This window comes from Akebia trifoliata, chromosome 15 (genome assembly GCF_017979445.1).
Source record: "Akebia trifoliata isolate Shusen 1 chromosome 15, ASM1797944v1, whole genome shotgun sequence".
Lineage (NCBI taxonomy): Eukaryota > Viridiplantae > Streptophyta > Magnoliopsida > Ranunculales > Lardizabalaceae > Akebia > Akebia trifoliata.
This window is the reverse complement of record NC_141389.1, coordinates 1,816,866-1,888,954: the sequence shown is the minus strand read 5'-3', so window position 1 is coordinate 1,888,954 and position 72,089 is coordinate 1,816,866. Positions and strand designations below refer to the sequence as shown.

At 33.8% G+C, this 72,089-nt stretch overlaps 5 protein-coding genes and 1 non-coding gene across 8 annotated transcripts in view; 1 reads left to right on the top strand and 5 right to left on the bottom strand.

The window, feature by feature from the left end:
• The window catches only part of LOC147383851 (uncharacterized), an 11,707-nt gene extending 10,605 nt beyond the window's left edge, over window positions 1–1,102 (bottom strand). The window contains exon 1 of one of the 2 annotated variants that reach the window (XM_086424750.1): window positions 608–1,102. In XM_086424750.1, the coding sequence (XP_086280876.1) occupies window positions 608–739 (132 nt within the window). In that variant the 5' untranslated portion in view covers window positions 740–1,102. The remainder of the gene's footprint in view (window positions 1–607) is intronic. The other variant, XM_086424749.1, reaches the window with a different exon arrangement.
• A 19,820-nt stretch (window positions 1,103–20,922) lies between these two features.
• On the top strand, window positions 20,923–34,932 carry LOC147383850 (casein kinase 1-like protein HD16). Its single transcript, XM_086424802.1, has 17 exons — window positions 20,923–21,080; window positions 21,235–21,789; window positions 22,679–22,807; window positions 22,902–22,975; window positions 23,070–23,139; window positions 23,293–23,348; window positions 29,073–29,144; window positions 29,305–29,399; window positions 29,507–29,573; window positions 29,683–29,812; window positions 29,898–30,116; window positions 30,205–30,347; window positions 32,192–32,366; window positions 32,682–32,772; window positions 33,310–33,467; window positions 34,198–34,386; window positions 34,596–34,932. Exons 2-17 carry the CDS (start codon window positions 21,340–21,342, stop codon window positions 34,653–34,655), a joined length of 2,178 nt encoding a protein of 725 aa, XP_086280928.1. The 5' UTR covers window positions 20,923–21,080; window positions 21,235–21,339; the 3' UTR covers window positions 34,656–34,932.
• A 1,855-nt stretch (window positions 34,933–36,787) lies between these two features.
• On the bottom strand, window positions 36,788–36,870 carry LOC147383849 (small nucleolar RNA snoR117). Its single transcript, XR_015173166.1, has one exon. It is a non-coding gene; the product is annotated as a small nucleolar RNA snoR117 (small nucleolar RNA).
• A 1,745-nt stretch (window positions 36,871–38,615) lies between these two features.
• LOC147383848 (metal tolerance protein 4-like) lies at window positions 38,616–50,919 on the bottom strand. 2 transcript variants are annotated; one of them, XM_086425894.1, is made up of 7 exons: window positions 50,686–50,919; window positions 43,839–44,011; window positions 43,533–43,731; window positions 42,208–42,386; window positions 41,861–42,011; window positions 39,437–39,570; window positions 38,616–39,070 (listed from the first exon to the last, which is right to left on the bottom strand). In XM_086425894.1, exons 1-7 carry the CDS (start codon window positions 50,882–50,884, stop codon window positions 38,891–38,893), a joined length of 1,215 nt encoding a protein of 404 aa, XP_086282020.1. In that variant the 5' UTR covers window positions 50,885–50,919; the 3' UTR covers window positions 38,616–38,890. The 2 variants fall into 2 exon arrangements, with proteins under 2 accessions (XP_086282020.1, XP_086282019.1); XM_086425893.1 differs by lacking the exon at window positions 50,686–50,919 and adding an exon at window positions 47,188–47,481.
• Window positions 50,920–52,958: 2,039 nt separating this feature from the next.
• LOC147383847 (phenylalanine--tRNA ligase, chloroplastic/mitochondrial-like) lies at window positions 52,959–62,151 on the bottom strand. Its single transcript, XM_086426158.1, has 11 exons — window positions 62,020–62,151; window positions 59,518–59,768; window positions 59,140–59,330; window positions 57,231–57,434; window positions 57,012–57,129; window positions 55,935–56,011; window positions 55,504–55,683; window positions 54,637–54,681; window positions 53,854–53,958; window positions 53,251–53,364; window positions 52,959–53,159 (listed from the first exon to the last, which is right to left on the bottom strand). The coding sequence occupies exons 2-11, from the start codon at window positions 59,741–59,743 to the stop codon at window positions 53,109–53,111; spliced, it is 1,311 nt and encodes a 436-aa protein (XP_086282284.1). The 5' UTR covers window positions 59,744–59,768; window positions 62,020–62,151; the 3' UTR covers window positions 52,959–53,108.
• Window positions 62,152–66,420: 4,269 nt separating this feature from the next.
• The window catches only part of LOC147383846 (DNA-3-methyladenine glycosylase (MAG)), a 6,765-nt gene continuing 1,096 nt past the window's right edge, over window positions 66,421–72,089 (bottom strand). The window contains exons 4-6 of the mRNA XM_086426630.1: window positions 70,502–70,572; window positions 67,295–67,352; window positions 66,421–66,818 (exon numbers count right to left, since the gene is read on the bottom strand). Of these exons, the coding sequence (XP_086282756.1) occupies window positions 66,652–66,818; window positions 67,295–67,352; window positions 70,502–70,572 (296 nt within the window). The 3' untranslated portion in view covers window positions 66,421–66,651. The remainder of the gene's footprint in view (window positions 66,819–67,294; window positions 67,353–70,501; window positions 70,573–72,089) is intronic.

Here is a 72,089-nt window from a genome sequence, read left to right as displayed (position 1 = left end):
TTTAAGTAAATTTACTCTATTTTTATCCAATCCAAACAAGCTTTGGATCTAATGAATCAAAAAACTCAAAACAAACCTCAAACTCTACAATCCACACAACATCAAAGATACAGAAAGGAACAACAGGCCATGTAAGTCTCTTTTGCATTAGTTGTATCTATGATTATAGTAACATTGCCACTTACACAGAAGTAAATAAGTCAAGAAGCCCTAAACCAAATTCAACCAAATAAACTCATACATAAGTCTTTAAATACAAGATTCAGATTGTCAAATTGTCTGTGAAAATGTCCAAGGCCTTCATCAATGTTAAAATGATGTATAAATAACATCCAGAATTAAGTAAATTTACTCTCTTTTTATCCAATCAAGGCAAGCTTTATTTACAAATGGATCTAACAAATCAAAAAAACTCAAAATTGAATGAGAACCACTCCTTTAGATATCACCATGCAATCAAACAAACCTCAAACTCTAAAATCCACACCACCATTCAAACTCAAGATCCAATCCTTATTATAATTATTCAATCTTAATACCACATTAAAATCTACTGGAAAATAAATCCAAATCAACGATCATGACGAATTAAGAAATCTAATTGTACCTTCTGAAGCTGATTGAAGGTGACATCATCGCGATGTTTGGACCAGATTCCATTGGCTGAAACCGATCCGGAGGAACAAGTCGACCAATTAGCATTACTAACATGAGCATTTCTCTGCGGTAGACCGGGCATCTTCAGAGTCTTGAAGATTTCGTTGCCAATCCTTCCATACCTCGCTCAATTCCACCCGATTCAAACCGTTCGTAACGGAATGAAAATCAATTTATAGATCAAAAACAACGAAAATCTGATGCAGAAATTCGAGATTCAACGCGTGAAAAATCGATTCGAGAATAGAGATCGAAGTCTAATGTTTTTCGATCGAAATGGATCGATCGAGAGATGAATCCGATGGTTTCGTGATTAAAATTCGACGATTTGATCAGATTGGTAGGTTGTTAGATCGGTCCAAATTCGAGATTTGGGGAAGAAATGGAGGCGACGGAGAGGATTTTGTCGATGAGATTTGTTGCTTTTGTATGTATTTGTAGAGAGAGAGAAAGAGAGAGTGCTATCGTGAGCGCGCGGTTAAGAAAGCTAGAACATCGACAGAGAGACTTCGATCTTGACCACAGTAACAATATAAAGATACTATTGACATCCCAAATTTTACTAATTACACCCCAAATTTCTTAGATTACTTACTACACCCTAATAAAATACTAAAACACACCTATAAACATTACCAAATGTTTGGTTGAAATGCATGAATGGTACTGACTTGGGTTCAAGGAGTTTGTTCCTTCTTTGGTCTCAAGTTTGAATCCCACTACCCATAAAAAAAACTTTGGTGGTCATGCACTATTTCACATAAGTGAGGTAAAGCCTGGGTGCGGGCATAAGGATTAGTCTGGTGCGCACAAACTGGCCCGGATACCCTTTGTTATCAAAAAAAAAAAAAAATGTTTGATTGAAGTTATTACCTTGACATTACAAAGGATTATAACATATTCGAACAAATTTAACATTTGTTTACTATTAGCAAATAGAAAGGGTGAATCTCCTTTCCGTATGTTGAATATGATGAAATTCTGAACTTATTACACTGATCATTTTAATCCCCAAAATATGTATCTGTCATTTTTATAACCTATGAACTTGTGAGTTCGTCAATTTTAATATCTACAAATTCTTCGATATATTAACAAATTGTATAAAAGTAGTGAATTCACTTGAAAATGCATGTTTTGGAAATTAAAATGAATAATGTATCAAAATCAGAATTTGGACATAAATTACACATGTTTTGAGAAAAAAATCCCTAGATATTTAAAGAGGAGAGAGAGAGAGAGGAAATTTCTATTAGCACCTCAACATTTACTTATTCTTAACTATTTTTTTTGTTTTTTGAGGTGAATTTCCATGTCATGTGTTGAATATGACAAAATTTCAAGTTTGATGTACTGTTCTTTTTAATTTCCAATACATGCATTCGTCATTTTTATAATTTATAAACTCGTGAGTTTGTCATTTTTAATATCTACTAATTTGTAAATATACCAACGAATCATTGATTATAATAGTGACGAATTCATTCGAAATGCATGTTTTGGGAATTAAAATGAAAACTGTCCCGAAATCGGATTTTGGAAATAAGTTATGCATTTTTTTATTTTTTTTATTTTAATTGGGATGTAATATGTAAAAAAAAAGAAGGTGTGCCAATAGCAACTCTTTAACCATGTTAAGGGGTAAAAAGGACAAAATCTTAACATAGAGGGAAGGAGGAGTTGGTTTTATTCCAAAAGAAACAATGAAGAACAATCAACCCCCGGAGCAAGTTAGCGAAATGGTAGTTGCCCTTATTAGGTACCATCAAGAGTTATCTATTCGAGACCAGCGTATGTTAGCAAAATGTGAAAGATATGTTTGTTATCGAAGAGAGTAGATCCTCTACGTCAGGAGTTGAGTAAGATTATGAATCTCTCTACCTATCTGACACGTGGCATATTTTTAATGAGCCCATTTATTTACCCAACAAAAATAAAATGTTTCAATCCACTTAATTATCAGATCGATTTTGAATCAACCATGTCTGATTGGATAACATTTTAGAAAAGATTAATTCTAGAGTGACCTCAGTGAGAGGACACACGAGGATGTCTTCACGTGATGGTGTGCGTATGACCGTAGATGCTTTTTTTCCAAGATACAAATAAAATGCATCTATGGACATGCACGACACCATGTCAAGGTGTCTCTGTTGAGGTCACTCCAACACGACTCTTTAGAAGTATTGGACTTCATGTCGCAGATCTTGACATGAAAGTAGATAGGAGCCATAGATGTCTTTTTACTTGTATCTTGAGGAAAAGCATCTATGGGTCCCACACACTTTCATGTGCGATGTGAGATCCAACCTTGAGGTCACTTCAGTAATATTATTTATTTTATAAGATTTTGTATTTCAAATCTAGCTGATCCGATTGATTCTTATTGGATCGGGTCTAGATCCAAATGTTAAAATCCAGATCAATTCTAATTGATCCTTATGGGATTGGTCCCACATCGACTCCAATCCGATGCCCTAGAGGATGTATGGCTGAGATTTCCTTTTGTAGATTAATAACTGTACTACCGGAAGTATATAAACCCTGAGAAATTGAAATAAAATGTAAATGTGGTCATTTCTTGGTGATAATGTTGTCATTTTATTGGAAGATGGGAAGACAATGAATCTGCCCATTGTAAATTTCAATGACGAAAATGCCCCTATTCTGTCTTTAATGGGATCAGATTGCCCACGAGTTTGAAAATTTTCCTTCCATGGGTGGGCCACTGTGATGTAATAGGTTATGTAGAAGAAAATGACAAATTAAGCCCTTGTCCAAACACAAGTAATGGTAGAATAGAGATTTTATTGCCACCCCAACTTTTGCTAAGGCCACCCCAATTCATATGTAAATCACAAAGAATTAACCCATCTTGTGTGGCATTAGCAAAAATTGGCGTGGCAATAGAAGCTATCTAATAAAATGATATTATGCAATCCTTGTAAAAAAAGAAATAGGGGTAAAAGAGTAATTAAGAAGAATAGTACTAATATCATCTGGATTTTGGGTGGGCCAAACTATGTTCTAAGTCCTGACCCTAACCCTAACCCTAACCCAAACCCAAACCCAAAAAAAAGTGGGTTGCATCTTCATCTAATTATAAACCCTTACCAAGTTCTAGTCATAGCCCAACCGAGATGGATCTAAGTCAAAAAGAGGGGGAAGGGAAGGGAAGGGGTTGGGCTTTGGCTTTAATAAAGTTGATTAGGAAATTTTTCCCCCCTTGTCCTTCCATTTGTGGGTAAACATTGATAATGTAGTTATGTGATTGTGATTAGGAAGATCACTTTATCACTTAATTTGGAATCGACATCCTTCTTTTTTAGAAAATTGTGCAAATGACCAATCGAAAATAGTTTTAAAATATTATTTTTGTAGGCATCGTAGTAATTCACATAGATGGATATGGAAATGGTCTGCTAACATCTAAGTAAGGGAGGTTCGGTTAAATTAGATAATCAAGGAAGGTGTTAGGCACCCTAAGGTGACCTTTAAACTTGGTCATTTTTAATATATTTATAATTGGCCTTAATACATGCATGTCATAGCTAGAAATTTAGTATTTCAACTTCTCATAAGAAGGACACTTGTCTTTATTATTGTCATGTATGTGTGGGTATGTGCATTTTTGTGTACATTATATGCATGAGAGAGTGATTAATTCATCATTTCATTGAAACCATCTCAAGTATTCCTTGCCCAAGGTTAATGTTCAACCTATTCGAGATGAATGAAAATAAAGAGAAAAGGGGCAGAAGAAGGAGTGAGGAAATGCAGTACTTAAAAATTAAATTTAATCCTACACCTACCTTGTATACTTGATTCCCTCTTCTTCTTAAGTCCTTAATGGAATGTTTTGTGTTTGATCTTTTTTAAGAGACGAAAACGAGAAAGAGAGTATAGAGTGAGTATAAGTTTTTGTAGAGTTTAAAATTGAAAAGTGACATGAGAGCTTAAGATTTCTTATGAGAGAGAGGATTTGTAGAGGTGGTGTGAATGGATTTTTTGACTCGTGTCATTTGATAGAACTCATCCCTTTGGTTGAACAAAAGTCAAGTCAAAAGAGATGGAATGAGAATGAATAAATTTTTGAAGAAGATGATGGGGTTGGATGAGTTGATTTTGGGAGGTTGAGGGAGGTAATGACATGTGGCAAGGTGGTTTGGGATAACTTTTGAAGGAAATGATGGGATTCGATGATGACATGTGGTATGGTAATGTAGGTGATTTTTTAGAATGAATAGCTTTTTAGATAAAATTATACAATTTAATGAGTTGATTTTGGGAGAATGAAAGAGATGATGACATGTGGTAATGGTGATAGGGTGAGTAAAAACATGCTTAAGTTGATTTGTAAATAAATCAAAAGGCAAAGGAGAAGATATATTTTTCACTTGGCCCAATTAGAGGGTTACATGTGTCCTTTCTTGTGAATGTGTTTTATGCTTTTTGGACCTTGACATGAGTCGATGGGCTAGGATTGAGACTGGAGATATTATTTGAATATGGGTTGGGTTTAGAAGTGGTTTGGTAGTTGTTTAGAAATAGTGGTGGGCTTAGAATTGGTTAGGTTTAGAAATGGGATTTGAATTAAAGATGGCTTAGAATTGATTTGAAGGGATTAAAATTAGTCATGGACTTAGAAGAGTAATGGACTTTGAAGTGGTTTGCTTAGGTTAATGGGAATAGAGTTGGAATGATTGGGCTTAGACTAAGGGTTTGGAGGATAGGTCTTGGATCGGTATTGGACTTAGGTTAGGTATATAAATGGATTTTAAGGATGTAGTGGACCTATGATGAATGGGCTTAGAAACATATAAATTTGAAAATTGCAAAAGGTATTTTATTTGGGGGTCTATAAGCCAATTAAAGGCTTACGAGTTTTTCTTAGGACAAAATGTTGGATTTTTTAATATTTAAGCCTTTTGTCAGTATTTTGGCTTAAAACACATTTTTATGGTCTTTTTTTGAGTGAAGCCTGTGCAAATTGGGGTGTCTGCAAATAATATTTTGGATGATTTGATCATATGTTGAATCAGTCTTGCAATGATAATAATTGTAAGATCCATATAAGAAAACATGACGATTTTTCCTACATCTTAACTTAATCTTTATCCTCCTAAAAAAGGTACTTCGGGGACAAGTATAATTTTACTGTCGTCCTTTCCAAAATTACCCCTAATTTTAGTGTCTTTCCTCTTTACTCATTTTTCAAAAGCAATCTTCAACTTTATATATTACTTTTTCCCTCCCACCTTTTTCAATAATAACCTTCTAACTTTATTGTCTTTTTCTCTTTTACCTTCTTAACCCCAAAGAGGATGTTCGTGTCGTATACACAAGTAAAATCTTTTACCCCCTTTTTCAATAATGTTATTGGATGCCACAAGTTGATGTGGTAAGGAAACTTTCCTCATTGAAATTAGTAAGGAAAATGTTTTTTTTTTTTTAATATTTTAATTAAAAGTATGTTTACATAAGCTCATATAATGAGTAAGGAAAAGTATGTTTTTTTAATATTTTAAAAAACAAAAGTAGACATAAGCTCATATGTTTTGGTGTCATGGGATGCACTATATAAAATCCAAAGTCCAAAATTTTCTTCATAACAGGTAGATAGAGTGAACATGTAATGAGTAGGTATTCGTCAACAGATTGGTGGCTGTGAAATGTTGACTAAAAGATCAATCTCTCAGTAGAGACTGGGCTCTGATAGACTGATGCCATATGGAATCTAAATTTTATTGATGATTAACCCATATAGGGCATACATGAAAAAGATCAGAATGAGATAAAGCTTATCCAATCTAAATATAATATAATCTAATTTAATTAGATTCATTCTTATCCTAATCCTCGTATATAATGATTTGATATATCGCAATACACCTTATTACAATGCATTATCACCAATTACTTTAACGGAACAAAACAAAACAAAAACCATTGTAGGAATTAGAGGAAAAAATATTTTTTTTGAATTATCTCAAGAATTTTATTAAAACTTCACTTGAACATTCATGAAATTATCCCCTCAACATTGTGTGGGTAAATAATTCTTCACTGGTTAATATGCCGAAATCAATATTGGAGTAACTATATTTAACATGCCATTGGTTTTAAATTACACTTCATAGCTAAATTTGCCAATCTATATTTGATTCCCATACCTCCATTCCCTAACAACACTGAGTTGAATCATCTAAGTCATCTAATTTAGAGCATGTTAAATTAAGGTGTCACTCGGTGCCAAATTTACCAATTACCCAGTGTATCCGAAATAAATCATCACGATGTGATTATTATTTTTTATTTGATTATGGGAAGCCATCATAGGGTCTCAATAATAACCAAGACTCTTTCAAGTACTCATCGTACTCGACAGGTGTCTAACCAATTTTTTAATATAAATGTATTTATTAAAATATTAAATAATCTAATTAAATATTAATAAAGTGATGTCTAAGAGGTTGTTTGTTTGCGTTATTTTTTAGCGCTTAATGCTGGAAAAAAATTCAATGTTTTTTGCCAAATTAACGCGTTTGTTTACCCCATATTTTCAGTGCTTATAGTTGTTGAAAATAAGTGGAAAAAATTCAGCACTATTTTGATGTTTATTTTTATGTTGAAGTGGTAAGCACTTCTCTCTTTCAGTACGGACAAGTATGCCTTTATATTTAAAAGGATATTTATTACCTCTTACATCCCAGGGATAATTATATAAGCATCCCACAAATTAATAAACCCACACCATGGCCGAATTATTTTGTATTATATAGGTTAAAAGTTTTGGAATGAATTGATTTTTGGCGATGATGATCTCTACAATAAGGATATCATCCTCACCAAAAATCAACCTATCTCAAAACTTTTAACCCCATCCAAAAAAGTTCAAGAGCTGTAAATCATCCTTTTTTTTTTTTGGAAACAAATTTTGATGTGGTTTAAAGTTTCGGAATGGGTTGGTTTTTGGTGAGGACCATATAGATCATTCTCACAAAAAATTGGCTCATTCCAAAAATTTTAACCCATATAAGACAAAAAAAAAATAGCTATAGTGCGGGTTGCCCTTATTAATTTTGGGGGTGCTTTTATAATTACACATCCTTTATTTCCATTGAAAATTATTCATCCAAAATTAAGTTCTTTCAATATTGATTTCAAATTGGTAACTTGTATGACATTATTATTTTTAATTTGAAATTTGTGGGGTTTTAGAAATAAAAAATATTATTTAGAAATTGAGAATTTGAGTATTACTTATTATTTAAAAATGAATTATATTTTAATTTTATAAAATAAAAAAATTTATTATTTTTTTATTATTTTTTTATTATTTTTATAAGAAATAGGCATTTGAAACATGCAAACAATGTATAATATGATTGTAAGGGTAAAAAAGATAATTTATCAGTTTTAGCAATGCGTAATAAACATGATTCTGTGAATTTAGTGCTTAATTTTAATAAATTCAATACTATTTTGGCATCTAAACAAACAACTTTTTCAGTACTTAAATTCAGAACTTATAAGTTTCAGCACTCAATGCTATTCAACACTTATTTTTTTCAGTTTAACAAACATCATCTAAGAGTAAATGTACTTTAACTAAAATTAGAATCTAAAGGGAATATGAGGCCTTTTAAAAAAAAAAACTTTCTTTTTAAACGAATATTTATTCATTTTTCTTTTCTTTCAAATTTCAATTAAAAACAAATGCTCCTTAAAATATATAAGGGTTTCGTATCAAAAAATCCCAAGGGTTCAACATCAGATTTGAAATTTTGGTGTGGTAAACCTCTAAATCTTCTTGCTCTTTTTGAGTTTGTGTTTTAGTTTTTTGGTGAGGTATAGCATTTGAAAACCTTTCTTTCATTAATGGAGTTTTGGCTTTTGTTGAGGTACTATCAGATATGAAATTTTGGTGACATAAACCCCTTGAAAACCTAACTTCCATTAATGAAAATAAGAAAATTGTAGTAAAATAGACCTTAAAACCCCTCTTCCATTAATGGAGTTCTAGATTTTGTTAGAACTTCTATTGGCACCCTAATTTTTACTTACACACACCAAGTATAAATAAAAAAATAATAAAAGAATGGTTGAAATAAGTAAATGTTGGGGTGCCTGTAGATACGTGATTTTCGTCATTAGGACGGCCACATCTACGATGAATTGGAGTCACCACCATTCAAGTTGTAAGTGGGTGTGAATAGTCACCCGATGTACATTTTTTCAAAAAATGATATTTTTAGCATTAGTGACTCGAGATGGATAAGGGGCTAATCTAATCGAACCTAGGTATTTGGGTAAGCGGCTCGATTGGAATGAAGGGAAGGGGTTAGGCACCCTTTTCTCCTCATCAAGTGGCGATAACCTCTACGTAACTCGGTCATTTTGATTTAAAATAAATAAAAAATGTGTCACATTGGGTGCATTTGTACCCTAGATGGGATTTGTTTTTAGCTCGATCATAGGATCGTCTCATTGATAGAGATGATCCTTGTAGATCTAAGCCTTAAAGGCCATTCATTCAAAATAAAATAAAAGGGGAATAAGGGGATTTTAGAAGAGGGAGGAGGAGAGGATTGAGAGAGAGAGAGGGGGTACTTTGAACCCACCTTGAAGCTTCGAGTTCACTCTTCTTTCTTCATTCCTTCTTCTTCTTCTATGCTTCTTAGGTCCTTAGTGAAGTATGAGAGTGAAGTTACTTTTTTTTTATTTATGGTGGTATGAGAGAATAGTAAAGTAGAAGAGAGGTGAGTAGACTTTTTTTTTTAAGGGAGACTTGGTAACCATTTTTGGGATGAGAGGGGAGGTATTTATAGATGTTTGGAGGAGGTTTAGGGGTATAATGTGGTGAAAAATTGAGAGAATAGAGAATGGCATGGGTATTTGGAGTGAAATGTATGAAATTTAAAGTGGAATGGAGGGTAAATGTATAATGAGTGAAAATGGGTGAGGTTTAGATCCAAATGGGTTGGATCCTACCCAAATCCATTGGGTTAGAGTGTTTGGTGAGATGAGATGAGTGATGGTTGATGGGGGGAGTGGGGGTGTAAGAGGGTTGTTTAGAAAAAGAGTGTTAGGTTAGTTGATGAGGTGAGGTATGTAGATTTAGGATAATAGGTTGTGTAAGATGTTGTTAAATTGATTTTTGGGAAGAGAGAGGGGATGGTGCCATGTGGCATATGTGATGATAGGATGAGGTGATGAGATTGGTTGATTGGTTAATGGTGGTTATTTGATTAGAGAAAATTGTGTGGGTTAGTTGATTGATGATGAGGGAAGTATGGGTTGAGGTGATTTTGTTTGAGTATTTTAAGGGAAAATGATGGGTTGATATGTAAGGGATATGGGTGGTGATGTGGGTGGTTGATGATGTTAGAGAATGATGATGGGTTACGGTATGAGTTGAGGTGTGGGTGGTTGATGATGTTAGAGAATGGGGATAGGGTAGGGTATGGGTTGAGGTGATTTTGGAGAGAGATGTGGGTTAGATGAGTTAATTAGATAATGGTGATGGGGGTGGGTGATTAGATGAGGGAGGTGAATGGTGGTGATGACATGTGTCATCTTTTGATGTTGAGGGGTTGATTGGTTGATGTGGGTAATGGGTAATGGGTTAAGGTTATGAGTTAGGTAATGAGTTGGACATGAGTAATAGTTAGTGGGCTTTTAGTGTATTGGGCTTGGGTTTAGGAGGGTTATGGATTCTTTCGAGTTTGGATAAGGTTTGTTTGTGGGTTGGATTTTTGAGGGTGAGTTCACTTTAGGGTTTAGGTGGTATGGAATTGATTTTGGGTTGAGGGTAAGGTTAAAAATTATTTTTAGGAAATGAATAAAGGTTTGTGGGCCTCAAAGGGACTTAGGGTGTTTGCGGATCTCGAGGTGGAGCGGCGGGAGGTAGATGAGGGGTAGGTATCCCAAGTCTCACATTTTTATTTTTTAGATTTTGAAATTTTTGAAATCATTGATTTGATTAAAATGCCGCGTGTTGGCAAATCGGGCATTTTGGGCCCGTTTGAAGAGTTTCATCGATCGTTCGGTTCCTCTTGGATATAAAGGAGGTGTGGTGGGTTTGAACATGTGTAGGATGGGTTGCAACCCTTCTTATAGGTCCCCTAGACCATTGGGAGGTCTTAGGGCCTTAATTTACTCAAAATTGCCATTTTTTTATCGTTTTGGGCCTTAAAAGCCCGTTGGCCTATTTTGTTGGGAAACCGATATTTTGAATGGAGCGGGGTGGATGGGAGTATGCCAAATCTTTGGTGGACCTACTAACCCGTTGAGAGGTGTTAGAGGCTTTGATTCTAACAAAAATGTCATGTTTCGATGATTCGGGCCATCGAGACCCGTTGGCCAATTTTATTGAAGCATTGCTATTTTTAGGCCTTTTCAAATGAGGGCCTGTTCAAATTGAGGTGTCTACAGTGCCTATATAAATTATGTCTTTTTTTTTAATTATCATTTACCAACAAACCATGGGTGTCTTTTTTTAAGGGGGAGAGGGGTGTTATAAATTTTGCAGATGACTTCTATTGAGTTTGATTTTATTTTAGATATTTTTGAGTATGTGTTATTCTTGGTTTAATGATTTATTTTATTTAGCATAAATGTTTGAAGACAAGTATAAATAAAGAAAATAAATAAATGTTCGAGAATAAGTAAATGTTGGGGTGCCTATATACATTCTATCGTATTCTTAATAACCTTTGCCAGTAGAACATATGATGTGGATTTTTTTAACCATTGGTACTTGACAACATAAATTTTGTAATGTTTTAATATTTAATTGGGGCGCAATTGATTTATGCAATTATTGTGTAGATAACTTATAATTGTGATGACTACATTAGTCTCGTCACGGTCGATTCACCCGAACATTACTCAAATTCCACCCTACCTTCCCAAGACGCTAATAAATTTGATCGCGCAATGAAAAAATCACGAGTTAAAATTTCACTAAAGTTGAGGATCTTCTCCTCGTATCCGGTTGGATCAACACGAGCAAAAATGCAATCACGAGAAACAAATAACATCATGATTCCTTTTGGAGTCATGTTCATGCCTACATTAAATATAATGGAGGAACCAATTATACATAAACTTCTCTCATGAACCGTTGTCAGAAATTAATATAAAGTGTGATAAGTTTATTGGGTTGCACAAACATATTGAAGGAAGCCAATTAAGTAGACAAACCGAGCAAGGCATGATAATAATAATGTTATTAGAATTATAGTGATTTTATTTTTTGAATTTTATAGTTTATATACATTTTTCAACTCAACAAAATAAGGGAAATATATAAAATGATTAAGGAAATATCATTTATATATGAGCATTGTTGGGAAATGTTAAGGAATGAGCAAAAATGGATTGATAATACAATCAATGTCAAGAAGTCAAAAAATCATAACGATGTGAGTCCTGCTTCGTCTTCTCTTACAATTTCAGATTCAGTTAATTCAGAAGAGATAACGAATCTTCTTCAAATTTAAACCGATCATTGGGTAGAATGACTTAAAAAAATGCACTTAAAAATATAGACAAAGGATGCATTCAGGAATTACTTTCAACAATCGTTTTGGATATTTACGTGCAAAAGAAGATAGAATTTGAACGTATTAAAGTCAACCAACTAGATAACACTAGTTCAACATGATAAATAACTAACACTTGACGTTGAAAGAGGACGAATTGATAAGGAAATAACGCAATTTGAGAGTCACATGCACGAAGAGTGAAAAATGACAACTAACCTACCAACATGAATCCGATCACTGCAAAATATTATGTGAAAATGTAAATTTTTAAATTCGCAATACTTAGCAACAATATTTTTATTCTTAAAAAATTAAAATTCATAATACTTAGCGAAACCCTTATAACAAGCTTTCTATTATTAGAAAATTAAAGTTCATAATACTTGGTAACAAACCTACAAGAAGTTTTTTATGTCTGGAAAGTTAAATTCCATAATACTTATAAATAAGCTTACAACAAGCTTCATGTTCTTAAAAAATTAAAATTCATAATACTTAGCAATAAACTTACTATTTTTTATCATGTCATTCCCTCAAACGCTTGATAAAATCTCTCTGCAATTAAGAATGTGTTATTTTGTCTCTTATGTCATGATGAATTTTAAAGAAATATACCAATTTATTTATATACTCATGCAACATTGATACAAGTGAACTTGCATCAAATGTATCTAACTCATAGTCATCCATATCTCCTTCATCCTCAACGATTATGTTGTGCATTTATACACGTTTTCATAATATATATATATATAATATATATATATATATATATATATATATATTATATATATATATATATATATATCTATATATATATATATATATATATATATATATAGATAAGTATCTTTTCATCCCAAAAACATATTGATTAACGCATAATCGCAAAACGTGATTGGAGCACCCCAAATGTCATTTTACATATTTATTTGTTGACTCTTGCTTTACAACAAAATGTTTATTTTTCAAGTCTTGTGGACATGAATTATTTTTACAAATGTTGCCTATGTCGAATAGATGCCATCAACAAGATAACAACCTCGTCGAATAGTCATGCCCATTAATTATATATGTAGACACCTCATTTTTACATCTGCCTAATTCGACAATTTGTCACTCGGTTATTGTGGATTCCTAATGATGAGTGTAAATAACTCAAAGACTTGTGAGTACTGTCCCTGATTTCTCCTATTTCTAGTCTTTCCACCTCTTTTACTCGTTATGACTCGACATAGAAAATTACACATGTTTAGGATCGCTACACCTTATACTTGATTTAACAAGTATTTATACTTAGTTTCGCTACACATTTCGATAATCTAGAAACCTAGCGATGCTAAACAAATATAACCTCGAGACTTATAAATAATCACATTGAGATTGAAAGAAATCTCACGCCAAAATTTATAAAAAGATGCAAAAATTAATAAAATTATGAAAATACCCCTAATTAATTTTGGACCTCCAAAAAATCTCGAAAATACCTTCATTGCATTCAGAATATGATTTCGAGTCTAATGAAACCCAAATTGACAAAAATAAATAAATTTATGAGAAATCACAAAAATGATTGAAACACCCCTCAATGTCTAATTTTGACCTAGAGACCTCATTCTTAGGAAAACATGATAAAAAATTAAAAAATTGAAAAATTCTCGACTAATTAAACTCAAATTAAAATTAAAAAATAAAAATTAATCAACCAATTGAGATTCAAAATCACATTAAAATTAATTGAACAATATAAATTAAATTTTTTCAAAATCTAATTAAAAATTCAAGTTAAAAATCAATCAAATAAATTTCAAATTAAAATTTAAAATGAAATCAAAAATAAATTTAAAGTTAATCTACTAACAAAATTGAAATTAAAATTTGATCGATCAATAAGGTCAGAATTAAAATTCAAAATCAAATCGAAAATGAATTAAAATTTAATCGACCAACTAAAAGTCAAATTATAATCAATTAACCCATAAAATTCCAATTAAAATCAAAACAACTATTAAAAATAAAAAAAACAAAAATAAGATCAACCAAGCAAAGCTTAATCGACAAAGGACTATCAAGGTATAAGTAACGTGGGATCATCATTCTCATTCTCTTAAAACAAAAGGGGGAAGGAAAAGAAAAAAAACATGGAAATAAAAAGAAAAAAATGAAATAAAAAAATAGAAATATTTTTTTTATAAAATACTCCACGTCTCTCTCTATGGGGACTGGCTAAGGTGTCTCTCTCTCTCTCTCGCTACTGCACATATCCCTCTATTTCGGCTCTCTTCTTTACGTTGTTCTCTCCTACGGTTAGCTTGGACCTCTCTCTCTCTCTCTCTCTCTCTATCTCTCTCTCTCTCTCCAGATTCTCTCTTCTCACACTTTCCCGACCCCCTCTCTGTCCTATTCCCTCTTCACCAAGTCTCAAACCAACATATTATATATTTTTTCTTCTTCTACCTAAATAGCCCCTCATGGCACCTCCTTTCATAACACTTCCTTTCAGCACCTCCTCTAGCAGCCTATGACAGTTCCTATCTCTCTCTTTAAACGTCCAAGTATCCCCTCTCCTCTCCAAACCTTCCAATAGCAACTCCTCTCCTATCCCTTTAACGCCCCAATAACAACCACTCTATTTCTCTTTCCTTTGGTTTTATTAGCAAAAACAAAATAGCAAAAAAAAAAAAGAAATAGGGGAAGTAAGAGGGAAAGTGACTCACCTTCTTAATCCAGTCATCTTCATCGAATTCTTCGATATTTTGCCTATTTCCCCACATCTTTAATAGATATAGACCACTCTCATTCCACGCTTTACAGCCCCATCTCATTCCTCAGTCACAGTAGCCCCATAGTTTTATTCTCATTCATCAGTCACAACAGCCATCGTTCTTGTCTCTTCTTCTTCACCACCACGCCCCAATAATAACCTCATAATTTTTCCTTCTTCTCCACAACGCTCCCTCATGGCAATTATCACACCTTCATCTCCAACGCTCTTCTGTAGCAACACCCTTTTCATGTCTCTCACAATTATTTTGAATTGCACCTAAAGGAACACACAATAGTCACCATTCTGTTGTAAAGGTAAGTTTTGTTTTATTTTTATTTTCTTTCTCCTCTTTTTCTCATTTTTATTTTGTGTTGATGATCGTCCAACCTTCATTAACGTATTCATAATATTCATCACGTGTTCCTAACTTTTCGGATTCAAGAATGGTACAAATATGTGTGAATGACTAATTCACTAATTTACCATGTGTTCTTAACGTTTTGATTCGAGAATTTTTGCATGTATATATGAATTTCTAACTTGTCACGTGTATGAATTTTGCCTATATATGAATTTCAGATTTGCATATATGTATGAATTTTGATTTGAGAACTTTTGATTAACTGATTTACCACGTGTTCTTAATTTTTTTGGTTTAAGAATGTTGCACATATATATGAATTGATGGTTCACAATTTGCCACGTGTCCCTAATGCTTAGATTTTAAAATTTTACATTTTATTCGTTGATTCGACATGTATAAATCTCCAATTCATGAATTTGTTAACATGTTCATAATTTGCCAATTTCGAAATTCATGTATGCTCATACTTCCCTGATTTGATAAATTTATATGATTTTGATTTTTGTCAATTTTGAGATTCATGTATGTTCAAAATTTTCAGATTTAGTGCTTTTACATGGTTTTGATTTTTGTCACTCTTGAGAACCTTGTATATTAATATTTTTTAAATTTGGTAATTTCACATGGTATTAATTTTTTCCAATTTCGAGATCCTTGTATGTTAATATTTTTCTGATTTTGTAATTTTAAATGACATTAATTTTTACCTATTTTAAGGCTCATGTACATTCACATTTCATTAATTTGGTGGTTTTATGCTATATTGAGTTTTGCCGAGTTGAGTTGTTGTATATTCATAATTTCCTAATTTGAAAATTTTCTTATTCATAATTTCTATTTCAGAAAATTCATTTTTGAAACTCTCTAATTTGGAAATTCATAACTTTATAGGAAATTTATATTCATAAATATCTAATTTTTTGTGATTTTTCAATTTGGAAGATTACATTTTTCTTATTTAGAAATTTATGACTTTCTAATTCGAAAATTTCATATTTGTTGATAATTTTCTATTTTGTAAAATTTATGTTTATGAATTTCTAATTTGGGAATTCATTCCATAGTTGCAAATTTCTGATTTGAGAAATTTCATATTCCCAATTTGGAAACTTCATAAATTGCTAATTAGAAATTCCACATTTATAATTTTTTAATTTAGAAAATTTTCACAAATTTCTATTTTATTTGATTTGAAAGATGTTTGCATATGTGGATTTTTGATTGAAAAATATCGCCAAGTAAACTTTAGAATATGATGTGAAATTAAGGATTTTTTAAAGTTTTCCTTTTTTTATACGAAATTCGAGAAATCATGTAATAATCGAAAAAACTTTAGCTGTAAGATTCGTTTAGCAAATCCGATATAAATTGATGATGATTGGACCCTAGCTGGTGTAGACACCCCATTTTTGCACTCACCTGATTAATCAACTCGTCAATCCGATTGCAATGATTCCCAATGATGGATGTGTATTCCATTGCTTTATTTCGTTACCAGATATGTTTCAGAAATCCGGATGAGGTATCTCGAATTGACAAAACCTTAGAAATCACGCTACGCTAGGAAAATACGACTCCAGAAACATAGAAATCATCATCTTGCAGACCAAAAAGAAGCTTCACGATAAAAATCACTAAAAATTGACCAAATTATCAAAATACCCCTAACCTCAAAATAACCCTAGAGCCTACATTACGCTTAGGAAAACTCTCTCAAATACATAAAACAACAAATCGAAATCAGATAAATCATTTCACCAATTTTAACATAATTTGACAAAATTACGAAAATGCCCCTCATAAAGTTCATGATCGTTTCACACAAAAATTTTTATAAATGACACAAACTAATATTTACATTGAATTCTTTACAAAAAATCGATTCTAAAACATCCAAGAACATTAAAAACCGACTTGAAACGTGAAAAGTCCTCTCCAGGGGTAAAACGATAATTTCACAATTTTCATAATTAAAAAATTCGAAATTAATAAATAAAATATTAAATAATTAAAGTGAAACATTAATGAAATTAATTTAAAATTTTGAACCTAAAAAATCGATCAATCGGGCTCTCAAGCAAAATTGTTGAGGGTCCGTGAGATATTTCTTTAAGGACCCCCCCATTTGGGGGTCCAAAGAATTAAAGAAATAATGGAAGGGGATTCTCCAAAAATTAAAAGTAAATCAAGCAAGACTGAAGTCAAGGTATTAAAGTCAATTAAGTGAGACTGAAGTCAAAATTAAAGTCAATTAAGCAAGACTGAAGTCAAGATATTAAAAGTCAATCAATTAAGACTAAAGTCAAAACATTAAAAGTCAATCAAATAAGACCAAAAGTCATAATAGAATTCTAATCAAATAATAACTCAATCTAATAGAGTTCTAACTTAAAAATAATTCTACCTAAAACAATTCTAATTAAAACACAATTCTACCTAAAACAAGTCTAACTAAAACACAACTCTAATTAAAAGAACTCTAATTAAATACTAACTCTATCTAAATCAACCCTTAAAAAATTCTATAAATAGAGGTGCTCACACCCTATTTTCGTATCAAATCATAAACCCTAAGAGAAGTAGGTCTAGAAGCTCCCCTAGCCCCCCATAAACCCTAGTTTTGGAGTCCCAACTCCTTACCTAACATCCCCCCTTCAATTTTAGTCTAGAAAACACCTAAAATCCCTCCAAAAATACCCCTAAATCCGCAACAAACTTGAAGAGTTCAGATTCAGAAACAAGAAGATACCTTGATCTAGGAGATCCGAAGTCAAAATCGAAAACATAACGAAGCAAGGGAGTACAGTACAATGAGCTCTTTTTGTCAAATCTGAAGGAGCAAAATCCTTGCTATCGGAAAGGTATGAAATTTTTTTTTTTTGTTTTAATCTAGGTTTTTAGCAATGTGATATCTTTGAAAATTTAGTAGAGACCGGCTTTGGCCGGGCGGGGTTGGTGCCTAACACCTTCCAATCCCGTAACATGATCCCCGAATTCAGTTTTTTTTTGTTTTAGATTAGTTTTTATCCATTTAGAGTCATTGATCGGTTCTTAGACCGTAATAATTAGGTGGCGACTCCCAAACCTCAAGGGTCAAAAGCGGATCCGCGCACCCCGCGGATCGAGGGCGCTTTCAGCTGGTTTTAGTCTGTGCATGTTGACTGTAGGATAGTTTTGGTTCGTAATAGAGACCGATCATTTCGATTGGGCGAGTTTGATGCCTAATACCTTCAAAAACCTGTAATCTAACCCTTTACCTATTTCTCTTATTCGTGGTTCGATCCATATCCATTTTGGAGTTATTTTTGAGTCCTGACCTAAACTAGGTGGCGACTCTTAATTCTCAGCAAATCCCCTATTTACCAATTGGATTTCTCTTCACTATTTTGTAAAAATGGGTCGAGACGATTTCAGTATAGTTAATAAGAGATGTACATCCATTAACAAGTTCAAAAAATAAATGAGAGTGATCTAGCACATTGATGTCATTCAACGATTCTAGTAACCCAAAAAAAAAAACATCCCATATCCAAAGATCTTGTGAAGCCACGACTTCCAAAATTAATGTTAATTTATAGATGTGGTCGATATACATCCCTTGTCATGATATTGAACAATTCTTCCACTTTCAATGCATACAATCAATACTTTCCAACATCCCAAGAAAATCATATTTTTCGCCCATTGCCAATAATTGGATGTTGTCATTTTTATTTGGTGATCTCATGTACTCGTCACCAAACACTGCATCGACAACTATCACAAACCTTCGCAAATTTTCTATGATGGTGCTTTCTCTGATCTACATATAGTCATCTACTAAATATGTCAATACTCTATAAGCAAGCATCCTGAAAACATCTATTATCTTTTGAAGGGAAGATAGACCCATAACTCCAAGGGCATAACTTCTTTGGACAAAATATGAATCGTTAACTTCCACAGTATTTTTAATTCAACAAAAAAGAGAATGACTAATTTGAAATCTCCTCCGAAATGTATGGTTATTAAATACAAGATCTTCAACAAAGTAATCATGATAAAGTCTTTCATGGTCTTGAACTCTGTTACAATAAATGGTAATGCGATTAGAAAAGAAACCACAACAGCATATCGTTTGCATTCAATTATTCAACTGTTATTCTTTTATGAGCAGTCTTGCTATCACCTGTACATCTTCATCCCTAGATTCATCATCAAGGATATATCCTAAAATATTATGAAAATGAGACATCAAAATAATATTTAAAGAGAAAATAAAGTTGAGATAAAGAAAAGATGTAGTAAAACTGAGTGAAAATGAGAGAGAATATGTAATAGAGCTCGATGAAAATGAAAGAGAAAATGATCATATTTATAGATGGTTTTAAATTTGAGAGAGTGAGATTTTGAATTTTGAATATTGTCAATTGAAAGTGGGATTTGAAATTATATGTCAATTGTGACTTCTAGCAGAATTTATAATTTGAAATTTAAATTTATCGATTGAGAGCAGGAATTTGAAATTTTATTTCAATTTCAAATTTTGGTGGGAGAAATTTTGAGAGTGAATTTGAAATTTGAGAGTGGGATGTGAAATTTGAAATTTATTTTGAAGAACAAAATTATAAATTTTATGATTTATTTAATTTCAAAATAAATTTTTTGTAGAATTAAAAAATTAAAATATACATAAAGATGCCGTATGCCTATTTGCATTGGAGTAAAGGTCCCTTGAATAGGCAAATTGGCTCTCCACAATAAAATGCTTAGTCGATTTGCCTCCTTGAAATGCTTAGTTGCGTTGGAGTTGCTCTTACAAGTTATAAATATTGATATTAGACATTTGCAGGGTTAGTTCGGGCTTTAAAGATTACAGACCCAAAATTGAAAATCGATAAAAATTAGTTTGATATTTTATTTAAGTTATGATTTCAGTATATGTGAAACCTAACGTCGACACTGCTATTTTAAATCATTTAAGTTAATTTAAAATTACTTATTTATATATAATTATTATATAAAATCGGTTTGGTTCGGTTCGATTTTATGGGTTATCAATATTCTATAAATTATAAGTAATATTTTTTAATGAACAAAATAAATATAAAATTTTATACAATAAATTACTAATCTATCCATAAAAAGTCATTAATTTATCCATAAAAGATCATTAATCTATGTCCTAATTCTTAAAATAATTCATAATAATTATTATATACGTATATATTTATTTATTGCATAAGGGTTCGGTACTATAGAAGCTTGATCAAAGAACCGAATCAAATTGATCAGTTCTCCATTTTCGTAACCCAGAACTGAACCGCAACTAGTTCCAAATTGAATCAAACCGCCCCAAAACTATTGGTTTGAACCAGAACAAGTTGCAGAGCTAATACCAATCATCTACAAGCCTTACAAATTACATAGGAATTGAGGTGGCATTAGTAAAATTTAGTGTGACAATAGTAGTTTTCTTAATAATAACTTAAAATATGGAGATTGGAGATAATCCAACCTTGTACAGAGAGAACAGGTTGAACCTTTTCACCTTTTTTACCTAATTAGTGTCTTTAGTCCCTTTTTTATTTATTTCTCATTGTTTGTCATCTTTCACACAATCTCTACAGTCGGTAGTCGGTGCCCTCTCTAAGTCTCAACTCCCTTCAACTTCAACAAAGAGAACAACAAATCACAATTATAAATAAATTAAAAGAAGCGAAAAGCTTTTGCAAACGTGAACGATTCCTCTCTCTAAGAGGTAAGATTTCGACAATTTTTAATTTCTCGTTCTCCTTGTTTCTTCGAAACCCTAGAGAAACTAAATTCACTCACGAAATTGTTCGATTTCATCTTTATCTATCTCTATATTTATCTGTATTTCGATCTAATAATCGATTTATTGGGGGTTTCAGTTTCAGAGAGAAGGATCGAATCAGTTATGGTGGGGAATCAAGAGCGTTGTTGAGGAAGATAATGATTAGAAGTAGGGTTGGGATTTCTGATTGTATGGGCGAAGAATGCCTGAGCTGCGTAGCGGAGTACGTAGAGGCCGTGCTCCAATTGTAGATCAGCGGCGTAAGCCGAGAGGTCGAGGAGCCACGAAGAAATCCGAGCCGCCAGTTGTTGGTAACTATATCAGGACTAGAGCCGCGATCGCGAAAGAGGCGGCTAAAGCTCAAGGTGCGACTGGAATCGAAGCTAAGAAGAAGATTCCTGCAGTGAAACCCAGGACGAGATTGGCTTCTGCAAGGAATCGGGCTAAGGCTGCTGTGATCGTGATTTCGGATAAGAACGTTGGATCGGGTGGACCAAATCGATTGAGAGAGAATCAAGAAGGCGGAGCTGAGGAGGAGATTCGGCTCGATAATCGCCAGAAAGAATTGATGGGCGACGCCAGTGGTGGTTTGAGTGCGAATAAAGTCGCGGGTCAGGAAGAAGAAGGCAGCACTGCTCCTTTCCCTGAAAGGGTAACTTATTTTTCTTTCTCAATTATGTGTTTTTCTTCATAATTATTGATAAATTCCCTTAAAAATCAGATCTTGAGAGAAAGTTATATATCCCCCCCAATTCAGATTAAAAATGAAAACTTGGGTACCATGTTGCTCCATGCCTTAATTTTAAATTTCACCAAGTTATCAAAACATGCACATAGAGATAAAATCAAGGTTATTTTTTTTTTTTATCAATAAAGATGTAAATTAAGAATTTATTTTATTTTGATAATTATAGAGAAAGAAAGAAATCATCTTTTATTTCTTCATCCGCAAATATATTTTTGCACTTCTGCATGTATTCCCTCATCAGCATAGTTATAATGTTTGAGTTCGGTAATTATTCAGTGAGGGTTTAATTCAGATAAATTTGAGAAAGTTTCATAAAAAATCAGGTAAATTTTGAGGCATATACAAATGATGTTTTTGTGTTTCCTAACAAAACCCATTATCTTCAAACGCTCTAAAATCCCTATCTTGTTCTTTAGATTTGAATGTTGAAGAAAATAAAATTTTAAGGATGAAGAGTAAATTTTTTTCCATATTTATCATGAGTTGATTCACCAATTTTATGACTATGGTCATAAGCGCTGCATTTTATTTTAATTTGGGCTTGTTGAAGAGAGCTATTGTGCTGTTTTTATAAACTAAAGAGAGTATTCCGGAGATATTTCATTAATAATGTTATTGTTATCTTAAATTTTCCATAAATTTGGCCCACCTAAGAGTATCGTTTATAAGAAGTCAGTCATATTAATTTTATCTTCCTTATATAGCATTAATTTAACCGTTATCTTTTCTTCTGCAAACAGGGTTGAAATTTATTTAAAAATGTATTTTAACTCTTATTTGGGTTGTTTTTCAGGTTCAAGTAGGAGGATCACCAATCTATAAGATTGAGAGAAAGTTGGGCAAAGGTGGTTTTGGTCAGGTATTTGTCGGTCGTCGTGTTTCAGGTGGGAATGATAGGACATCGGGTCCCGGAGCTATGGAGGTAATCCTTAATATTTCCATCTTCAGCACAACCCATTTAGTAAAGTTCGTTATGGTATGGTGTATTTCTCACTGTTTTTTTGTGTCTCGAACAGGTGGCTCTTAAATTTGAGCATAGAAACAGCAAAGGCTGCAACTATGGTCCTCCATATGAGTGGCAAGTTTACAAGTATGTCTGGCAACTATTTTGATGTAGAGACCATCTCACTTTTATTTCTTATCTCAATTTTTCTCAAAATTTGTTGCAATTTTATTTTGAGTAGCACTCTCGGTGGTAGCCATGGAGTGCCTAGGGTACATTATAAAGGCAGGCAAGGAGACTACTATGTGATGGTATGGATAGTATGTTGTAATTAATAATATATTTGTTTAAATTTCACTATGGTTGTTCTTGAGTTCTATTTCCATTTCATACTTCATAATGGTGTTTGGGTGGGTGAAACCGTGAAACTTATTTGGGTAGAACTAAATTTTATATGTTCACAGGTTATGGACATGTTAGGGCCCAGCTTGTGGGATGCATGGAACTCTTCAGGGCAAGCGTGAGTATCTTTCATTTACAATGTTTCCAAACCACGGTTTTTTTTTTTTTTTTTTGTGGTTTGAAATTTCTTGTGTTGACTTGTTCACCACTCGACATTGGGGCATTTTATTAGGTAATATTTTTGGGATGAAGAGAAGTTAAGGCCTATGCCACTGGGGCATTTTATTCAAGGCTCTATTTTCTGGATTTATAGTAGTCACTTTTTGTAAAAAAATAAAAATAAAAATAAATTAGTCAAGGCCTATGCTACTCATCATTTTTGAAGCCTTATCTCAAATATTTAAGGCCTATGCTACTTTTTTTTATGTAATTCCTTTGTTTCTGAATGTTTTTGACAATTTATTTATCTCCTTAATTATTGGTAAAATATCACATGGAATACTTTGGGTTTGTCAAGTGTGGTATGGGATTTGCTCACATTATTGCTTCAGTTCACCATGGGCCCAGCTATACTACTTTATTATTTATTCGATTTTTGGAATGAAAAATATTTTTCGTGGATGGATGCATGCCACTGCAAATTGTGCATTATCAACATGCATTAACTAAATACAGCTGCATTACTGAATGCATTACCTAGTACATTCAGACTTGGTGCCATATTTGGCATTATTCCACGCATAAAAGAATCTCTCGGGCACATAACACGATCAAATGTTGGGGTCAACGTGCACAACTTTAGTTCGTTTGATTATTTCAATAATTTGCCACGTGGTTATTGGCAAAGCATTACATAGAATACTTTGGGTTTGCCAAGTGTGATATGGGATTATCTCACATTGTTGCCACAGTTCATCATGGCCCCAGCTATATTACGTTATTATCAATTCAATTTTTGGAGTGAAAAATATTTTTGGCAGATGGATGCATGCTGACTGCAAATTGTGCATTACTGACTTGCATTAACTAAATATAGCCAGACATGGTGTTGTGTTTGGCATTATTACATGCATAAAAGAATCTCTCACGGTACATAACATGGTCAAATGTTGGGATCGGTCCACATACATAACTTTCATCTGTCTTATTATTCCAAGTGTCACCTTTTGACATATTTAATATTATTTCGACCTTTTTTTGGTAGACTCAGTGTAGTTAAGGCTGAAAGGCGCAAGGGCCTCCTAGTGCTTGAGGCGCATGCCTGAGCTAAATAAGGAGCAATAAAATTAAAAAGATCATATAAATAAAAAATTAAATAGTGAAAGTAGGTTAGGCTACTTTATAAAATTTATAAATATTCTAAAATGACAACAAATATAAATTTATATTTATATATAAGTATTTGGTATTTCAATCTCTATAAATAGGTTAGGCTAAACCACAATAAGCAAATAAAAAACTAACAATAAAATCAAGAATGCATAAAATATCATAAAAATAAGGAACTACGAATTATAAAGTAAATTGAAATTCAAACCATAAAAGTTTAAGACACAATCACAAAATCCCATTCAATATCCTTCTACCAAGAGTATGATAAAGACAAGATAAGTTTCAAAATTCAAAAATATCAACTATGAGCCAGCCTAAAAGCATCACTCCTTATCGTCATCGGGTAACACATAACCCTCATCAATATGTGTGTGTGTGTGTGTGGGAGGTGGAAGGTGAGGTGGGAGGGGGGGGGGGGGTTTATCATGATGTAACTTAATTGGTTACATCAACCAATTAAAAGATATTTACAAAATAAAAATAAAAAATCACATTTTATTTGATATGTAAGTGAGGCGTATGTCTCATGCGCCTTGCTTGAGGCGCAACTCAGGCATGCGCCTCCCTCTGCCTTGAAAAACCTGCCCTACCTTACCTATACTAAGGCACATGCTTTTGATAACACTGGGCAGACTCATTGTTTGTGTAATAATTGTCATGCTCGTTAGCTTATGTTGATATAAAACTTTGCCACCTTTTACCACATATTGCTATATCCCATGGCATGCCATTGGAGATCCTCAGTTGTTGGATGTTATTTCCAGGTATTTTATTGGTCTAGGTGTTCCCCCCTCTAGAATCTTACATTATCACCTGTTTGACCCGTATGCCCATTTTCCTTTTTTTATCCTATCACTAGATATCACAATCTTGCCAAATATTTTATATCATTTTTCGTTTACCTATTTTAGTATTATAATTATCACCAGGCTTGTGTAAGGAGTCATTCCTTAAATTATTATGGTACGCTTCACTATTCGTTATTTACCCTAGTGTAAAGGGTGCATTTGACCCAATTATCAACTTTTGACCAGTATACCAGTTTTCCTTTTTATCCCATCGCCAATTATCACAATCCTGTCAAATTGAACGCATGATATTATATGTTGTTTTTCGATTTTAGTATTATAATTAGTGTTAGGTTTGTGTGAGGAGTCATTCCTTCAATCATGGTGCTTCCACAATTAATACCTTAAGCGTGTAGATGGATGCGTGCCGAGTGTAAAGGGTTCATTTACTTGCATGCATTAACTAAATACAGCCAGTTGCAGTGCTAAGTTTGACATTATTACATGCATAAGAAGAATCTCTTGTGGCAAATGACATGGTCACATGTTGAGATCTGTCGAGATGAACGACCAGCTCGATTGTTCTAACAGTCACCTTTTTCCTTTAAGATATCTAACAATTAAGCCTTTCTCCTAGGCATACTTTTTTTGTTGGTAACAAATTGCATGCCTGGAGTGGCTTATCTTGACGTGACATGTGCCCCATTTTACCTCATATTGCCTTATATAGTGGCAGCCATGGAGATCCTCAGTTCTTGGATTATGTTATTGAAGTTATTTTCAAAAAAATTTCTTAGGCTGGGTGTTGCTTCACCTCAGGATTTCACGTGTGCCCCCTTTGGCAATTTTCCTTTGTAATCCCATCATCATATATCACAATGGTGAATCCTGTCAAATGCTATAAGTTTTATATTGTGTTGTTTTTTCTATCATCACTATCATCATTATCATTAGGCTTTTGTAAGGAGTCTCTCCTTCAATGATAGTGGTATGCTCACTACTCCTTGTGCCCTTACGACTAATATCTTCATTTGTAGTAGCAGGGACAGTTTGTTATTTCATGTCAATTAGAGAACTTGGTTTGGAAAATCTTGGCTATTAGCTCCTTGAGGTTTTCCCAAATGTTGTCCTTTTTACAGTCAACTTTGTAGTGATTAGTGGATTTAAGGAACTGTTAACAACAACACATGGGTTAGAGATGTTGTAGCTAAGCCGTCACCACAAGCGAAAAAATGGGTTACCAAAATCGATCTCCCCAAAGAATCAGTAACTTAATCCCGACAACCAAAACCCCAAGTGTATGAAAGCAAGTACTATAAATAAGAAAAAAAAAAAAAAGAAGCTAAGAACAATACACAACTACAACACGAGATATACGTGCTACAATGGGGCTACAGATACTTCCAAGTTGGACAGTAGAAATCAATACTTATCTCTAACACGCCGGTGAAACCCACTAAGCTCTCTACACCCAACTGAAGTTAAAAACCCAAACAAGTAATCCCGCCTTTACTCTTGTCATCACAAATCTTTAACAACATATGACCACACTCAACAACCTTGGCTTCTACGTTGTCACAAGAGAAGAAGAAAAATGCACAATAGAGAGACTCAATATTTTCTCCCGCTCTATGCCAAAGAGAAAGAATCCCTTTAAGAGAAGCCCTCTTTTATGGACCATAACAACCATCTATAACTTCCCTTTGTTTCCTTTTTCTTAATTTATTTATAGGTATAACTTCTCTTTGTTACTTGTAAGCTAATGAAAACACGTTCCCACAATACCCCCAGACAAGCGGAAAATCCATTAACCCATTAGAACAAAAGATGTGATTTATGTCACCAAACCAACCAAGAAAAATCATTTGACGGTTACCACATCCAATAGCATACATATCACTGTCTTTTTTCTCTTGGAGCCATTGGGATGACTCTTTTAGATATGTGTCACGGTTGGCCATGACTTCCCAAAATGCCCTTACTGTGTTTAATCTCCTTAAATTCTTTTTTTTGGATAGATTTAAGTGCAGAGGGATTTTGATCCTAGGTCTTTGGTCTTATTACGCAAATTTTACCGCCACCTCTCAATGTGACTGCGTCATTGATCTTTGCAAACTCTTTATTATGGAATATTGGTTAAAGTAAGGGTATTAAATTTCGATTTCAATGTCTATTTCGGTCATCTTGGAAGTGGAAATGTTTTGATTCATATGTAAATCAATACAACTTTCAAGGAAATTATTAAAATATTATGAAATAATAGAAATCTTGAGGAAGTTTTCATTAGAAGTGTAAGAAATTATGAAACCACACTCATGCATCATCAAATTATAATAAACGGTCCTATGAAATTTTGCTACACGTTGGCATGAGTATCAAAGAGTTTGACACCGAAATAACTATATGCTTCTTGGAAATCAGAATAATAACATCATAAAACTACAAATACTTTAATGTGTACCACTTTTATTAAATGAATAAGCTATTATATAGTCTATCACATTATTAGAATAAATAAAAAATACATTATCGCATTATCTTATAAATATTTTTTATATTTTAAATATGTATTAATAATTTTCTAATATATTTTGTCTTTTAAATATATATTAATATATCTAACTAATTATAACATGGACGATTGTATGTGCGTACTTATATGAATATTTCATTCGAGGTTTACTTTTCATTGAAATATTGCATTTTTATACGTAACATTTATTATTCAGGTTGAAATTTAATATCCACCAAAACATTTTGCGAAATGAATAGTGATTTCCACAGAAATATATTCATAAAAAAACTGTCAGTTTCATGTCGGACTTTATGAAAAGTGAAATATTTTGGTATATTTCATGGAAATATGTCGAAATTTAATACTAATATTATAGCTAAAGAGAATCAACTAATTGAGACATGTGGTATTTGCTAAATTTTCTATTTTTAAAAACTGGTTTTTTTTCCTATCTCAGTGAGTAATTTGAAACTCATAACTTTTAGTATATGTTTTGTTTGCTAAAAAAAGAGTTCCTGCTTAGATCTTTCCATTAACATCCCACATTTACTATTTTTATTAGACAATAAATGCCCTATTAATTTTTATTTACATTTTGTATTACGTCACCCTTAATAACTTAATTTGTTATTATAACAAAGAAATATTGTTAGGCAATTTAGTTCTTTTCATCAGCAATCAACATTTCTTGAAGGGAAAGTCCATTACTTGTGCATGAACATGCCACCTCTAGTACATTTGAAGTACTACATAATTCTAAATATACTTGAGAACTGCTGCTTCCGTGTTCCTGCTACCTGAACCTGCTTCAGCTCCATGCAACTAATGTGTGTGGTGAAATGTACTTCCTTCATGCTTTATGTTGTAGTGTTACTGAGAGTTCATTTCACAATGTTGTTTTAGACAGATCTCAAGAAAATATTAAGGTATTTTATGTTTGTGACGTCCTGCTGGGCAGGATAGGATGATAGACCACCTTCATCTGTTTTTGGCCTAAAGTCTGTATCTCTAATCATGCCATTTTGTTGGTTCTAGCTTAGTTGCTTGTATGCACAGGAGCGAAGTGTTCATAGATTTTATATTGAATTGATTTAATCTGCTATATTCTTTGACAAAAATGGGAGACTATATTTATGCGCAATTTATACTTATTGTCTTTCTGGATCTTTGACGCTACCTTTGTCTGGTTGGTTTTGTAAATTTGCAGGATGTCTTTGGAAATGGTAGCTTGTATTGCAGTTGAGTCGATATCAATCCTAGAGAAGATGCACTTGAGGGGGTAATTGCATGTTATTGTTCTTATTCTTTGAAGTCTTCTTAAAACTTGTTTGATTTTCTTAGCATCTGTTGAAGTGCAATTGGCTTAGGAGATTTTTTCTTTTCTTAGCTCTATTTTTTCTGTGTCCTATTATTCACACCATGCCTTTGCCTGATATTAGATATGTCCATGGTGATGTGAAGCCGGAGAACTTTCTTCTTGGTCAGCCCGGTACAGCACAAGAGAAGAAGTTGTTCCTTGTTGACCTTGGATTAGGTGAGCAAAGTTACCTAGCTATAATATGGTATTATTTTCTTCTATCATTGCTTAAATTTATATAGTTTTTTCTTGGTTCTTGTTCCTTTTAAATGATGATCTGACAGCAACAAAATGGAGAGATGGCACTAATGGTCTGCATGTTGAATATGATCAACGTCCTGATGTGTTCAGGTAAATTGGCATTTTTCTTATATGATGTATGATGTTATGTGATGATTTATGACTTGGAACCTTGTTCTTCTTCCCTTTCTGATGCCATATTTCCCATTTAATTGTATAGAGGAACTGTGCGATATGCTAGTGTTCATGCCCACTTGGGAAGGACTGCAAGTAGAAGAGATGATTTAGAATCTCTTGCATATACACTAATCTTTCTTCATCGAGGCAGGTTACCATGGCAGGGTTATCAGGTAAAAGTTCTACTTGCCACATATCCTACAATTGTTGGACAAAATTGTATAGGATTTCTCATCATAAATTTTTTGCTTCTTCCAGGGTGATAACAAATCATTTCAAGTTTGCAAGAAAAAGATGGCGACATCTCCTGAAATGCTATGTTGCTTTTGTCCTCCACCTTTTAAGCAATTTCTTGAGATTGTGGTGAACATGAAATTTGACGAGGAACCCAACTATTCCAAGCTGATATCTTTGTTTGAAGGTTTGATTGGACCAAATCCAGCTTTGAGGCCATTAAATACTGATGGTGCTCAGAAGGTTGTAGTCATCCTATTTGACAATGTAAGACATCAATATTTTTGGATGCATACCAGTAACTAATACTTCCCCTTTGGACCTTTGGCAGATTATCTATCAAGTTGGGCAAAAACGAGGGAGGTTGACAATTGAGGAAGAAGACGATGGGCAACCAAAAAAGAAGGTCCGTTTAGGAGTTCCTGCTACTCAGTGGATTTCGGTTTACAATGCTAGGACACCAATGAAACAAAGGTACTATTATTTTCTGTTTCATTACCTTGAATCTGTTTACTCCGAATGAAAGTGGCCATCTTTGCTGTTTTGTACTGCTTTGCTTAAGATACTAACAAAATATGGAAATTCTATAAGTTTTTATTAGTACAAGAGTTCTGTTATAGAGAAAAGGCAACAGTACATAAGAGCATCCTTATAGATTGGGTGACTTATAAAGAAAAGAAAAATACTAATTCTACCCCTCTCGTAACGATTAGATCCCATCTAAAGAAAAAATCCTCAAAAAAGAGAAGCCCTCTAAACTGTCTTAGATTGACGATAACTAAATCCATTTAAGACACAGAATAATCTACTGAAGACCTTCGTTATCTATGAGCAAACGCCCATTTATTTCCTTCCAAATACTTCAAATGGTTGGAAAAGGAAGAACCTACATGGAATCTGTGCTTTAGGGTGTGATGCCAACGCAGTCCAACTACTGAAGATATCTCTGGCAGAGTTCGACATAATTCAATGAATCCTGAACTAAGAAGAGAATGAACTCCAAATCTGCCGGTCAAGGCTGCAATGAAGGAGATGGTTGATGGATGCTCACTTTCCCTTTGCACATAAAGAAAAAATTCACAGCTAGCTTTTGCTGGTAGAAAGTACTCCAAGCGAAGAGAGCAATTTTAGAAGGGACTTTAGATTCTTACATATGGAGGCTGGAAAATGAAGAAAAAGGTGCACTGTTGGGTGAAAGGACTTCACTTTGAATGTGCCATTTCAATTCCAGCCCCACAATATTATGCCCTTTTTCAAGAGGGGTAATATGAGAAGCTTTGATGCAGGAGAGTAAGCTAGATATTGAGTTGATCTGATCTCCCAATCATTCAAATTTCTTCTAAAATTCTGTGACAAATTCTTCCCAACCTGTCCCATTACATCTGGAACGGGTCGGTCTTTCCAAGAAGATTGCAAAGAATTCTGATTTTCTATGACCTCATTATACTATGCTCTTATTTTTCTCCACTATGAAATAGATATTTCATATCCTTCTCAACTTTGCATTGTAACACGCACTAAATAATGACCACATTTTAGGATTTTTTTTTCCATGCTAGAGACGTATCTAAATGATTTTCTTGAAAAAAAAAAAAAACATTTGAAGGAGGGTTGTGTAATCCTCCTCCATGCATTAATTTTGAAGTTTTTAAACACAATCATGGTTTCATATCAACGAACTTTTATTAAGTTATAGTGTGTAAATGTTTTCTTCTACTCGTATTTTTCTCTATTTTTATTTAAAAAGACGTGGTTAAGATACTTTATCACATGCATACTAATGTGTTGATATTATGGGCCTTCCAAAGGCATCGTGTCAAACACCTCATACCAGTATTGGACATTGACACATGTTCATGTCCTTGTTACATTATATCTTATATAACACAGCGGTAGTCTTCCCCCAATGTTTAAAGAACGGGTGCAGATTCAATCTTGAACTCATCTCGAGGTACAATTTCTACTTTATCCCCTTTTCTCTCCTCCCTTTCAAAGAATACCCCTTCAACTTTATTGCCTTTCATTTTCCACCCCTTTCCAATAATACCCCTCTAACTTCATTCTTTTTCCTCTTCTCCCCCTTTTCCAATTGTCTTTCCTCTTTTACTCCCTAACCCCAAAGAGGATGACCGTGCTGTAGGCATGTGCAAACTCTAGTGTGTATATATATATTAGGGTTCGTTCTTTCCACATTTCTCTACATGCTGAATTATAATATATAGACCATTTTTCTCTGTGGGAATCACATTATATTTTCTAGCAAACACATTTCCATTGTTGTGATTTGCCTATTTACATTATCCTTTTTTGGTATATAGGTACCATTACAATGTAGCTGATGGACGTTTGGCACAACATGTGGAGAGAGGCAATGAAGATGGTCTGCTTATAAGTTGTGTGGCTTCTTGTTCCAATCTTTGGGCACTCATCATGGATGCTGGAACTTGTTTCCAATCACAAGTTTATGAATTGTCACCATACTTTCTCCACAAGGTAGGGATTCATTTTGGCCATGCATTTAAAAATTTCAGGTTTGAGGTTCTTCTCTATCAGTGAAAAACTGAGAGCTCTCAACTGAGATGGTATGAAACAAAAGAGACAACTCCTACACATCGTTGTCACCTTTAGATGGTGTGAGGTGTCTTCCCCATATTGTCTCAGTACCCTCACTGATCGAGATGTCATTTTTGAGACATGCATGTATGAAACCATACCGAGCCATGCTTGTGGTCAACACTTCATTGCTCCAATTCATCGTTAAGTCAATTTATCATACATGTGACGTTGGTGATTTTTCCTACATATTAGGAGTGGATTATGGAGCAATGGGAGAAGAACTATTACATCAGTTCTATTGCCGGTGCTAACAATGGGAGCTCTCTTGTGGTGATGTCTAAAGGTTAGTATGTTTTGTTTTGCTTTCTACTTGTCTTATTATTTGAAGTTCATGGATGAATGCATACTCTGATATTCTGATGATAGTAATGAAGTACTGCAACATATGTTACTTATCACTTACAAGGGAAAAAAAGAAGAAAAAAGAGAGGAAAATTTAAGTGTCACGTTTCATTTTTGCACGATGAGCATAATGAAGCTTTGTGGTGAATGTGGAAAGCTTAAGAAGTCTTCATTTCGGGAATCCTTATATGTCGATAACTCTGTAGAAATGTTAAGAGATGTGAATTTATATTTTAGAAAGTAGGGTACTCAAAATTCATTATGCTACTACAGCCAACTATTTGAAAAGAAAAAGAGAAAAAATTCCATGAATACATTTTTCTCTCATCTTTAGCTGTTCCAATGATTACAAATGTTTTATTTATTGTTTAACCCTTACTATCTAAAGTCGCACACAGCACACAGCACACAACTTATTTGTATTTCAACTACATTGTTGGTGTTTACTTTCAATCCTTAAAAGCCTAAATTTCTGCAGGCACTCAATACACTCAACAATCGTACAAAGTCAGCGACTCTTTCCCCTTTAAGTGGATAAACAAGAAGTGGAGGGAGGGATTTCATGTGACTTCAATGGCTACTGCTGGGAGCCGATGGGGTGTTGTTATGTCTCGCAATGCAGGCTTTAGTGATCAGGTTTAATTTCATTTCTCATCTAATTTTTTATTTCCGCAAAACACGTCCTCTAAATGCTCTGATGCAAATGGCGAATATGAGTCCATTTCATGAATATTAATCTCACTTTTGAAGCTGTTCTGTGGGCTCTCTTATGGTTGTTTTCTGACACAAATATTTGAAAGCTGAATTTGTTTCTTTTTGGCCAACGAGACCTTAAATACTTTGTTTGACATGAGAGTAACAACTTTTAGCTTTGACCTATCTAGAACTCTTGCAGTTCTGTATTATTCAAAGTTGGACTTACCAAACCAGCACAAACACTTTTTTTATTCTTCTAAGTCAAGAGTTTTAATTTTTCCTTCCGTGTTCATTTTTCCCATCGGTTGTCTTCATTGGTGGTTTGATGATCTAGAAAATTATATTTAGAGAGCTGCTATTGGCACCCCAATATTTACTTATTACACACCAATTTCTTAAATTATTTCTCACATCCCACTTAAATATTAAAACACACCATTCAGACCTAAAAATGATATGGCTCAAATTATTATCTCAACATTACAAAACATTGTAACACGAAATTTTTGTAGTTTACAATTATGATTATTAGGCTCATTATAAAATCTTAAACCCAAAAAATAGAAATCTGCAACAAAAAAAAAAAAAGAGAACTTCAAATGACACCCCAACTGCTACTTATTCTCAACTATTTACTTATTGTCTCTTAACCTGTCACTGACTTGTGCAGGTTGTTGAGCTCGATTTTCTGTATCCAAGCGAGGGAATCCACAGACGATGGGATGGTGGTTACCGTATAACATCTACTGCTGCTACTTGGGATCAAGCTGCTCTTATCTTGAGCGTGCCCAAGCGTAAACCTGGTGATGAAACTCAGGAGACCTTACGGACGTCAGCATTTCCAAGTACTCATGTTAAGGTGACTGAAATTTGCTAAAGCCCCCCTCAAACTTGTGAAATTGCATTTCAAATAGAAAATTTATTTTTTATTTTTTATTGACATAAAATATAAAAATAGCAACAAAAAAAGAAAAAAAGAAAAAAAGAAAAAGAAAACTGACAGAGCACTATTCCATGTATTTCACAACCATATATTGGGATAATCAAGGTATTTGATGGCACGTGCAGGAGAAATGGGCGAAGAATCTCTATCTCGCTTCGGTATGCTATGGGCGTACTGTGTCTTGATCTTTGAAACCTGAGGTCACACCACCAGCCAGTCAGACTGGTACTGTTATCGTGTATCTATAAGGGGTCTCTCTCTATGATCTAAAAGAAACAAGAGGCAGGAAGGACTATTTTCCTTTTTTAACCTTTTTTTATATCTCATGTTAATTGTATATCTTTGCTGGAAAAGTTGGTGCCCTGGAGCATATAATTGGAGTGGATGAGAAATGTTCCATAAAATTATGTTATATAAGTATATACTACTTACCATAAAAAAAAACAAAAATCAAACTCCAAAGGATCTACAAGAATGCTTCACAGAATAATAATACCAGTCATGGTGATGGCCCTTTGGATTCCTGATTCAGAGGCAGCAAATACCCAATTCTTCATGTTTGGGTTTCTCAGGTTTCATTATCTTTTGCAGGTCTGCAGTGTCTCTTGTTACTGAGACAAAGACGACTTGAGCAGTGAGTCATCTTGATCTCTCCATTATTCCTTTAGGTGATGGTTATGATCTTTAAAATTTGTCTCTGGTGTTGGATGAGATGGTCAAGGTCAATGTTTGACCGTCTAATTTACCCAAATTATATATTTACTTAATTTTTTTTTTGTTGATAATTTTACGTAAATCCATTTACAAAGCCCTAATTCCAGATCCCTTTTCTTTATGCTCATAATCATTATTTGATTAGAGTTGGTTTTAAAAGAAACTAAATCAGAATCAATTTATTTTGTTATTTCTTTCTAATATTATATATGATCTAAAAGGGTAATCTCTAAATTCTTCACGTATGTATGAATAAACTATGTAATTGAGATAGTTTAAAATGGGACATCTCTGGTAGAAATTCATGAACTTGTAAAGAAATGGAGAGAGAAGAAGAGAAATTAACTCAAAATCCGTGAATGTGATTTAAAGGAGCTGTTAGCGATCAAACAAAATTTTCCTATTTTTTAACTAAACAAAGATTATTACTATCCATTTCCAAGCTTCGAAATTCATATAACGGAAGAATAGTGTAAAAAATGCATCACAAAATCTGAGCTCAATGTCACTGTTGGCAACATAAAGCACTGAGAGACTCTAATTTGTAGCCTTTTAATTCATTTCTCCTATTAAAAAAAAAAACCTAACCTTGTGTTTGGATTGAGAGAAAAGAAAAGAGAGAGAAAAAATGGGTGGGTTTCTCTCGATATCCCTTGTTTGGATTGTTAAGTAAGGAGAGAAGAGAAAAACAGGTTAATTTTTCTTCTCCAAATCGGTGAAAAGAAATATTCATAACTAATAAGAGCATTAAAAATTACTACTATTACCATTTTTCTCTTCAAACTTAAATTTTTTTTCTCTTAAACAAAACAAGATGGAAAGAAATTAAATTTCTTCTCTCCTTGTTTTCTTTTGTTAAATGAGTTTCTTCTCTCTCTATTTTTCTCAATTAAAACAGAGAATAAATTTAAAGCTATGAATAATGATTTAGAGGAGTTGTCAGAGATTTAGAGACCAATTGGAGATGTTGTCAAATTTTTACTAAGTAAAGATTATTATTATCCATTATTGAGGATCGAGAATAAAGTGAGTTTCTCTCCATTTCTTTTGTTTGGATTGTTAAGTGGGGAAGGAAAAAAAAAAAAAAAGATGAACCAAGTTTTTCTCTCTAAATTGACAACAAATTAGGAGAAAAGAAAGGTTCATGAGTGATATACCATTTAAAATTACATCTATGGTTTTACAACTCGGTTTCATGTCTCATCTCGTCCATGTTAGATATTGAGTAGTCTCAGATGAATTTTCTAATACGCTTGTGACGTTTCGTTCAAAAAATTGAAAAAAGAACGGGTTTTTATATCTCATTCGAAAAATTGACTTGTTCGTCCGTCTCGTCCATGCTCAAGAGTACATTTCGGTCTCGGTCGAGTTTTGTAACCATGATTACAACTCTACCCTTTTTTTCTATCTCCAAACTTAAGTTTTTCTATTGATTAGAGGGAAAACAAAAAAAAAAAAGAAAGAGAAATGAAAAGAAACTCATTTTTTTTTTCTTTTCTCTAAATCCAAACACTCCTTAAATAAAAACCTAATAAGAAATCTAATTTTCTTTAAATAAAAAAATAACAGATATTAAGGATTGAAAGTGAGAGGGGAAAAAAAAAAGCCTCAGAAAGAAATATAAATCACATCAAAGAATCTTTGAGAGATCTCAGATGGTACGGACAATTTCTAACATCACTAGCCAGCCGTGTTGAGTTGTTTCTTCAAGATCCAAATCAACTTAGAGATCATCGTAGAGAAAAGTTGAAATGGTTCTAATGAACCTACATCTACATGAACCAATCAGAATCAGAGATTATTTATAAACGAAAATATGGAGGTTGGTAGGGTTTTGGGAAGAGAGAGAGATAGGGCGTGAGGTTAGACTTATGGATGGATTTATATAATGATTTGACTGGTCCTTGAAAACCCTAATTTTCATTAGTTTTAAGATCAAATTACTGAAATACCCTTTTGTTTTAAATATATATTTTTTAGAATAATGATTTTCTGACTCCCCCTCAGACATACTCCCTCGTAGTCTTCTGACGTGGCCTGTACTAGAACCATAGATTTTTCTCAGGATACATAATTGTATATATCTTTGGGGATTTGCAATTTTATATCTCGAAGAAAAAATCTACGATTCTTACACATGCCACATCAAGAGGGGGAGGGCGAGGGGGGAGTCAAAAAATCAGAAATTTTTATTTATTTATTTATTTTTTACTTTAAAATTAAAATGCCTAGCTAATATTTTAGAACTGTGCTAGAGTGACCTCAAGTTCGACCTCATACCGCACTTCTTGACATGAAAGTGGATAGAAACCATAAATACTTTTCACTTGTATCTCGAGGAAAGGCATTTACGTGTTCTCATACACGTTCACATCAGAGTGTGAATGTGAGGTCTAATCTTCAGGTCATTTCAGCATTATTCAATATTTTAAGAGAGCTTCTAGTGCCGCACCAACTTTTACTAAGAGCCTATTAAGTTTATAGGATATGGGCGACCTATAGAACCAAACTGACCTTAGTTTGGTTTGGGTTGATTATGTTATATTGGCTTTTCAATTTAGTTCTGATTCTTATTTAGTGAAATCAACCAATGTTGGTTCACTGAACCAAATTGAATCTAGTTGCACTCCTTGCTAAAACCATGGGTCTTTCTAAGTTATGTTGTACATTTTATTATTTATCAAGAGAATTTTAAGAAATTAAAAAAATACTAGTTATTTTGTATTATTATAAATAAATTATTTTAAAAACAATAATGAATCTATTCAAAGATATTTTTGTAATTAAAAGAATATTTATTTTGGATTTAGATCAATACTCAACCCTCTCTGGAGATTTGAGAAAGAAAAAAAATCATTTTCAAGCATTTTGAAGACGTACGTAGAAAATTAGGAGTTTTTCAAAAAAAAAAAAATTTACTTTGTTTTTAGATGAAAATCAATCAAAGATGATTCTTTTGGTTTGAAGTCATCTTAAAAAGTTGTTATATAAGTTTTTAATTGATCTTTTCACGTATTTTAGTCAAAATATCTCACCAAAATAAAAAAAAAAAGGTGGGTTTTACAGTGTCAAGTTCGACAATTTTAAAAATTGTGAGGTCAACAATAAAAAGCAGCGACCTCAACAATAAATAAAAGTGGCGAGCTTGACAATAACGAGGGACCATTAAAAAGAAAAAAAAAAAAACTTTACTAAATAGACTATCAAACTACCGCCCAGAATTCAAGGACTACTAAGACTAATAATAATAAAAACTCACTAAAAGACTAAAAAAAAGATTACCTTAAAAAATAATTGTCACCATTCTACCATTATAATAGTAAAGATATTGTTATGCAAGGGCATTTTCGTAATTTAAAAATTAATCGATGTGGATTTGTGTAAAAAAATAAAATTATTTAGATGGATTTTCAAGAAATATTACCCATAAATAAATAAAGCCAACAAACACGCTAAATAAATATGATTTATCAAACTATATAGACAATTAAATTCCTTTCATCGGCTAGACCAACATTATCACGACCATCGACCAAGCCTTAAACCAAAAACGAACATGAGAAGCCAAACACCCTTTCGGTTTCTGCGAAAAGTAATCTTTTTGCCTTTGAGAAGCTCAATTAAATCAATGTTCCGACTCATCCATAAACTAGAAATACCATTGCATTGCTCTTCCATTGTATCGATAGTTCGAGTGAGGTCAACGTCAAGGCTGACTGTCAGGTAGCCTACTAAGAACAGAGTGCTCTGGCTTATGATCACACTCGAAATCAAGATGAACAAATGCCCGTTCAACTTCTGGGAGTTCTTCGATTTTTATTTGTAAAGATTCACCTATTGCATGAGCTTCCTTCAATGGTAAATCTTCTGGTAGTTCAATGTCAACCTGTTTTGCTAAATTAAATTAGTTAAAACAGATTTCAAAAAAAAAAAAATGTAAGAATTAAATAAAGAAACAGGATCTAGAACGGTGTCCTGTTCCTATAGAATAGAAACGGTGTCTACGCTGCACGTTTTGGTTGGACTTTAAAACACATCGGGCTCCTAAACAAGCTGTTTACTTCATAGCACGTAGCCCAATGTGTTTAATCTCCAAACAAAATGTGCCACGTAGGCACAGTGTCTTGCTACAGGAACGTGGTACCGTTCTGGATAGTGGCTCTTCCTTCAGTACATTGAGGTGGAAAGACAATGGTGGCATTTGTCATTCTTCATAGTATACGAATATACAAAGCTTTTCTAATTGACTAACCTCTACGAAATAAAGAACGCCAAAGGTGTAGGCTCGGACGGTGTCAACACGCTTGATTTGAGGATGGTACCTTATGACAAGGTAGGTCAATTTCTGCAAGACTTCAGGAGGAGCTGATTGTCCCACCAGTGAAACTACATTAAAAAACACCAATGTAACTGTTAACCAACCAACTACTCCAAAGACCGATTTGTTGGAGGGGGAAAACTCTGAATATAAGAGGGTCACAGGGCTTAACTTGGGTATGACACACCCGATAGTGAAGGAAAATATACACTAACACTCCCCCCTCACCCATAAGGGTGGAAAGAATTGAATCCGTGACATATACGAACTTAGTGCTCTGATACCATGTTAACCATCCAACAACTCCAAAAGACCGATCTGTTGGAGAGGGGGAGAACTATGAATGTAAGAGGCTCACGTGGCTTAATTGGGGTATGACACACCTGAGAGTGATGGAAAATATACACTCAAAACTCCCCTCCACCCATGAGGGTGGAAAAAATTGAATCCGTGACCTACACGAACCTAGCACTCTGATAGTATGTTAACCAACCAACAACTCCAAAAGACCAATCTGTTGGAGAGGGGCAGAACTATGAATATACTGTGACTTAATATGACAAACCCGAGAGTGGATAAAAAATATACTCAACACTCCCCCCTCACCCGTAAGGGTGGGAAGAATTGAATCCGTGACCTAGACAAACCTAGCACTTTGGTATCATGTTAACCAACCAATAACTCCAAAAGACTGATCTGTTGGAGAGGGGGAGAACTATGAATATACTAGGGTCACGGGGATTAATTGGGGTATGACATACCCGAGAGTGGAGGAAAATATACACTCAACAGTAACCATGGAGTAGAACCTTTGAAATGAAGAGGTAAGACCAAGACAAAGTACATGTATGTATGATACTACGAGGGACAAAGAGATGGGATCATAATTGAGATTGACAAACATTAAATATCCCAAGACCATTTACTTTATTTAGGTCCACTTTTCCATGAAGAGGGAGATACTGAAGTGGAGATCAAAATTATAATTCATACAAGTATCTACCCTTTCCGGAGCAAAACGTTGAACAATTAACTCACAAATGACATAGGATAAATACACCAACAAATACTTTGCAAAGTGAAAACATGTAGGAGCCTTTTCGGAAATAGTAGAGAGAAAATGACTACCTTATAAAATTTACTCATGCAATGTCATGGATAACATAAATAATACCTGAAATGTCACCAAGAAGAAGTAATAACTCATGACACAATAAAATGATGACACAAAAATAAAAAATCCAACGCTGCAATATCAAAATTTAGAATCAATTGATAAAAAAATTCGAAACATAAAAGAAATTACTCATTTCTATTTCGAAATTAATAACTTATAAATCAAGATTCTAATTTCCTTTCAGTTTCAAACTTTCAACCATAAAGAACGAACATTTGAAACCCAAAAAAAAAAAAAAAAATCAAGGAAAACAAGTTGAATGTTCTAGCAGGATAAGTTGGTTAAAGTCTGTTAGTGTTGATACCACGACTTGTGTTCAAAACCCGCCTTCACCCACTATTTACTAACCACTTCCCCACTTGTTTATAAAAAAAATGAAAAAAAAAGAGAGCTGCTATTGGCACCCCAACTTTGACTTATTACAACCCGATTACAAATAAAGAAAATAAATGAATGGTTGAGAATAAGAAAAAGTTGGGGTGCCAATAGAAGCTCACTTTTTTTTTTGTTTGGGTGCTAGATTTCTATTTTTTGGGTTTAGGATTTTATATGAGCCTAATCATAATTGTAACCAACTACTGAAATTGTTTGAATGAGTGTTATAATGTTTTGTAATGTTGAGAGTATATTTGAGCCAAATTCTTTTGTAATGTTTGAAGAGTATGTTTTGATCTTTAATTGAGGTGTGATAAATAATTTAAGAAATAGGGGTGTAATAAGTAAATGTTGGGGTGCCAATAGCAGGTCTCAACTGAATGAGAAGTTGTTCAGGAAAGGACTGATGAATCGGATGCACTCGCCTAGTGAGAAAGGCCCTGCCCTGCCAAGTTAAAAAATAGAAGAAGAAGAGAACAAAACGTCATATTTTGTAACTCTCTAGGAGTCATGTTTAACCTTTAATACTATTAATAAATTCTACAACAGTACTTCCTCCGACTCAGAAAGTAATAACGAAAATGGCTGAGCCACCATTGGAACCAATGAAGCAAACAATTAACCCATCATATCATCCGAAGAAACGAAAAATACCAAAAAGTTCGAATTCATGGCTAGTAACATTGATTCAATTGGCATAATAGACATAATAGGAATATTTCTTCAATTAAAGGGGATTCCCCGAAAATCTGAATTAGAGATGGAAAAAAAAAAGAAAGAAAGAAAAGAAAAGGAACACAAGTTACCTGCATTTTCCCAGACAGTCCCAGACCAATTAGAAATCGTATAGACAGCAAGGACAATGGCGCCGACCGGATCAATCCACCAATAGAATTTATCGCCAAGCACAGCAGCAACTAATCCTACTACGTTTGTTACTACATCAAAATAGTGGTCCTAGACAACAACATTGGACACGATAGTTAACTTTCTGGGATACCTTGAAATATGATGAAGTAACAAAAGAAAGCCTAGGGCTTAGACCCATAGCTCAGTTGGTTTGACACATTGAAACGCAACTTTGAGGTCATTGGTTTAAGTCCATCTTACGCATTTTTAAAGAAAGCCCTAAAGTAACATGTGGCTAAGATACCTTTGCGTAGGCACGGACAATATCATTTTTTGAACTTCTGCAGTAGAACCAAAGGGCAAGTTTTACAACAGTAGCAGATATCATAATCACGTACAACCACACCAATTGATCCAAGGCCATCTTAGCAGAAGGTTCATCTTTGATCAATTGTTCTCCCGCTTGGATCAATACTTGAAAGCCTGTAAACAAGAGTGGTAGACCACTATGTCATTTTAAGGAATTTCTGCTATTTAATTAAGGTCTAACACAACGATCATGATCTAAAATGAAGAAAAAAAAAGAGCAAAGAAAACTTTTGGGTTCTTTTAAATTTTTAAGAAGTTTATGTTGCACTCAGCCCAGTAAGTTTGTTACAATGTCTTGATATCAAGAATTGGACTTTTGCTAGTAAAGAAGATAACTACCAACAAAATTTACTCAGATAGCATAAAAGGTTTTGCCATTCTGTTCCAATTTATAGTGATGGAGTGTTTGGGGTCCATGTTCGACAGAGCGTAAAGTCCAACATGTCCAGCACATGTTGTCCACAGACCCTTAAGTGGGACACTTGTAAACATTTATTCCTTCATTATTGAGATATTGATTATAGGGATAAAGCATCGATGATGATTATTGAGATATGATTGGTAGTTATCATAGACAATAAGTTTTACCCTTTCAGTGAGAATTTTATCTGTAGCATATAAAATTTAAAATATTATCTTGTCTACCATTATATGATGCTTATTATTAAGATATCCCGTCACATAATCCTTTATTATCCTTAATATATATAAGAATACCACTATGTGAGTCATAGTCACTTAGATGAATATGGTGATAAGTTTAAATCAAATTCTTGCCCCTTTATCAAACACAAATCAAATATGATGGACAAAATATATGTTGGTTTTATTTGTACCTCTTCATTCTCAAAACATGAGCTTGTTCTTAGCTAAACCTATATTTTTCTCTTCTTTGGATTAGCTTTAAAATGAAGCATTTCTATATTTCTTATCAAGGACTATGGAACAAATTTCCAATATGAAAACATGAATTAATAGAAGACACGACTTTGGATAGAATTTTGGAAGGTAGGATTTGTTCATCTGACCCCAAATTTGTGGAACGATGTTGATGATCGATATACCGTAAATTTTGAGGAGATATAAATGTAGGTCATAATTTTTAAAATGGCATAATTCTAACATTAAAATTTTCTTATCTTCCTCAGAAATATTCAAGCATAATTCCATTGAACCCAAAAATTGGAGCATAGTCTCCACTTCTAGACCGATAAACCAATTTGCTAGAAATTAAAAGAGGGTTATGGAGCAAATACATACCAAGAGTAGCCATGACTGCAGCAAAAATGATGATGCCTACTGGTTGCACCCTCAACTTTCCAATAGGATATTTGTAGATATTTACATTTTTCATAGACAAGTGTGTGAACCATAGGATGCCACCAGCCATGAGATCTAGCAAAGAATCTAGTGTTGAAGCAGCAATAGCTAACGATCCACTCCTTACAGTAGCAAAGATCTGCACACCATAATACATAATGTTAGTTCAATGGTGTAAGTACATAAAATAGATCAGATGCACTTAAATTATAACGAGACATAAAAAACGAAAATTAATTAAATTACCTTAAATGCCAATAATAAAACATTTGCATAATTGGAGATCCTCATTGCTCGTTCATGTTGGGCTTGTTCTTGATTGTCATGTTCCTCATCAACACCATTGGCTGCTTGTAGAGAGTCAACTTCCTCAAAGGATTTCAGTGTGGCAAATTGTCTTTCATAGTATTCTTTCTCACCTAAAAAAGAACATAAATGTTTGAAGGAGAAAGGATGAAATTTTGAGAGAAAGGTGCCAACTAGTTTTTAATAGGACTAAATTTACATGCATTATCCTTGGCAACTTATAAAACTTAGTCGTAATCTAATAAATTTCAGTGCGATCTAATTTTAGCTACTTAGCAATTATCTGCATCCACTCTCTATCAAAGCAACAAAAGATCGTCAAAATACTTTTTCCTTAAAGTTTGGAGGTAATGCTAGAAATTTTTGACTCACATTCCATTGATAGAAGAGAGCAAACCCATTTTACATCGGTGCAAATGACGACACTATCAGGATTTTTTGCCTTGTCAACATGTCCCAACACAGATTCGAACATGTACTTTAATATAATCCTTTAATTTATTTCTATTTTTTTTGAAAATTTTCTTTTATAGAAGGGTTCATGCTTTCATACTCCAAACACTACTTTATTAGTTGTACAGTTGTATTATGTAAAACCCTAGTTAGGTTTTCCTAGCACATATATTTCTCTTTTCGGTGGAAGGGTGTAATCTGTAACTGAGACTTTTCTCTTCATAGTGAAATCGGTGGACATACCTCAATCTTGAGGAAACCACGTAAAATCTGTGTTTTTTGTGTGTGATTGCATCTTGATTGTTTTCTTTCTTTATTGTTCTTATATCAAATTCTCTACAAATCTCCTACAAAAGCCTTTTTTGTAACATGAGAAAGATTTGGGACTCAGAAGTAGGGTTTAGAAACTCTATCACACCGTAAAGAGTAAGGGAGTTGGTGACTGAATTGCAATCTCTCCAAACATGAACAACCCCCATGAAATGTTGGAAAAAGGTATCCTGTATTTTTCGAAACATTGATTCTATCGACTAAGGGAGACTTGCTCCTTTTAAACCATTTGTTGCATCAAATCGAGCTCAATAATCACCTAAAGAGCAGATAAATCCATCAACTTGATACATTCCATTAGATGAAAATGTTTGATGGTCTTTTAAAAAACTTTAAATACAAATATAACTAAAATATTACATTATAATCAGGTGTTTAGAAGTGTTTGGAGTTTTGGGCCTTCTCAAAGATGCCATGTTAGACACCTCATAGTCATGGAAACGTTCTGTTTTGTTCAAGAAACAAAACAGAACAAAAGTTATGGAAGGAATGATAAATCATCCTAACTAAAATAGAATAAAAACATTTAAGTTCAAGATTGTAAATACTATGGAAGGTCTTGCATTGAAAAAACTAAAATTGGGATCTTCGAAAACATCAAATACTAAGCCATCGACTACTAAGCACAAAACCACAACATAAGTTGACAAATGAGATCAATGGCACTAAAAACATTCACATCTTACATCTCTGTTTTCAAAAGCAGGATTTGTAGTTTTTCCAATAAACATGTTGGGAAAACACAATCAATTTTGACAAATGAGAGTACATCCATTCTTCAGTTTGATCACTCACCCAAGAATGACAACAAGGATGATTACCTTAACTATTGAAAAATGAAAAATGCAAGCTTAGAGAGATGGTTATAGTGGTGGTTACATAGGGGCAGAGAGCGCATATAATCTAATAGACAATCAGAGAACATTACCAACTTACTATTGTCTACAAATTAGTAGATGGATGGTAAAATTACAACCAAAAAACAAAAACAAAAAAATTGGTAGCTCATATGCAAGAACTAGACTAATAAGTTCATGCAAAACTTCCTATGAGTGGCACTATAATGAGAACACGAGAATTGTTGTTCACCCATGATATTCCAGCAGAATGCCTCAATTTCAATCTCTTAAACTGTAAACAAACAATTTTTAATTTCTTAAAAAAAAAAAATTTCACTCATTAGGACCACTATGAGCAAAAAGTTCTATGACCTCTATAATTGTATAGTGACCTTCTCTAAGCTCTGAAATTACTGCAAAAAGCATCGAACATCATCTTCATCTATGCCTTATCCAAAGGTGCCAACTTGCCTTGTTGGTTAAAGTATGTGCGTGTTGATACCAAGTAGGGGAAGATTTACAATGGGAGCCATTGCCCCCACAAGAATTTCAGAAACTTTGAAGGATCTATTTAAAAATTGAAATGTTTTAGGATCTTTAAAGACTTTGCCTCCATAAGATTTTTTAAACTTTGAAGAAGTTATTCATAAATTAAAATTTCTTAAGATCTTTAAAGGACTTTGCCCCCACAGAATTTTGTAAACAAGGAATTTTCCCCCTCACAGTGTTTTTAGATTTAGAATGAGTTAATAATAGTAATTTAGAATTTTGCCCCCACGAAGACAAAATCCTGGCTCCGCCCCTAATACAAAGACTTGGGTTCAAAACCCGCATCCAACTACAAATTACTAACCATTAACTCGCTTGCATATAAAATAAAATAAAATAAAAAAATAAAAAATCTACTCCTTATTCCAAATAGAGTCGTGATAATCTGACGCCCCCCCTCTGACACATGCCCCCATCACAAAAACATAGATCATTTTCCTTGGAATACACAATAAAAAGATTTATCGTTCTACATATTCCAAGGCAAATAATCTACAGTTCAGTGATGGGGGCATATGTCTGAGAGGGGTGTCAGAAAATCATTATTCTTCCAAATATGGTGATGAACAACATGAAGTCTATTAACGTCATTTCAACTCTATACTATCTTCAGTCCAAAAAGTACTTATCTTTATATATTTTCTTATTATCTCCATCTTCATTTTTAGCCTTCCTCCTACCTTTTATAACCTTCAATAGTGCTCATTTAAGCCTTTATATTCAAAGTCTTATTGATCTTTGTTATACATGCCCAAATCATCTTAATCAATTTTTTCTTTATTGTCAAATTCGTTATTGTACATGCCCATATCATCTTAATCGATTTTCTTAAATTCCCTTGAATTTATTTCACATAAAGAAATATATCAGAATCCCAAAATTTAATATATATATATATATATATATATATATATATATATATATATATATATATATAATATATATAATATATATATATATATATATATATAGATTTTTTTTTAAACCAATTCTAACAATAAAAAAAATAAAAAAAAATAAAAGAGAGGCCAAAATGAAGATTTGATTCTTTATGATTGGGAGGGTAATTAGATAAGTTTTAATAGTAGCAAAAATCATTAAAAGGTTAGTGAGATTACCTTCACTTAAGTCTCTGGTTTTAGAGAGAGAAATATAAAAAGGGTTCTCCGAATCGATTCCAGACTTGACTTTGGAGGGCAATTTGGAGATAAAATCGCCCATAAGACTATTAACCGAGTTACGACGAGTCACAGACCGCTTCTTCTCAGTGGGTTTTCCCCCTATTCCCGCCATTAACAATGGCGTCTTCACCTCCTCTTGATCCATCTCTCTCTCTCTTTCTCTGTTTGTAGAAGAGAAGATTACAACCCAGAGTTCTCAATCTATGTAGGATCCAGAACAACGGTTTCTCTCTCTGGTATATATATATATAGTTTAAAACACATACGGCTACTAACAAAGCCGTTTTCGGTTTGGCACGAAGCCAGATGTATTTGTTAGCCAATAAAAACTTGCCGTGTAGACTTCATATGTTGTTTATGGTAACCAGGACTACACCGTTTTGTGTCTGTATCTTTGACTCTACAAATATCCATACGAAAATATCCATGAAAGTAAGCTATCCTGACTAACTTAGTAAGATTTAAAATTTTACTAAGGGTTGTTAAGCTCAAATTTGGCAAATCCGACATAAAAAAAAAAAGTAAGTCATCCTGACTAACTTAGTAAGATTTGAAATCTTACTCAGAGTTGTTGAGCTCAAATAGATTATCAAATTGGCAAATCCAACACCATACCTACTCTAGATTTCATGGAAAAAGTCGGATAAAAAGATAATTTCTTTTGGACTTGATCCGAGGTTTTTAAAATGGATGGCAATGAACTCCCATCGAACTCTTAAGTTTAGAATTAAAATTAGAAGATGAAATATAATCTTTTTTAAGTTTATTTTTATCATTTTGTTTTAAGTTGATAAAATTCTGTTCTCTGATCATGTTTTTAAATGCCACAAGGTGAGCTTAACACCCTATGTAAGATTTGAAATCTTATTAAGTTAGTAAGCCTAGTCTTACCCTTATGCATGAATAATGACAGCTAACCCTGTGCATGAATAATGACAGCTATGAAAAAAAGAAAAAAAAAATACTAAAACATACTTGACTGACGTGGCATGTGCACAGTCATAGACTTTTTTCCTCAAGATACTCAAGAAAAAGTCCATGGTTTTAGACTCTTTCCACGACTCAAAGAAAAATAAATAAATAAATAAATCAACATCATTGACTATTTCTATGTAATTTTTTTTTTTAATTATCAATTATTTGAAATTATTGGAATTTTTGTTTTTTTCCATCTTGGGTTATAGATTTAAACATGTACGAAGTTACTTGATTTTGATTGATGGTATTTTGGGAATTATAATTATTTTTTGTTATCGAATTGATTTATTATTTGACAAAGACATCTTTACTAGGGGTGCAACTTGGTTTATTATCCGACAAAGACATATTTACTAGGGGTGCAACTTGGTTCGGGTTAGGTCAGTCTCAAGTCAAATCGAAATCAAATCAACCTAGATCGATTCTACTAAACAAGAATCAAAATCGAACTAAATTCAGGGGCGGCACCAAGATTTTATCCATTTGGGGGCAACCAAGAGTAGATTAAATATTGTGAGGGACAATTAAGAGTGAAAAAAAAAATAGTTGTGAGAGCAACTAAAAGTGGGAAAAAAATAAAAATTGTGGGGACAATAGTGATTGATTTGTTTATCTGTCACTAAAATCTATCGCAATAGTTCACTAATTCAGACTTTGAAAATTCTTGTGGGGACAAATGCCCCCATTGTAAATCCACCACTCATTGAATTGTCAATAAAATAAAATCAAACTAAATGGTTTGGTTTAGTTCTATGGGTTGCCAATTCCTATAAACCTACTTGAAGTATCTCATATTTTAAAATAAATAATAAATATGAAATAATTTATATTAACCAACAATTGAACCAAATTGATCGATTCTACATTGTCTTAACCCAGAACTGAACCGCAAATTATTCCAAACCGAACCAAACCAGGCCAATGCTATTGATTTGGTTCAGTTCATTTGAATCGAACCAAGGTCCATCCCTAATCTTTATCCTAATATATATATATATATATTTTTAATTTTATCCAAAGGTTAAAATCTCAATTTTATCTAATATTTCGATAAAGAGAAAATTTTGGACATCTTAATCAAGATATTGCAAGACTAATCGAAACATTCAATGTTATGTTCGGTATTGATCGCAATTGAAATGTTTCCATCGAGATATTTAGAAACCACACGAAACTTTTAATGACATGACGTGATTTCCTAGAAAAAATCAATGAGAAATTATTTTTTGAAAAATTATCTAGTTTATGTGTTTGATTGAGCACTTTCAAGGAAAATCCATTTTTCTTAGAAATATAATTTTCCCACCTTGGAGGGGATATATTTTCATAACATAGATTTTTCTTTCCTTTCTCGAGGGAAAACATTCAACCACACAACCTCTTAGGAAATTGATTTCCTCCTCATTAAGGAAAATCCTAATATTATTAGAGAACTATTTCACACCAACTTTTGCTAACACCACCCCAAGACAGGTGTTAAAGTGATTTACATAAGAATTGGGGTGGCATTAAAAAAAGTTGGTGTGGCAATAGAATATCTCTATTATTGTCCTGATATAGTTGTCACTACCCAAAACTAGAAAACAAATCTCTTTTGGCATTTACCTTGGTGTAATTCAACATGCCAAACATTTTTTTTAGAACATTTAGTTTCTCAATAATTTTCCCCAAAACTTGATATTTTAAAGAAAATATTTTCTCTACAAAAAATTCTATGTATGGTCCCTCTAATTGTATTATGAGTATCTTTAAGGTCTAAAATATTGAAAAAACATCGAAGATCGTCATCTAAACCCCCTAAGGGGGTTGGGGGTAACATTTCGTAGGAAGGGTCATAGGGAAAGGAGAACCCGTCCCTCCGACCCCACCCCTAACTGATCCGCTATTCCTTGTCAAGGAATAAAGTAAAAGGTGGACCTTACCCCTCTATTAGCTACACGAGCTATAAGGCCCTCATATGATCATATCCCACCTATAGTGATCAACAAAACGATCAATTTTATTTTATTATTAAATTTTATATTTAACGATTACTTCCATCTTCATCATCTCCGATCGTATTTTTAGAATCCTCAAAAGTACTTATGATTGGAATCATTATCATGGTTTTAAATCTCATCTGAAATCGAGACGACTCATCTGATACGTCTCGGTATCGTTCACCAACGAGACAGATAGACAAGTCAGACGTATTGGACAAGATTTAAAATCATAAATGAGACGAGACGTCTAATCGAGTTTTAAAACAACCGTGATCATTATTGATCTTGATTATATACACACAAATCATCTTAATTGACTTTCTCTTACTTTTTTATTTTTTATTTTACGAAAGTAATCTTAAATTCCATAATTTCAATTTCAAATAGAGATTTTAATTTTTTTTAATAATAATAATAATAATAAAATAAGGCAAAAAGAGAAAGAAAAAAAGCATTAAAAGATTGGTGAGATTACCTTCATTCAAGTTTGTGGTTTTAGAGAGAGAAATATGAAAAGGGTTCTCTGAGTCGACTCCAGACTTGACTTTGAGTGGCAATTTGGAGATAAAATCTCTTAAAAGACTATTCACTGAGTTATGACCACTCACTGACCGATTCAACTCGTTGTGTTTGTTTCCTTCTTCCACCTCTAACAATGGCGTCGTCACCTCCATCTGATACTCTCTCTCTCTCTCTCTCTCTCTCTCTCTCTACAAATCCTATAGTGTTTGAATCTGTTTGATTGTTTTTTTTTAGAGAGAGAGGATAAGACAACAACACAAAGATGAAAGCTCGACAGCTAAGTTAATAAGATGAGGACAGCTAACAAACTACTCAAAACAGTCAAACTGTTTAGTGAGGGAAGAAAAAAAAATTAAGATACAGACATTTACATCAAAAATTTGATGTAAATGTCTAACAATGTGTGGTATATGATCAATCTTAGGTCCCATCAACTTTATTACAATGGTCTCCTCTTGTACCAAAAAAATTAAATAAAAAATCAACATCAATGACTTGTTCTAGATGTTGATTTAAGTATTCTTTTTCATCAATGATTCCTAATTATTTGAAGAGAAAATTACTTAAAAAGGGTTAAATATATTAATATTTAAAAAAATCTATTTATTTTCAAAAATAATAAAAAATGAATTAAGTCTGTAGACAATCCAATATTTTATTAACTTGTTGGACTGTCTAGGTTTGGAAAGATTAAAACGTTGGACAATCCAACGAGTTACTAAAACAATTGTCCAACGACTTAATTCATTTTTGGTAATTTTTTTAAAAATAGATTTTTTTTTTTAAATATTAAAATATTTAACACTCTTTTAATAATTTTCCCTTATTAGAATTTTTTTTATTTTATTAATATTATTATTTTGGGTTTCAGTATTTAACAACTAAGGTACTTGATTTTGATACATGGTATTGTAGAAACTGTTTTTTATTTTTTATTTTTATCAGTGTTTGATAAAGACATCTTTAACCTAATGCAACTCATTTTTTATGATCAAAGGTTTGGTTTAATCATTTCAACCAAACCAAGTTGGACGAATATAGGTGGATCAGCTTATTATTATTATTATTATTTTATGACGGGGTGTCCAAACTTACGTTTGACTAGGGGGACCGAAAGAGCCAGGGCCAGAGCCAAGGCAGATGGGTCCCTCCCCTGGGCACGTGCAACACCTACACATCACACACACCAGGTAAGTGAGAGTGTGCCCTTGTAGGTGGTCTTGAGGAAATACTTGGTATCGAACTCACAACCTACCTACTCTCACCGCACTATTACTATTATTATAATTATGAGAATAGTATGATCGAATTGAATTAGATGGGATCCAATTCATTGAAATTCCTAATTTGTAGTACTTTAATTAGGGTTCATAAGTAGTCTTAATTTATATATGTTTTCTTCCAACTCAGAGTTAGTATTGGTAGGTAAGAGTAGATTCCAAATTTAGAACTGTTGAGGACACAAGCATGGGAAGGTGGGTTGTGGTTGACTCTCTTGTTGAAGCATGGCCCTTCATGTTTTTGGTCAATATTAGAGATATTCTGTGTTTTCAAATTGATAACATACCCCCCTTGACTTCTTATATCCATACAGATCGGTCTTTTTGCATAGTTGGTTGGTTAACTTGGTATCAGAACGCTAGGTTTGTATAGGTCACAGGTTCGATTCTTTTCACCCTTATGGGTGAGGGGGAGTGTTGAGTGTATATTTTCCTCCACTCATGGGTGTATCATACTCAAATTAAGCCCCGTGACCCTCTTATATTCATAGTTTTTTTCCTCTCCAACAGCTCTGTCTTTTGGAGTGTTGGTTGGCTAATATGTATTCTTTAAAAAAAAAAATGTAGTATATCGCTCATGAAAGAAGTAATGAAAACCATGTCATACCTGACAACTTATGCTTGATAGACATTGAGATTCAATCACCAGAAATGCTTCTATCCGTGCATCTGAATTATAAACCAAAGATTACAGCTACAAACAATCTTTACTTCATTTCGACTTAATATGAAAAAACACAAACTAGTAAAAAGATCAAAATGCGCGTAAACATGGTTGGACTTAATGTGTATAAAGTATGAACTACACACACACATTCTCCTTCCCCAAGATAAAAGAAACACACAAAAAATAACTGTAATGCAAAACCTTTTCATTGAAAAATAAAATAAAATGTTCAACCAATGAGTCCACAAGGATCATCCAATCAATTAGATGACCACCGTATCAACAATTTATAGTGCTTTTTTTATTTATTTATTTAAATTTTATGTTCTCCTTCCAATTTTTTTTTAAAATAAAACTAATCAGGAAACAATAACTTGAATATAACGGGAACTTTTACATGGAAAGAAAAAAAATTAGCGTTGGGAAATCTCATCTCAGAATAACCTTCAATTTGCTCTGCACCTCTTCTCTTACGTTCCACTGCACCACAAGCACATGTGTAAAGGGTTTATTATTTTTATCATCCAATAAAGCATTATGTAAAATTTGTTTCTCTTTTTCTTGTTTTTACCTGCAATTGATTTATTTCATCGTCTGTCAATGAACGCTCCATTGACCGATATGCAATTCTATAACAGTGACTGGTCATTCCTTTCTTGTTGGTGAAATTATCGATCAATTTCACCTGCAATAACCATGATTCATAATTTAGATAAACTCCAACTTAAGCCATTCAAATTCAGATCAAAGAAATTATGATATTCTTTGGGGTTCATTTCATAATGGACCTAACTACTTTAATTGACATGCACACCATACTAGGTTTGAAGACTTTTGAAAAGTATTTAGGGTGTTTGGTTATTATTGACAGTAACTTGGTCACACAACAAAGCGTTCTTCTTAAAGACAATTTTTCTCTGCACATGAGCTGTCTATTTCAAGATTTCAATAATTCCTACTTTCAGGCAGTTTTACATCTTACGTACAATTCATGTTACATGTTTCCACGTATTTGGGTATACTATACAATCTGATATAAAGCACCTATACCAGATTACTTCCTTTGTGCGGTAATATTTAAAACGTCAGAAACAGTTGAGATAACTATATCTAGAAAGTGAAAAATCTATAACACTAGAAGAAACTTTACCAACAAAAACATCTAAAGAGATACCTCCTCTGCAAGATCCCCAGCAATTCCTCTAACAACTTCACATAAATTATTCTCAGTGAATGATTCATTGATCCAGAAACTCATGTCCTTGTAACATGGGGGAAACTACAAAAGATAATAATAATCTCAATTCACAATGCATAATAGCCGCAAAAATTTAAATGTGAATCGTTTAACAATTAGATGTAGAGAGGTGCTATTGCACCCAAAATTTTACTTATTACGCCCCAATTAAAAATAAAGAAATAAGTAAATAGTTGAGAATAAGTAAAAGTCAGGGCACCAATTTCTCTCTTCTTTTTTTTATTTGTTGTTGCTAGATTTCAATTTTTGGGTTTAAGATTTTATATGAGCCTAATCATAAGTGTAAACAACTACAGAAATTGTTTGAATGAGTTTTATAATGTTTTGTGAGGTCGAGATAATAATTTGACCCAAACAGTTGTAATTTTTGAATGATGTGTTTTAATCTTTAATTGGGGTGTGATAAGTAATTTAAGAGGGTGCCAATAGCAGCTCTCTAGATGTATTAGTGTGGAATTGTTGATACCAAAGACCAGGGTTCAAAGCCTGTCTTCACCAACTAACAAATAATATACTTGCCTATCAAAAATTGAATAAACTAGCTTCAGTCACTCTTGAATATCTTAACCCCATCAAATAGCGATAATTCTGTGGTCACTCTAAGTAATGAAGTTTATAGTCGCCTTCACAAGAGGATACAACCCTTACAGAAAAGAATATGTTACAATTAGTTCCACGGACCAAGGACACATTCCATACCTTCGAAAATGGCTTGAACTTGACCCCAAGCTGACCTTCAGAAAACTATATGCAAGAAGTTAGAGACAAATCCTTTGGAAAATGATAAAAGTTCTTGAGGATTTCAATTATCTAAAGAATTTTTTTCAAGCATTAAATTGCATGGTAGAGTGCAAAAAAAGATAAATGGGTATTATTCCAACACCCCTAGTCGATCAAAAGTAATTAGGGCTTAAAACAGGTCGGGTTCGGGCCAGATATAAGTGTGTCCATATCCATATCTGGATCCGATTCCGACCGAATTAATTCATTCGGGTCGGATAATGTCAAACCGTTTAAGTGTGACTTGAAGTCAAGATATCTCCATTAGAGAGGCCTTGACCACTACACCCAACAGTTGTTAGTTGATGAAAGATGACTTAAAAAATATAAAACTACAACTTGCAAAGTAATATATCATTTGGATCTTGACGGATATAAGGATGGATATGTATCCGACCCGGATCCGGCTCAGGGCAAGGGACATCAACTCATATCCGAACCATATTTTAATTCGGATATACTTTATGAAACCAAACCCGCCAAATTTGGATTCAGATCACTCGGATTTCGGATAAAATCTGTACCATTTTTAATCCCTAAAAGTAATTAAAAGTATCCCCCACACTTTCACACTTTAGGAATACCTCCCATTGACCAGCTTAACAATTGTGGGCTCACATTGAAGTGTAATTTTGAAGTGTAATTTCTGTTAAGAGGAGCATTCTTAGAGTTTGAATTTTTTTTTTTTTTTTTTGGGGGGGGGACTTAATTACTCTTTTTTCATGGGAGTGTAGTAAAATTATCCTTAAAAAAATCTAGATATGCTTTATTGGTATCTAAAATTACTTGTGAGGTAAACCGCTCGTCGTTTGACCAAAAAAGCCGAATATCAGGTATCTCAAAAAGAACCATCGCAAGCCGCTCCAATCCAAGTCCAAAAGCCCATGCAACATTGTTCATTTTACCACTTCTCTTTAATATCTCCTGCTCTGTCACTCCACAACCCAAAACCTCCAACCATTTCTCCTGTAACAGAGTCCAGGCACAAATTAATAAGCTCTCAGTGGTGCTCCAAAATATTAATAAGTTGAATCTAAAATATTATTCATCACTTCATCTTGAGTGGTATCTCAAATTGTGTATTTGTCACATTTACATTAATATTTACAGCTAAGAAAAAAAAAATTCTATAATCAATTTCCTGTATATTTTCGAGTTACCATAAACCAGTCGCATCTGTTACTTACATAGAAAAAGAAAAAAGTTCAGCAACAGACCTGAAAATATATCTCGAGTTCAAAGGATGGATTGGTGAATGGAAAATAAGTATCAACCCAACGCATTTCTACAGCACCTGTAAATTTTACCAGAATTTAGTTGATGATACTTCAGAAACAATGTATCCTATGATGACTAATATAATTGTTAACCAACCAACTACTCCAAAAGACCAATCTGTTGGAGAGAGGAAGAACTATGAATATAAGAGGGTCACGAGGCTACACTCGGGTATGACAGACCCAAGAGTGGAAGAAAACATACACCGCCCACTCCCCCCCCACCCATCCATAAGGGTGGAAAGAATCGAACCCATGACCTTTATGAACCTAGTGCTCTGATACCAACCATCTACTCCAAAAGACCAATCAATATGAATATAAGACGGTCGTGAGCCTTAACTGGGGCATGACACACCCGAGAGTGGAGTAAAATATACACTCAGCACTCCCCCCTCACCCATAAGAGTGGAAAGAATCAAACCCATGACCTATACGAACCTAGTGTTCTAATACCATGTTAACCAACCAACTACTCCAAAAGACCAATCTGTAAGAAACTAAGAATATAAGAGGATCACGGGGCTTAACTAGGGTATGACACAACCGAGAGTGGAGGAAAATATACACCCAACACACCCATCACCCACAAGGGTGGAAAGAATCGAACCTGTGACCTATACGAACCTAGCACTCTGATACCAAGTTAACCAACCAATTACGCAAAAAGACTGATTTGTATAAATATAAGAAGTTCACGGGCCTAACTGGGATATGACACACCCGAGAGTGGAGAAAAATATACACCCAACACCCCCTCACCCATAAGTGTGGAAAGAATTGAACCCGTGAACCATACAAAACCTAGTGCTCTGATACTATTTAACCAATCAATTAGTCAAAGAGACAGATCTGTTGGAGAGGGGGGAGAACTGTGAACATAAGAGGTCACAGGGCTTAACTGGGGTATGACACACCAGAAAGTAGAGGAAAATATATACTCAACAATAATCCCAGCACAGCAACTACCGAGATCAAGTATTGATCAATCAACACAGGGTTTCAACAAGAGTGTACCAAATAAGTGGCGTGCCAAACCCTCAAGGCACTTCTTTAGATCCAATGCTGCATAAGATGTGGCATCCATACTAGATTTCTCCCACTCGTCTGGAGAGAAAACACGAACCCCTTCCATCTGCACAGTTGAGAATATTAATTCACGAGATGACAAAAGGAGAAGTTAGAGAAACTATTGAGCAGAAAAACTGAGATTATTAAAATCAGACACAAAGAAACCTGATGAAAGACAGGGTAATGAGTCGAGTCAATAGAATCCCTACGGTAAACATCTCCAGTTACAAGGAAATGAGTGTGTCCCCTCAATAGCTCTGCCTGATGAGCGCTTGTATGGCACCTCAAGACAGTTTGAGCATCAACGTAGTACGTGTCATTGTAACTCCTGCTTACATGATCAGCAGGAACCAAGACATCGTCAAAGTTCTGCAAGAAGAAAAAGAAAACCAGAATTTTCAATTTTTCATCTTTTAACATGGTAGAGCAACATTAGAACACAAAAGCTCATGGATTTGGCTTCAAGTCATACTAAATTGAAGGTTTAAAGTTTCAATATTTTCAACCGAAGTATTAAATTTTGATTTCTTTGTCCATCTTGATTGGTCCTGAAATGGAAATATTCAACTAGTGTGAAAGAATACATTTCTAAGGTAAATGAATTATAGAAAATGTTAAAACAAGAACAAAAACAAGCATCAACCGTCAAGTAATTGAATTGAACATGGAAACAAAGATCCATAGTGTCATGACACACATGGAAATTATCTTAATCATCACATCATGTCACATTAACCATAAAAAGTAAAAAAGAAGAGTACATGACGCATGGGAAGGTCACAACCACATAGATCTTTGGCTCATATCGTCTCTATCCAAGCCAAATGCCATCAAAGAACTCATGACCTAATATAATTACAGTACTGCCCCATGAAATTGTATTATCGTACCAGTTCTAAAATTCCAGGACATGTTACTTGCATTTATAGGATAAGCACCAACGTTAGGCATATGAACTATCCATAAAAGCAACAAAAAAAAAAAGTAAAAAAAATGCTATCGTATGGGAACTCTCCAATGAAATTAACCTTTCCCAACTTATACTTCTAGAGAAATGAAGTAAGTTACGGACTTCTCAAAAAAAGGGTGAAGAGGGGGACCTGGGTTTAGGGTTTAGAGTTTATTAATATGTCTATAACTATGGTAATCACAGTTAAAAGTTAATATATAAAATATCAAATTATTCAAGGTGGAGTAGAAAAATAGGAATGCTATGATGCCACCTTTCTCTCTCTATTCTTGGAAGATGAACACACCAACTGTTCAAACTTTCTCTCATCCCGACCGTTATCCCAACCCCTCTTCAATATTGTTTTTCACTTACCACTTTAAAGAAAACTTGTACTCAAGAGGCACTAAGAATTCATTCCGTAGTTTTAAAAGATGAAGATGAGATCAAAGAACATGAGGAACAGTTTTGTAATTAAGATATATTGCAAGCACTCAAAAGAAACCCCTGTAGCATATATCAACTTTCGGACCATCCTCAAGGCATGTTTATTTAGAGTTTCTTCTATACCTTTATTCAAATAACTTTTTAGCGATTTGATTCAAGAGATCAATGAGTAAATTTTGATCTGGTAAAATTGATCTAGATTTTATCAGAGTAAAAAAAAAGGAGCCAGAAAAATATTTTGAGACGTCAACTTGATTGAACTCGACCAAGTTGTTGAGTAGCTCAACAAGGTTCAACTAGGTTGTTAAGATTTAAGTAAACCCGAAATCTGCCAAGTCAAGTCAACCAGTCCAAGTTTTGAGTTGACTCAGAGTTATAGAACACTTGTTTATGTTTGTTAATTTTTCCTATAATAATTAGTTGGTGGGCACTTGCTCAAACCTCGAATCTTACACCAAGAAAAGTTCTCCATCTAGACAAACAATAAATCCTTGCACAAAAAATTTCAGCTTCCAAATCACCCTTAAAAACGTTTGGAGGACCTCTAACATACTTATGATGTATGGGGAACAATATATTAGCAATTTCAACTAAAATTTCCAAATAATATCAGAAAAGAAAAGCTAATAAGAAATTGGCATCAAACAAAATAATTTGTAAGACAAACCCATGTTGTACCTCTTTAACAGAAACAATTGGGCAGAGATCATCAAATTTGACGAATTTGGTTGAGTAGTTCATGTCAAAATAATTATATATAGCGTTCTTCAAGATTCCAATTGGATGCTGATCCCTCCGGTGAAGTTGCAAACCAACTTTTGAAAATATGGCATCTGGGACATTGTTCGTAGGATCGTCCTTCACAACATCTACACCATGCAAAAAAAAAAATATTTATTTATTTTGTGGGTAAGCTGGTTTTGAACCCATGACCTCAAAGTTGCTTTGAAATGTGTCAAACCAACTAAGCTATGGGTCTAAGCCCCTCTTATTACATTAGAATAACAGGAAACATCACATCTATTAAAATGCGATTGTAAGAGATGACCATCTTACCATCCTTGCCAATCTTAACTCCACCTATCTCCAATGCAGAAACAATTGGCTGCCTTGATTTGTGGCAGAGTTTCTTTGAAGAGAGACCGGAAGAAGAAGAAGGAAGGGTGAAGTTTCTGAGGCCATTTTTTTGAAAGAAAAACGAGGGTATGCAGAGAGTGGAGTGAGTTAGCGAAACTGCCATGCCAATCACCCCTCTCGAGCTTGTTCGGATAAGCATTTTCATCTCAAAAAGATCTGGGTTGTAAAACCTAACCATCAATGACCGCACGTTAGAGAAAATCATCTAATAATCTATATTTATGAATTATACTTCAAATACTTAAATACAATGAATCGCCCAACACACCTTCAAAAAGCACACATGGTGATCAATAACCCTTGTAGTAGGAATATTCAAAAATATTCCTATAAGATTCAATGTTTAGAGTACCATGGGTCTTCTCCATTTTTCTTCTAATCGAAAATTTTCCTTGAGCCGAGACTTTAAACCTACTGATAGGATTTATTATTTCTCCACTTCCAATGTGTGTTTGTTAGTGGCAAACAAATTTTAGATGAAGTTCTCATTGCTAACAAATACTTGGGCTCTAGAGCAAGATTGGGACATCTAGGCATGGCTTGTAATGTTGACATGAAGAAAGCATATGAACACATCAGTTGGTACAATTTAGATTACTAATTTGATATAATGTGTTTTGAATTGAAGTGGAGAAAGGATCATCTTGCGCACAACTTTGGATTCTTACCCAATCATGATTAATGGATCTCCAACTAGTTTTTCGAGAGCATAGCATGGAGATCCATTGCCTCCATTGTAATAGAGTCAGTGAGTAGGAAGATGTTGAGAACAATGGAAATAGGGTTTAAGATAGGGAATGCAAGGCCAACAATATTAAAATATATATATATACTTTACAAATGACATTAACTTTTAGGGCTTCGTATAGAATATGATAGATTTGGGATTCAGTGGTTAAGAGATTTTAAAGACAATTGGCAGCATAAAAAAAAATGATTTTATCTAAATGTGAGAAGGTAACCTTAATTAGAAGTACTATCTATCTCTAGTTTCCCTATTTATGTTTATCTCCATTCTGGTTTGTCTTTCTAAGAGGTTTAGAGGATGATTAAGGATATTTTTCTATAAGATAATGAGTTCAAATACCATTTAGTAGAGTGCTTTGCACCCTGAAATCGACGAGAATCTTAGAATTGAGATAGTTTAAAAATATGATCAATGAGGGCCTCCCTCCAAAAAGGGAGAGGTCTTGAGTTCAAGCCCCCTCGTTGGCCACCCATAGGTATTTATCCCACCTTGCTTGGTATGTGTGGTTGGTGAGTTGTTGCATGTACCCAGGGGATTTGGGTGGACCCTTACTGGTCCGGACACCCCGTCATAAATATATATATATATATATGAACAAAGCTTTGTTAGGAAAGTGGTTTTAGAGAGACGGGGGAAAGGACCCTAAAACCATTAAGGAAGTCATTGATAATAACACGAAAACTTAAAGTACAATACACCATTTTGCACCTATGACCCAATGACTTACTAACACAGTTCCTTGCACTTGAATTTAAAGATTTGCACGTAATAGGTAACCCAATGAACTCATTACCAATCAGCCTTTTTTCAACTAGTAAGGTGGCAATTGTGTTTTTCACCTCCATTGTTGCTTCCTAGCATTCCTAAATAGTTATATTATTTGTCTTTGAATTTTAATTTTTTTGTTTTTTTGTTTTTTGTTGCTATTTTAACTATTTTTAAATAAATTTTTTTAAAAATAGACAATTAAAACTCACATTTCCCATTTTGAAAAAATTACAATTTCAATTCTAAAACAAGAAGCACAATTAGCTCCAACATTTTCAAAACCGGAATTCCCTTCAAAAAATTGCATTTTGAATCAAAGATAAAACAATTATAACCAAAATTACAAATATTCAGAAAATTGGTGAGATATAATCATAATCATAATCTTATCCAAAATGCAACCATACATAAACAAAAATTCTAAATAAATACACATAAATTTTGAGAGTTAGTCAGTAAATCCAGGATGAGTTTCTGGAACAAGACTACAGAAATCTTATCTGCAGTGGAGGGGTCCAAACATTTTGCCACCTCAGCATCCTCATGTGGCATTTTATATAAATTAAATTAAAAAATATATATAAAAATAAAAGTCTACAGTTCGTTAAGAGCACTACCCACGTGGCCAATGCAAATTATTATCGGCCACGTCATCCCTCCATGTGGCAAGTAAACCCTGACTATGCAGAGAAGAATTATGGAGTACCACTCCAGAAAACAAAAAAAACAACTAAATATGCATTTCTCATCAAAATTCGAACTTGTGCTTCGTTCAAACCCTAGAAATCCTACCTGAGAACAATATCAGAAACCCTAATTTACTTCTTGAGAGATTCAAATACTGAACAAGTGAATATGTTTAGTAGAATTGTAGAAAAAAAAAGAAATGGTGCGTCGCGACTTACTGAATCTCTTCTCCTTAATGGATGCGAAGGAGGACGTCGAAATGATGGAGAGAGAAGTTGAGAAACGGAGCAGGAGCTGCTCTCGTGTTGGATAGAGTAAGAAAGTTATACAGTACAACCAGTTGTATTGTAATAAGCTGCATGTTTGATGGACTGTAGATTCAGTACTACAGAAGTTGTGTAACGTAATCAACTCTACATTTCTACTTCTCACGTGGGACATGTTCTTCTGTCGTGCAATCCAACAGGATTGGAAATGGATTGGGTTTGGATCCAATTGCTACTGTAGACGGATAAAATCCACTCTCATCTAAATCGATCACGTTGTACCAATCAACGTGTATCTCGAGGTATATTTTCATGTCACGTGGTATTTGTTGTGTATGTGAACATCTTCGTTAGGCTCACTTAGTAATTTAATCAAATAACTAATAACCATTTCATCAAATACCTAGTATGTCACACCTCTGAAGACCTTATTTGATAATGACAATGGAAGATAAATTCAACTAATAGTAGTAAATGAAAAGAATATAAACAATCATACAAAGAAAGAATAAAAACGCAATACCAACAACACAAGAATTTACATGGTTCACCTGAACATTACATCCACAGAGATATAAGCGTTGGAGCTCGATTTCACTGTGAAGAAAATGGGGTAAAGCGATACAATGAAATACCTCTATCAATTAGTTTCATCTTCTTCAAAATTTCAATATTTTCAAACTTCTCAACCCCTTCTCTCTTGAGTTTTCTCTCTTTTTTTACTCTCTTCTCTAGAAAAAACTTAGACTTGAAGTTAGATTTACAACAAAAGAAAATAAAACCTCGTCCTTGTAGAAACACCACAAAATGGGCCACTTATATAAGTTAAAAGCCTAACTCAAATTACCTTGGACCAACTCAAAAACACACATTTGGACTGAACACAATATGTTTTGATTCATACTTCAATAGTATTATCAGATCTCATTTTATCTAATGCGAAAAGAATTTCTCATAGATAATTTCTATATTTGAATAAAGATAGATTTGACATCTCAAATGTTATGATGCCTTTCTAGTATCACTAATGCTGAAGTAACATTTTTGGGGGTGACAAGAATGACATTTTGAAGTGGTGGTGCGCACATAACCATAGATGTTCCCTCGAGATATGAGTAAAAAATATCTATAATTATGTGCACGCCACCACGTCAAAATGTCATTTTTGTCACCTGAACACGACTCTTCTAGTATTAGGATTTCTTTTTTATTTAAAGGATGTTAAAAAAGTTGTTTTAATTTTTTATCTAAAGGAGGTAAAAATTATTGTAAAAAGAGAGATTTGGGGGATGGACTATCATCAAAATGAGGTAATTATGTAAAACGAATATAGAATATATGAAATAACTCTCATGGAGCATGTGGATGTAGGTATCTTTGTCGAAGCACGTAAAATGTTGTGTCTTCTTTTTTTTCTCATTTTTTTTTAATTATTTCTATGATTTTTAATAAGATCTTAAAGAGAACAAGCCAAGTTGTTCAAACAAAACTCTGGAACTTTGTAGTGAAATAAAATTTTGCTGTCACAAATATTGATTCAAAAAAAGAATTTATTAGACTCGCACCCAATCTAGACCCAATTGAATCTTTCATTTTTGGTCCTGATCCAGTCTGACGTTATATGTGTTGCTTCCAATCGATTGTAATCCAACTCAATTTATTTTATAGAAAATATATTGTATATTATATATGATTAATCTCAATTAAATATAGACAAACGTCATTTATATATTAAAAATATAATATCTGAATGGGTCCCTATCCAATCGGAAGTTGATCCAAAACCAATACGATAAGTATTGGATCGGGTTTTCATCACATCGAGCATATATGGAACCCAAATCCTTGATCTCGATGTTTAATTATCAAATAGAAGCAAGTAGGATTTTGGGATCAGATAATTGGGTTGGATCCAATTCGAACATGAACATTATCCTAACCTTTTGATGGATCAACAGTCCATGAATAATCTTGATTGTTTTTTTTTTTTTTCTTCTCATTTTTTGGTTCTAGACTTTTCATCATGGGCTTTGATCAGTTACATAGGTGGTCAAAGCCCATGATGAGAAATGCCTTAATCAAGGGGGTGTTTCATATGGATTCTAGAATTCGATGTGTAAACATGAGATTTTAAAGTCCGAAGATTTCTACTACTTGAATTCGGAGTTGCCATCATTTTTTTTTAAAGAGTGTAAATGGGACTCGAAAAATGATTTTGAAAACTCGTTTTTATTTATAGTAACTCTCGTACGGATTAGGGTGTTGGCCTACCTAAGATCTAGGTAAGGTGGCTTAAATTAGGGAATAGGGAAAGTGTTAAGTACCTTATTCCCTTTACCATTTTTCATAACCTTTGGTCTAGTCATTTTCGAAAAATGAAAATAAAATTGGGAAAAACTAGTTTGTACCCTTGTGTGCGAGGGACTTTAATTTCGGCTCAAACCAACGAGGGCCTTCTTATTGAGGAAGGGATCCTTCCATGATCCATGCCTTTGGACATATTTCAAAAATTGTGAACTCATTAGTCAAGGGTCCATTTTCATACAAAAGGAGTCCAATGCCTTAGTCTTGAAAATGTTTTGTGATGGGTGCAAATTGTGTAGGAGTTTTTTTAAGAAAAGTTTTCAACCCTTACTTTTTCAACCGAATCGAAATCTAATCTTCTGGGTGTAAGTGAGGGTGTTCACTCCATCCTAAGGTTATTCTAAAAACAAAAATAAAAATGGAGACGGGAGAAGTAGAGGCAGGGAAGATGGAAGGGGGGAATGAGAATTAGTTTATTTCATTTTTTGTCTTTACTCTACCTTGTTTTTGCTTCTTCTTCTTTGTATTTTAAAGCGTTTTTCTTTGTCTTGACTTGAGTAGTTTGTATTGTAGAACTTGAAGGTTGATGGACTTTTTGTGTTGAGAGTTGAATAGGTTGAGGTAGAGGGTTGAGGCAATGAGTTGAGAAGTTCCTTTTTGAAATTAGGAGAGATGAGAGTTGAGAGAGATGACTTGAGGGGTGGGGGTGTTCAAGCATAAGCTTTTTGAGAGGGAGAATGGGGCTTTATAAGTTTTGAGAATGGTTTTTTTATGTTAAAAATGTCAAAGTAGAAGATTAAGGGAGAATGACATGCGGTTTAGGCATGGGAGTTTTGTTATTTTAATATCAAGGAGGGGTATATGTGGAAAATAGTGTAAATGGGTCATTTTTTTACATAAGCGGATTTTTCAACTCATATTATTAGGTGAGGTTAAGCGGTGTGGGTGTTAGTTAGAAGAATGGTTATGTAAGGGGGTAGTTGTTAATATTTTGGAAAGGTGGAGAAGATAATGACAAGTGTCAAAAGAGGTATGGGGGTGTGTATTAGGTGAGTTAATTAAAGAGAAGGGGTATGGGGATGATTTGTGATGAAAGATTTTGAGAGAATGATGGAGTTAGGTTATGACATGGGTGTGGGTTAATTAGTTTTTTGAGAATGGTAATGGGATTGGGTGGATGGATTTAGGGAAGTGAGTTGAGGTGTTGACAAATGTCCCATTTTAATAATCATTGATCTTTGTGGTGATTGGTGATGATCATGGGTATAACATTGGACTTGAGTAGAGGTTTGGGCTCAAGATGTGCATTTGGTTTTTTTTTGTCTTTCCATAAGATTAGTTTTCAAAAATAGTGATGGTCAAATGAGAATTTGAGTTATGAAAATTAGTTTCCATAATCTGATTTTGACAATCCATAATTAGAATTAAGAATCAAATTCTACAATCTGAACCAAACGCCCCCCAAACATTTAAAATCCAACAATCAACCTTAACTTTTGGTAGGGTGCAACTTGAGTCGTGGTTTTAAAACTTGTTCGAGACCACATAGAGGGACATGTTTTTTCCTTAATGTTTTTGGACTAAAATTGAATTAAATTCTAACTCAACACTCATAGATATCTTGAGCGATATCGTATTTTTGACACTAATTCAACTCATAGGGAATGTTAACAACTAATTGCTTTGTTGGCACTTTAGCATCCTTCTTCATTTTAATTTTTCAAAAATATTTTTTAAAATACATATATTATTCTTAATAAATGTTTTTTACAAAAATACGAGCAAAAATGTGAGAATTTTTATATTTACAAAAATACCATTATCCATTCAGTAAAACACCCTCACTTATATAATACAAAAAAAAAAGAGAAATTATGAACAATTCAAAAAAATTTCCCAGAAAATCGAAGTTGTTGATGATATTAACATCCTCATAAGGTCTTGGACATTAGTGTGACTCAAATCTGCTTACTTTTTTAATAAAATTGATATTATTTTTTTCAGGAAAAAATTGGTATCCGGAAAAGAGAAAAGCATAAAAAATAAAATGCAATAAAGTTCACAATACCATTTCTTAAAGGAACAGATGCATTCCCTTCCTCTGCTACATAGTAATTCCATACAACCCAAAACAACAGACCACCAAATTAATTTCCAAGAAAATATGCCATATTTATACAAAATACATACATTGCTTTGTTACCCTTTCTCTTTTCTTTCAGATGCCATGAATCTGGTCTGCTAATTCTTAACAAAAAAAAAAAAAAAAGTTGTCTAAAATCAGGATGGTCTGAGAGTATTTTTAGGAGCACTTATCCAAGGACTACCTGCCATTGCAAACCTCCATAATGCACTTACATGCTCAGGTGAAGCATATTCGATGCCAACACGTGGACCGATCAATATCCCTTCTTCTGGCTCAGGTCCATCGAGAAGTTCTAAGCCACCTGTGACCAAAACTAATTTATCATATTAGAACTCATCATCATTGCCAAAACCTTGTCCAAAAATTTCGACTCAGTTATTTAGTCATATTAGAATTGCTGCCAATAATTTCAAGTAGGTTACGATGGATCACAAAGTTCTTAATTTTATATTTGTTTTGGTAGGTCTCTTCTCAACCTCCTTCAGAACGTCCCCTTTGTTTATAGAGTAATGATTAAATTACTCCCCCACGTGGCATACTCAACCGACTCCCCTCACGTGACTAGTGCTAGAACCATAGATTTGTATTCCTTGGGATACACAACTGCACATTCCCGTAAATATGTGCAGTTGTGTACCCTGAGGAATACAGATCTACAGTTCTAGCACATGTCACGTCAGGGGAGTCATTTTATTAAGACTCTTGTTTATATTCAATTTTTCTGCCTCAATAGTATATTTCACTTGACAGAAAAAAAGGATTAGGAAGCAAGCTTACCAGGAGTGTAAAGAGGATGATTTGACCATTCTGTTGTAATTCCAAGTGCTTGACCAACCTAGCAAGGAAATTGAGGCACCACACAAGTCAATGAAACCAACAAATACACGTAAATTTGGAAAACTTCTTTACTTGTACTCAAATTCATGATCATGGTTCAGGAATGATTGATCGGTTAATCAACTTGACAACCATTGCATGAAGTTTTGTTTCTAATGAGAATATTCAATTACAATGGTCTCTTAGAAAACCACGATTTTATCATAAAGTAATTAGCCTTTGGACTTATGTGGAGTACAAGAAAACTGAAGAAAATCAGAAATGCGTGACACCATTTATAATTATCTGTTCAATCCTCTGCTTATGGAAACTTTATCGTTGGAAACAACAGCTAAATTCAATGATGGTCTATGCAACGATGAGGGTTAGGTCCAATCTCAGTTAAGCTCCTAAACAAAATGCCCACTCTACAATCAAGAGTAACTTTCTCAAAACATTCAATTGGATTATTTAGTTTTGTTCAATCCAAACAAAGTTCAACCATATTTAACCAAACAAACAACTTAAAGACTGTTCGAATCCAATTTAATTCTGTCTAAAACAATATCTTTTGGTAATTGAAATCATGTCTAAAGTCATGGGTACGTTCATTTCTAATTTTATCTTTCTAGGTCTTTCTACTCATCCAACTCAGCTTCACTTAAACTGCGAACATGTAATCTCTTGATTGGCCAACATTTAGCTTCATAAAGCATAGTCGATCTCAATTTTAATGTATCTCACATAGTACTCCAGAAGCACACCTCCACTTTATTAACCATCCAACTCTAGTTCTATTAACTCCTCAATCTCTCCATCCTCATGGAGAATCAAACAAACATAATCACTTTGAGGTATTTCCTAGCTATCAATTTTTACTGGTCAATCTAGTCTTTGTGTGACATTACTAAAGTTGCACTCTATATACCATTCTTTGATCCTACTTATTTTAAGAGTTGTGATAATCTGACTCACCCGCATGGCATACTCAATCGACACCCCTGACGTGACAGGCTCGGGAACCGTAGATCTGCTGTCCTCAGGATACAAAACTGCACCTTTTTTGGGAAACTGTAGTTCTATATCCTGAGGAGAGCAGATCTGCGATTCCCAAGCCAGTCACATCAGGGATGTTGATTAAAAATGCCACGTGGGTAAGTCAGATTATCACAATTCTTATTTTAAAGCTCTTGAACTCCAAAGCAACTCCCTAGACTAACACCATGCCATCCAAAAATAACATAATCAATGGACCTACTCTTGAATGTGAGCAATTATTTCATCTATTACTTGAGCAAACAAATATAGACTCGAAGCCACCACACCTTACCTAATGTCTAAAGTTATATCCTTGTCTAAGGTTACTGGTAAATAGCTAAGTAGGTCCCACAAAATTGTAGGGGTACCCATAGAAGGCCTTCTCCCCAACCACCATACCCTACCCTCTGTCTTGTCCCATGCGTCAATTGGGCCTATCTGGTGAGTATTAAGTTGGAAGAGCCCACGATATAAGAAGAATGCATGAAATTGTGTTATCTCCATTAAGTTCTAACAGTTTCTATTCGTAAGAATCTCCAAAAAACAAAAGATAAGTGTTGCATGAGTTATGCAGTATTATGGCTCACACTCACGTTCACGCTAGAAAGTGACCACTTATGAGTTTACAAACCTGTTTAGTGAAAAAGTCGCTATCCAGGTTGTTGTTCCATTCCTATAACAATATACAACGTCTGTGTGGCACGTTTTGGTTGGAGATTAAACACATCGAGCTGCATGCAATGCAGAAAACGGCTTGGTTAAGAGCCCAATGTGTTTTAAACTCATCCCTAAACATGCCACATAGACACCGTTCCTATTCTATACGAACGGGACACTTGATCCTGATTCTAAGTGAAAATATGGAAGTTAAGATTAAATCCTCCCAAATAAACTTTTCAGGAATTTCCAAGTATACAACTTAACAGTTCAGAGTGATACCAAAAGAATGCTTGGTTAGCACTCTTTAATTGGGGTTAGGTGGACCTCTACTAGATTTATTACTATTCAAAAAAATATTACATCCTCAAGAATTTATAGCTTCGATCATCATCTCTTACGCTACAATTTAAGAAAAACACTAAAGAAAGGACAAGGGTAGTCAATGGTATAATAAGAATATATGGTGGTTTGAATTCGAGTATCATGTACAAGAATTGTGTGATTCTTCTGTAAAACCCTTGTCTTAGAGTCTAATAATCATCATCAAAGCCTAATCCCCAAAGATTTAGGATCGTTTGAACAATTGAACAAATCATGTTCCTCCATTAAATTCTGTCTAGAATTATGTCTTCTATTATTGTAAATTTGCTTCGATCCGCTTCACTACCTCAATCCACATTCTTTTTGGTCTTCCTCTCTCTCTTTTAGAACCTTCAACTTCCACATTTCATCTAACTGGGGCTATAGTCGCCCTTCATTGAACATACCAAACCATATAAATAGAATTTCTCTTAGTTTATCACCTAATGGGGATTCTCCTACATTTTTATGAATGCATTCGTTTATAATTTTATCTATCTGTCTTTCAACTCATTCATCTCAACATCCTTATCTCTGATTCTCAATCTGTTAATGTGATGCTTATTGATCACCCAATGTAGTATAAAGGAAACACTGCTCAGGCAGACTTCTTAAGAATGATATGCAAACTAATAGAGATTGGCGTTATTTAGTAAATGAAAATTGTGATACACTATATTAAAACTCAAGATAAGGATGTGTAGTTTAAGAAACATGGAGTGTGTAGGTGGTAATGTAACTTCATAATTTTTCTATTTTTTGTAATCTTACAGGAGATTATAGTTCTCTCTAATATTTCAGTTTATCTACAACTCTTTTATTTAGAAACTGTAACACAAACCTTTTATATTGAACTTTGATTGTGGATTGTTATAAATTTGGGATCATATTATGTAGGAAGTAGTTCTTCCCTGGTCATATTCTTGAAGCATACATATTTCCTTTATCTATGATCCTCAAATTTGGTAAAATCAATGCTATCCAAATGGTGGATCATCCATGAACTATGGTCTTGGAAACTACATGTCAAGAAAAGATCCCCACCAAATGCCAATAACTACCCAATACTCAAAAACCAAGGGAAAAGGTGAGGAAATGGCAGCAATTAACCTTCCCAGGCCCTGCAAGGAGGACAGGTTTCTCTGTCTTCTGACCACGGCGTTGCTGAATGGTCTCCAAACCTGTAGCGTCCGATGATGAAATCAGAAGAAAAAATCATTTAGAAGCAGTAAAACATGTTTCTTACTTCTGCAGTGGACTAATATCCAATCCAGTCCAGAATAGAATCATAGAAATAATAGAAGAAAAAAAAAAAAGGGCAGGAATATCCAATGTGAAGCCGGATAAGTAACATGAAATCGATTTCTATCTTACATGGAGATGTTGTTCTAGATGTTATACTTACATGGACTAAGATTTAAACAATAAATTATCTTTCTGTATCATCAAATGGCTATGTGGGTATGCCATTTTCAGCAAGTTTTGCTTGGGTTCCAAAGTTAAAACACTTTTTATTATGATCTAAAGAGCTCTGGCTTTAAAGTATGTTGCCCATGTACGCACTTTCAAGGTACGAATTCAATTTTAGGACAAAGAAACATGTCTGCAATAGATGATGGGCTCTCAAATAACTTATGGTGCTTACATGATAAAGCTACCTTTCTCAAAAATCGAAGCATAATAGTACTTATAATTGTAAGGATTAATCCTCAGGCTTCTCTTCTCTTGGAGAATGAGAGCAAAGGTGTCTTTACGTGGACTCCTCAATGGGAAAACCAATCAATCTTGACCAAATAAATGAGTGAGTGAACTCTTGGAAGGGCATGACCATATAATTAGAGTCGCCACATACTCCTACTTGTAAACTACAACTCTTTTTCCTTAATTGAATGATGGCAATTAACACTTATTGTAGCTTATGGTATCAACATTTTCCAATGGAAATCCATTTTATTTTATTTTTCAGGGCAGCTGATACTACATGCCCTTATTGGACATTCATATGCTCTCAAAGCAACATAGTTATACCCTATTATCAAAACCTTATCCCAAAAATTTGGGGTTGACTGAAAGAAATATGTTCTCCAACTACCTAAATCCATATTCTTTTGGTTTTTCTTCCGACTCTTTTAGAAGCCTTCAACTGGCATGTTCCTTCAAACTAGAGCTGCAAATGACCTCCATTGCACATGACCGAACCATCTCAATGGACCTTCTCTTAGTTTATCGCTTATTAGAGCTAACCCGGAATGCGAAATAATTGAAGAGAACGAACAAGAAACAAGAAAGAAAATCAACCATAACACATGAATTACGTGGGAAACCCTAAAACAAGGAAAAACCACGGAGCCGCACTGATTCCACTATGCTCAAAGACCAAAGGGAAAACTACAATATTCTCCCGTAGAAAATCACTATGCATATCCCCAACGATTAGGGCTTTACGTAAAAACTGTGAAATTACATAAATACCCTTAGAGGAAAATTTGGCTTGATTAACAATACCTCCTTATTGACCAGTATCATTAGGCTCCACAAACCACAACATTATTACAATTTCAACAACCTAGAAATGATATGCATCAATGAGTTCTTGGGCAGTGTTGTACACGTTCAAGGGCGGAGCTAGTAAGGAGGCAATGGGGGCACTTGCCCACACAAAACTTTGAGATACCCCTTATTTTCAATTAATTACATG

What these genes read in the sequence shown, in the direction of transcription:
- LOC147383850 (XM_086424802.1), top strand. Translation starts at nt 21,340, where the DNA reads ATGCCTGAGCTGCGTAGCGGAGTACGTAGAGGCCGTGCTCCAATTGTA. An exon ending in CGGGTCCCGGAGCTATGGAG is followed by an intron (nt 22,808 to 22,901) that starts GTAATCCTTAAT and finishes TGTCTCGAACAG; the next exon opens with GTGGCTCTTAAATTTGAGCA. An exon ending in CACCATACTTTCTCCACAAG is followed by an intron (nt 32,367 to 32,681) that starts GTAGGGATTCAT and finishes CCTACATATTAG; the next exon opens with GAGTGGATTATGGAGCAATG.
- LOC147383848 (XM_086425893.1), bottom strand. Translation starts at nt 47,395, where the DNA reads ATGGATCAAGAGGAGGTGAAGACGCCATTGTTAATGGCGGGAATAGGG. An exon ending in TGCAGTCATGGCTACTCTTG is followed by an intron (nt 42,387 to 43,532) that starts GTATGTATTTGC and finishes TCTTGTTTACAG; the next exon opens with GCTTTCAAGTATTGATCCAA. An exon ending in GACTGTCTGGGAAAATGCAG is followed by an intron (nt 39,571 to 41,860) that starts GTAACTTGTGTT and finishes TTTTTAATGTAG; the next exon opens with TTTCACTGGTGGGACAATCA.
- LOC147383847 (XM_086426158.1), bottom strand. Translation starts at nt 59,743, where the DNA reads ATGAAAATGCTTATCCGAACAAGCTCGAGAGGGGTGATTGGCATGGCA. An exon ending in AGTTAAGATTGGCAAGGATG is followed by an intron (nt 59,331 to 59,517) that starts GTAAGATGGTCA and finishes TGCATGGTGTAG; the next exon opens with ATGTTGTGAAGGACGATCCT. An exon ending in AACTCGAGATATATTTTCAG is followed by an intron (nt 55,684 to 55,934) that starts GTCTGTTGCTGA and finishes ACTCTGTTACAG; the next exon opens with GAGAAATGGTTGGAGGTTTT.